Genomic DNA, 67851 nt, shown 5'->3' on the forward strand with positions numbered 1-67851 from the left:
ACCGAGCGTGGCACAGCCTTCGCAGTCTGTCCCCTTGCTTCAGTTCAGTTCTAGATCGCTCACATACTCCTGGACCCATTTGCTCTCGGGGTTGGCACAGACTTCACGGCCTTTCCTTGTGATAAACCTGTGGAGTGCAAAAAAAGTTTACTATGGGTGATCGCTGTGGGGAGGAAAGCCATGCCCCAAACCTGGCGTCCCACAAGGATCAATGGGATTCGGGGCATGGGGCCCCATCTCTGCATTTCGTCCAGGCAGCCACCAGCTAGCCTGCAAAGCCCTGGCCATGGGGCAGGACTGATGTGAGCCCCAGTGCGTGCTGCATCCATGGAGCATCACCTCATACCTCTTGGGCCAAATTCCTCCTATCCGCCTGGGCTGCTTTTCAGTCCCTTTCTCCCTCCCCAGCCCTTTGTTCCCCACTGGGATCTCAGACGGCTATTGACAGCAAGTCTTTCCCTTTCCAGCTCTGCAAACATGAGGGAATATCATTGGCCCAAAGGGAGAGCCCACCACCCTGCTGTGACTGCTGAGGAGGGCACTTACACAACGGCTGACTTGGAGCACAAGCTGTGGGTGTCATAGTAGTCCACCACGAAGCTGCGGGGCAGCTGCCGGGAGATGTAGGTGAAACAGCAGGAGGTTGGTGTGTCAGCGCCAACTGCAAAGTACAAAGACAGTCATGAGCAGCAGCAAGGGCCAAGGGGCTGGGGCAGGAAGCTGGGACCTTACTCCTTGCAAGTGTGGGAAACAGAAAGGATGTGGAAGAATAGAAAAGGCAATGTCTTTTTTTTTCCTCCTTTGATTCTTTCTCCTATTTTCACCCTGAGCTGTGGTTTCCCATGGCAGGAGATCCCCCATGGCCAAGACCCTGGAGCACCTGCTAGAGTGTGATCTGACATGGGAAAGGACTTAAGGGTAGATGGGCTGTCAGAAAGGACCCGTTCCCAGCTGTGGCATCTCCCCTTTCCATAGTGCAACCGTTCAGAGAGATGGAGAAGAACCCAGACTTACTTGGAGCACTGGCGGTCTGGTAGCAGAAGACTGCGATGAGAACAGCAAGGGCAGCCACAGAGATCTTCATGTTGGCTGTGAAGCAGTGGCAAGAGCAGAAGCAGGCCGGTAGAGCTTGCAAGCCTCTTTTCTGTCTGATGCTGAGACATTCTGCAGCCCTCCAATTTATGGGGTGAGGAGAGCCGGGCAGTGGCTTGCGTAGGTGCGGTGGAATTTCCCCCAGAGAACAGGACTGCTCTCATGGTGCAATCTTGTGATGGAGTGAAGCAGCAACACCAGCCCCGGAAGCATAAAGCTCTCCCCTTGATTCAATGCTTCCCCACTGACACAGGATATGAGACAATCACAGTATCTATTTCTGCTTCTTTCATAGATGTCCCTTAGTAAGAAGTTCCCCTGTGGAGGTTCCTGTGTTTGTCAACAAGCCCATATTACCCAACCCACAAAAAGCAACTTGGAGGCAAGAGTGTATCCTTCCAAGTGCAGAGCTGTGCAAACAGTCTGAATAGCATAGCATGGATGAGGCTGGCTTAGGGAAAAAGAGGTTGAGGTCTCTTCTACCCAGAACTGTTTCCCTCTGACATCTGCACAGCTCATGCTGCCCGGTTAACACAAGACAAGACAGGAGCCATCACCAGTGGGCTCCATGACATGTATGTGCTTCACATAGCATGAGAGGACTCAGTGCATGTCTTGCAACATGTGCTGGGCATGAGATCAGGGACCTAGAAGCTGAAGCACTTCTGTTCCCTCCTCAGCTTAAGTGAAAGGAGAGCCAAAATGGGGAGTTAGCTCCTGGACATGCTTACCTCACTCCAGGTCCTATAAGGGGTCCCTAAATGACCAATTTAGGTTAGATGATTAACTTTCAATGTCTACTAATAAATGAGATAAAGTCTATCATTGCTGGGCATGGAGAAGGAGAGAGCTAAAAGGTGGGGGGGCATTGCAATAGATTGTGACCCTGAAGATGAGGCAGAAGGGGTCCAGGAGCAGACTGAGGAAGAATAGGCCAGTTCTGAGGAACAGGAGCAGGTTAATTGAACTGAGGAGCAGGGAGATGTCACAAGCAGAAGCTGGGATGGCAGGGAAGAAAAGAGTATCCAGTCTCAACAGAAGAGAAAAAAACATAATGACTATGAATAAGGAGGAATAACAGCGTTGCACAGGTGAAGGCAAGAACTCGGAGCTTTATGAGAACTAGGCAGGTGCTGTCACTGGGGACAGCTCACTGGGAGAAAATTGCCAGTCTATGCATGGACTGCCATGGAGGTCTATCAGATGCCTCTCCATTGCCTGAAGAGGAAACTGAAGTCATGGAAAGAACAAAAGTGATGAGGCAGATTGAGGATGGGTGCTCTGGGGAAGACTGGAAACTGTCCAGCCGTAACAAGTTGTTCCTAGAAAGACAGCTCTTCTCAACTGAGTGGTTCACCAGTTGGTCCACTGGCTATCTGTGACTGAGACTGTCATGATGGATAGATACTTTCAGATCAGGAAAAGAGGGATGCATGCTGGGTGTAGTCTCTGCACAAGAGCAAGAAAGATAACAGAGGCAAGAACATCATCAGGAAAAAGGAAACCAGAGTGGAGAAGGTAAGAACAAAGTTAGATGTGAGTGACAGGTCAGGTAGAAAATACTGCTAAGGCTTGTCTTTCTTAGGTAGGGAGTTGAATTTCATCAGGAAAAACCAAAGTGTTTTTACACTCAAGCAAAGAAGCTGAACACCAAATGGAGGAACCAGGGTGCCTTGCACAAGCCATAAGACATGGAGATGGAGATAGGGTGGGGAACATACACCTTACCATATGCTGGGACATATAGAACTTAAGCAAATGAGCAACAGGAACACAGGTAAAGGTGTCAAGGTAGTACTAAACACACAGTGGGAATTGTGTATAGAGTAGAATCAATGCACCTCAGCATCCCATTGGGATAATCTAACAAAAGAGCTCCTGAGGCAGCTGAGAATATTTGACAGCCCTCAGGTCAGAGGGGAAGCAGAGACCGATATCTTGAATGAGAGAGAAATAATGCCAGGAGCTGTGTCAGCACCAGAACCCACCCCAGCCCAGGTACTGACTGGAGAACAAATGCCACTAATGGTGGGAGGCACTAATGATGGCTGTGACAGCTTATCAGCTTTCTTCAGACATTGCCTGAGCTAGTAAGAAATGCTGCCGTTAGGCTTGGTTTGATGAGGACACTACTGAAGAGCTGTTCTTAGCTTGCTTGGACCATAGATCACTTTGGTCCAAGTGATCACAGGACAACTGCAAGAAAATTAAATGGAAGACAGACAAAAACAGCTTATAATTTGCTATTTTGGGAATACCTGGGGAGAACACCAAAACCAGGGTGTATCAGCCAGCACATTCACAAGAGGAGAAAGGCTGTGAGAATGGCCCCAAGGGGAGCTGAGTTAGATTTGCCCAAAACACAGAGACAGTTGTCACCACTGGTGCTCAAGACAGAGTGCCTCAGGTGGGATGAGGTGTGGATGATGTCAGGGGAAGGGGAGCCTGCCTCAGGGAAAAGGACTTGGCTTGGTCAAGCCAGTAATGAAGTCTGTGAGAGGGTAAGGCTTTGTCTATAAATACACTGAGAAGTAGCAGGAGGAAATGAAGGGCCATGAAAGCTACTCTTGGCACAAGAACAAATTGGTTTAAGCCTTCTGTGAGGGAATTTAGGCTGGGAATCAGCAGGTTTGTAACTGGCAGAGCAGGGAAGTTCTGGGACAGGGAGTAACACAATAGAAAACCAGGTTTAATGATTGTGTTTGGCTAAAGAGGTCATGCCTTGATGTCCTGGGGTCCTTTCCAGACCTGTGTCCTTGGGCCCTGTTTCTGGGAAATATCTCCATTTCATCATTTTCTGCTACTCAATGTTACCTTCACAGACGCTACATGAAAGTCTGCAGAAGTAAAACAGAGCATCCCAACCGCACTGCCAGAGCTTTGCACCCTGACCACAGAGCTGGGTACTGACTCACAAGTGTTTCTATAAAAGGCTTCTGGCTATTGACAAGGGGCAAGTTCTGTAAATAACCTGGTGTTTTCCAAATCTCACTCCAATGTCACATGATGTGCACAGCCCCTCTACCAGCTGTAGATTGTAGAAGGGGAGGCAGTGCAGCCATGCAGGCAGAGAGGGCAAACCCTCAGCAGTCATGGGTATGGAGGGTGATGTGGTCCCAGACTTGCACAGGAGGAAGGCAGCTTATGGGAGAGGTCCCTGAAATTGCCCACCCTCAAGATGGTCCCTTGAGACGGGGTACATGCTGGGACCCTAGGTTGTGTGCCTGTCCCTCACCCTGGCTGGGCTGCAGCACTTTTCCTGTGGGGAGGGCAGATCTAACCAATGTAGCAAATGTGGCTGTGGCCAAGCTGAGCATCACCACCTTCCTGCCAGGCCATGGCCAAGCTGGTCCCCTCTCCAGCCTTCCCTTTGCAATCCTTCTGGGATGGTGAGATGCAGAGTGGCACCCACACAGGCTCACCCATCAGTCCAGACTCCACTACTCCTTTCACTTGATGGCATGCTCATTCCTGAATAGCCTGGGAGGATGGGAGGAGAAAGCCTGCCTCCACAAGCAGAGTGCCTGGCTGCACGCCCAGTGGGGTGGGATGTGGAAACCTGACATTCAGCACTGTTAGCTGAACAACAGCTGGAGAAGAAATCTTCTTTGTGGCTGCCTCAGCTCACTTTGCTCTTCTGTCTGTTTGCTCAGGGAATATAACTTGGAGATGTATGTAAGAGAGTGATTTGCCTGTGGGCTGTTTCCTGTGATTGTAACTTCAAACGCTCAGGGGTCATGCCTTGAGATTTGCCAGCTGTGGACATCTGGTCCTGTCCTGCTCCCAAGGCACATAATGTGTGTAGGGTAGGCAGGGAAAATGCCATTTATGGTGCAGAAATGTTCTGATGAAAAATAGATATTTCATTAAAACAGAAGAATTGGTTGGAAATCTACAGTGATTTTTTAATGTTTTCGAGAAAAAAAAACACATTTTTTTCTGTTTCAGGCAGCTGAAAACTTCCATGCATTTATACCTTTGTTGGCAAATAGATGCCAAAATATTTTGGATTGTTAGGGACCTTTTTTTAATTAATTAAAAAAAACCCAAAACACCCCCTCAGTTCGGCTGAGTTATTTTAGGATGGGATTAGCCTAGTTTAGGACCTGTTTCTGTGTCTGTGTTACGGGGGTCAGGTTAGGGCTGAGACTTCGCTGCTGCTGAATGTCAAAAATAACCCCAAAGTTAGGGTGTTGGTAATCCAGAACTATATCACTGCCATAGAAGTCTGACAAATGCTTTCACCTTCCCAGATCTTTGCAGGCTTTGTACAGATGGAAAGTTACAGTCATAGCAGCAGTACCCTGAGGTGTTGCAACATGTGCCTAAAAATGTTTCCTTACCCATTCCACTGCAGTCCAGTCATAATGAAATGAGAAAGTAATTTTTTTCTGGTTCTTCCCCCTTTTAGAAAGAAAGGACTTCTCTGTGGGGGAAGGTGAGGGGAATGGGTGTCTCAAATGAAGGACACCTAACCCACGAGGTTCTCTGACGTGTGGAGATGGTCATGGAAGAGAGACCAAAGTATGTTGGAATGCTGCTCACACCTGCAGGGAAAATTAGGTTAAAGCAAAATGGTGCTGTGTTGTAAGAAGGGAGCTTTCTCACCTTGTCTCTGGCTAGTTTGAGGACTGGGTGTCTCTGTGGTGAGGCTGGAGCCTAGCCCATGGCTTGCCCTTGCCCCCACCATGGGCAGGCAGTGCTCAGAGTAGGCAGGACAGGCCCTCTGGCCAGGGCCTGGTTAAGCAGTTCAGCTGATGTTTTGCTGCCAATTTGCATCAATTTGCATGGAGGGATATGTTAGAGCTTTTCTGCTGGACCCTGAAAAACCCAGGAGAAAGTGCTAACAAAAGCAAAAATGCCCAAAATAAAATCTGGTTGGGGCAAAGATAGGGAAATTCTTGGTCTGTCTAAGGAAAGGGCAACCCTGAAAAAAATGTTGACATTGGTTGATCTAAGTTGCTATTTATAGCAGCTTTTTAATGTTGAGAAGTTGGGATCCTCTCAGAAGAGGAAGTGCTTAAAAATGTCCCGGGTTCAGAAACTGCTTCTAACACATGATCAGCTCTTTGGCTTCAATCTGCAACAGTCTCCATCCTGCCCTGCTCAGAGCTCGTGTACTGATGACTCGCCATAAGTTTGTCCAGAACACTTTTTTTCCCCTCCAAATTCTTGACATTTCTGGGGAAATATTGGAATTTTCTAGATGATGTCATGTCCCAGAGCCAGCTCCAATGGGAACCTGCAAGTGTGGCAAGGACTGGGAACCATCTGTCTGGACTGTACTGGGATTAGGGTAAGAGCACATCCATTCCTAAAGCTCTGCGTGAGTGAGTGCTGAACAATGTTGGCCACATTGCGCAAGAGAGTAGATTCATGTTTCTCTAAAATCATCTCTCACCGGTAATTCCGGGCAGTGCTGGTCATCCAGAATTATTTTACAGAATGCTGTTAGCAGCTGATAAGCAAATAGATCTCATGAAAGCTTCTACCTTCTTCTAGGAAGGGTATTTTCTGAAAAAATACTCTGTGGAAAATCACTATTTTCTGACAGTTTATGCCTCAAATTTTTTCTAGCCTTTCTTTTGGCTTGTTTTCGAAACAAAACAAACAGAAGAGGATTAAATGTTTGGTATTTCCAACCAAATTAAATTGAAATAAAAGAACACCTTTTTCCACTGCCTCTCTACCCTTGGCAGGAAAGAGAAAGAAAGAAACAGGGTAAAAAGAATTTTATAAGAGGAACTGATCGTTTTTGAGCCTTAGACAAGTGACAGTGGAGTGGGCCAGCTGCAGTACTTGGAGTGTTCCTGGTGGGAGCTCGGTCGGGCTGCCAGATCTGTGTGACTGGGGCACCCCTGGCCAGGGTTCCTCTGTCATCTCACGAGTGGTGGAGAGGATGGACAAATCCAAAGTGACACGCTGCTGCCTGGTGTTTGCTCACCTCTTTCTGGATGATGAGCTGCTGCTGTTCTCCCATCAGAGGGGCTAACTGGGAGGGATGACTCCCAGGAGGGTAGCTGGGCTGATGGCTGGTTTTGCTGCAGTTTCCACCATGGGTTTTGTGGCTTTTTGATTACCAGGTGGGCTCCCAGGCTGGAAGTGGTATGGGCACCCCAAAAATGAGGATCCAGTGCTGCCTTGTTGCTGAGGCTATGTCACAGCAGGAGTGGGTCAGAAGTGAGGTCTGAGAAAATTTTTGGCCCAGCTCAGTGTGATCCATCTCCCATCACACGTTCATCCTCATCTCTCCTTCACATGCTGCCCTCTGCCATGCCTCCAATGCACCCTCTGCTCCATCTCTGGCACCACCAGGCAGTTTGAAGGACTGTGACCCCACAAATGCTGCTGAAGCAAAGTCTAGGAAAAGTCAGTCATGCTCTGTATTTGATCCCTACTCAAGCTTTACAAATGTCTGGGAAGAAAAGACACAGTGTCTCTGCTGAGGCTATAGCCTCTGCCCTGCAGGACAGTCTGTAGCCTTCAGACCTTTGGTGAGTCTACCAGACAGAGCAAGGCAGGTCAGGCTGAAAATTCAGGGCTGTGCTACAATGAAAGTTAAAACTGATTTATCAGTGAACTCACTGGGCCTTGTGTGCTCATCATAATCAAGCAAAGAGGAAAAGAAGAAAGCCACAAATTGATTGCCTTTGGTTTTGGAAATGCTCTCAAATCCCAGTTCTTTGGGCTGGGGATTTGGAAACCAGAGGCTGCTCTCCGCAAGACTTCAATGAAGATGGCTGCCTGCAGAGGGACAAGCCACCCCCTGGGGCAGTGTGTGTCCTTCAGAGCCCCGTGTGTGGGGATGGACATGGAGGCTGGCTGCGTCCTGCTGAGAGCTTTGCTGACAGGCTAAGCACCACGGCATTCCCTGCGCCCTGCACTTAGGGCCAAGACCAGAGGTCTGTGTGATGAATGCCCACGCTGTCTTGTGCTGTGAGGCCAGCATGCACTGCCCGCCCTTGGTCCTCGATGCATGCCAGGGTGCACACCAGCTCGGAGTAGCTCACAGCTAGTATTGGGTTTGCCTTTTAACTTGTGCCAGGGCCAGATAAATAGCTCTCACCACAGCTGGTGGATTTCTCTAGTGTTTGTCTCTTGGACCTCCTGAAGACCCTGTGTCAATCAGCACTGGTTTGGCCCTGCTCCTTGCAGAGGTGTCTCTGGCTATGTCAGAGTTCCCCACTATGCTGGCATGTGTAGGAAACCCCTGTGGAAGGTATGAGCCCTGCTATGTGGCAAGGGGTGAACTTGCCAGTAGCGGGAAGGGATGCGGTGGGGTTATGCAAAAAGAAGAGGCAGTGCATGAAGCTCAGATGTTTATTAGTGGCAAGTTTTATTTTGGGCTCTCCTCAGCTGTAAACCACTTCCCATGTGTAGAGGCTGTTTGTAGGTCAGGGCGCTCTGCAGTGTGTCTTTCTGAAGTGTGGGCTGCATCCTGCTCTGTGCTGGGCCCAGGGTTGAGGACTCTGCCTTTCCAGATGTGTCAGTGCCCTTCAAAAGGGCCATTGTCTGCAGCAAGGCACTGCCACCCCCAAGGCCGACACAGGCTCTGCCTGGCACCGGCATACCCTGGAGGAGAGGGAAAGGCTCAGGGAGCTTGGGCACCCGCTCACCAGCATGCCATGACCTCGCAGCCTCCTCCTGCAGCCTCCCGCATCCCTCTGCCTGAGCATCTCTCCTGTCCCACAGGGACCCTCAGAGGCCGAGGCACAGGAGGCACAGGTCTGTCCAGAAGGTTTTGGCAGTGGGAGCTGAGGGCAGCTGGGCTTCATCAGGGATTGCCTTTACAATGTGAGAACAGAAGGAGAATAGTCATGAGCCCTGGGGCACTATGCCTCTGCTCCAGGAAAAACCACAAACCCAAGCAGCCCACACTGAAGGAGCCACTTGCCACCTCAGAGCAAGCTCACATCCCCTGGAGTGACAGAGATGGGACAGTATCCCGTCACATGCTCAAAGATCCTTCTGATGCCATTACAGTGCCATGGGGTGAGCTGTATCTCCCAGGGGAACAGACAAGCCAGCACGCATGGTGGAGACTTCCCTACCAGCCTGTCTCTGCTCAGCAATGGGAGAGCCATCACCATTGCCTGTGGGCAAAGTACTCTGCATCCCCCTCCCTTTGAGGTATGCAATTTGTGACCTACAATTCTTGGCAAGGATAGGATTTTGAGGTGCTTGAAGAAGTCCAAAAGCTCAGTAACCCCTGGGCTAATCCTTTGCACCATCTATCCCAGGAGAAGACGACTCAGTCCCTGCTATTATGTCCTTCTGTATAGTCTTCCTCTTTGAATAATTTCAGTTTTCATTTGCAACCCTCCTCTGCACTCAAACAAATCTTGATCCTCAGCCTGGGTGAGGCTAAAATGATAAAAGGCAGCTCTGTTCCAGGAATAATAAGGGAAGCTTGAAAGAGATTGGTTAATAGCTGCTTAAATTGCAGAAGCTTTCTGATGGCAGAGGGCTCTAGGATTTAACAGACTGGAAAAAAACAGTGTACAGTGCCTGGAAACAGAAACTCGCCACAGATTGGGTGTTCTGAGCAGTGAGGGCAGCTTGCTTGTGGACCAGCATGGCAAAAGCATGCAGTTCCTCTGACATTTGCAGCTGCTGACTCAAAGCCAGTGTCCTCTGAAAGGGGGTCAGTGCTGCACAGGCATGGCTTTAGGAGGGAGAGATACCCACCTCCGCTGGACGTTTCTTAGGACTCCTTGGGGAATGGCATCACAGCTGAGATTTTTGGAAGTGGTAATTGTTTTGTGCTGTTGGCACAAGCAAGCTACATCAGTGGCAACAGCTCTCTTTATTAGTAAATGATTGATCCTTTCCTTCAGCTGGATATTTCAAGGGCTTCCAGATGGTGGACAGATCTATACTATTCAGGTCATTTTCCATCACATCTTCCCGTCACCCCTGGCTGCTCCACACTGCAAGCGAGACTGGAACACACAAACCACCACCCTGTGGCTTGTTCATTGCAGGCACTAGGCTGGAGAGCAGAAGCTGTGAAGTTCCCATGAGCAAAATTATCTCTGGTTTTTGTTAGCCACAATGCTGTCTTTCTGCAGCCGCAACATCTATCCGTTGGCAATGCAACAAGGAGGAGTGCAAAGCCGCAGTCTTCATTTGTCATTTCCATGTGTACATGCTAACATGAGAGTTGCAAGCTAAGGGAACAGAAAGCTCACACTTATGGTTTTTACATAATTTATTTCCATGGCAAAAAGCCATAATTTGGCTTTTTTTCTTGCAGCATTTCACATGAAAGCTGGAGCCACTTTTTGTTCTGCGATGTACCCCTGCCTGGAGCTGCTCAGACTTACTCAGGGAAAGCAGAACCCTGCTGGCCCTGCCAGGGCTTGTTGTGAATCTAGCAAAATCCAACACCTTCCCTGATATCTGTGTGAGGTCACAGCAGCTGCTGCAACTCTTTGCCTTTAGCCCTGAACAAAACATATCCTTAGCTATGCTAGTGATGCATCTGCCCAGTGCTGGGGTGAGCCTGCAGCCTGACCATAGCCTATGGCACCAGCGCCCTGAATTATGGTGCAGGATAAGACCATGCAGGGAAGTAGGAGAGCAAAAGGGATCTAAGTCCACCTCCCTGCAGATGTAAGTGTACAGGGGAGTAAATTATTACCTATGTCAGGGGCCTCAGACATTCTTTCTAAGCAAACTGTACCTGCTCCTGCCAGAGAGGAGCTGATTCAGGACCCAGGGAAGCTAAGCAGGGGATTTGTGCCACTGGTGATGAAAATCTGGGTTCTTGATGGTGCAGGAACTTATAAAGATGGGAAAAGGAAGGTGCAGGTGCTGCCAATATGCTGGAGGGGAGCCCCTTCCCTGCCTGCGAGATACTGCCCAGAAAGCCTCACCATGGCCCAGGAGCCCACCCACAGACCTGAGCCTCCTCTCTGCAATGGAGGGGGGCACCCACTCCAGCTGTACCCCCAGGTACCCCTTGATCATGGCCCTTCCATCAGGAAGCCCTGGATTATCTGCTTTCCCTGCAGAGCTACTGCTCTGCACCACTACCTGGGCCAAGAACATGGCAGGTCCACCCTGAGCCACAGCATTACTCTTTCACTGCTCTAGCACCAGGGACCTGCAGAGACTTGAAAGAGTCCTATGCCAGACAGATGCTCCACCACTCATTTCTCACCTTTCAGCCAGAAAATCTATTTTGGGCTCAAGGAAACTTTTGGAAGGAAAGGTTCAGACTTGCAAAATATTCCAGGTGTGGGGAACTGTCTCTTCCAGGAATTCCTTGTTCCCCTGAAGGGGCTGAGGTCTGAGACAGCAGCTCCACCAACACCGTGAGGGTTAGGATCAGTGGCCCGAGGTCCAGCTGCAGGCCAGTTGCTAGTGGTGTACCCAGGGGTCAATACTGGGGCCAATACCGTTTAACCTCTTCATCAATGACCTGGATGTGGGACAGAGTGCACCCTCAGCAAGTTTGCTGATGATACAAAATTGGGAGGAGTGACTGATACACCAGATGCTTGTGCTACTATTCACAGGGACCCTGACAGGCTGGAGAAACGGGTAGAGACGAAACTCATGAAGTACAATAAAGGGAAGTGTAAAATCCTGCACCTGAGGAGGAATAGCCCCTTGCATCTGTACAGGCTGAGGACCAACCAGCTGGAAAGCAGCTTTGCAGGAAAGGACCTAGGGGTCCTGGTGGATGCCAAGTTGAACATGGGCCAGCAATGCACCCTCGTGGCAAAGAAGGCCAACAGCACCCTGGGCTGCATTAGGCAGAGCATTGCCAGCAGGTCGAGGGAGGTGCTTCTATTCAGCCCCGGTGAGGCTGCTTCTGGAGTGTTGTGTTCAGTTCCAGGCTCCCCAATACAAGAAAGACATGAATTTACTGGAGTGAGTCCAGCAAAGGGCCACAAAGAAGATGAAGGTACTGAAGCATCTCTCATATGAGGAGGGGCTGAGAGAACTGGGACTGTTTAGCTTGGAGAAGAGAAGACTGAGGGAGGATCTTATCAATGTGTATAAGTATCTGAAGAGAGGGTATAAAGAGGATGTGGTCAGATACTTAGTGGTACCCAGGGCCAGGACAGTAGGCAACAGACACAAATTGAAATACAGGAAATACTGTTTAAGCATAAGAAAAAACTTCTTTACTGTAAGGGCGACCAAATACTGGAACCGGTTGACCAGAGAGGTTGTGGAGTCCTTATTCAAAACCAGGACATGGTCCTGGGCAGCCTGCTGACCCTGCTTTGAGGAGTAGACAGGAGTAGGAGGTTGGAGTAGACAGTCTCCAGCGGTGCCTTCCAGCTTCAACAATCTGTGATTCTGGGTTAAGCCAGGCATGGTGGGATTGGTAGAGGCACGGTGCTTCAGGTAGCACAGAGCCCACGGTCCAGCCACTGCTCAGCTCCTTGTGCTGAATTTTAGCAGACCCAGCACATAACAGCATGAGTATGTCTTGGAGCCTGCCTGTTTTCTTTTTCTTTTTTTTTTTTTTCCCAGAGTTGCATAACCTTAAGCAAACATTGTGTTTTTTATATACAGACTGACAGGGAAAATCCCTCCTGTTGTTTAGATGAATAGCTCTCTTTTATGCGGCCATGTCAGTTAGCAGAATTCGGTTTCCTTTTGATTTGATAAAATCAGAACTAAGCTGCTGAGTCAGAGGTCCACATACTTGGCTCAAATATGAACCATATCTCATTCTTTTGGCCCCTTTTTTTTTTTTTTTGCTACTTCACTTTTGTGACATTTTCTGACATCATTTTGGAATTTCCACTTGGGCTTCTCCCTGCTGACTCCAGGACTCCCTATTAAAAGGGAGCTGAATCCAGATGCTGCAGTCTGAGCTGCATCTGCCGGAGCTCCTGGTCCTGCTCTGACTGCCCTTGTCTGACAGGAAGATGAAGGTCTCTGTAGCTGTTTTTACTGCTCTTCTCATTGCTGCCTCTTGCTCTCAGACGTCCTCTGCCCCAGGTGAGTCCTGCCTTTCATTGGTGAAGGAAGAACTGATTTGAGCCTTCATTACCATTTCTATATTGACCTCCCCTGTCAGTTAACTGGCAATGCTTCAGCATTTGTTACACTCCACTCTGCACTGAGGTCAACTACACTTACAAACCCCAGAATCAGGAAATCATCCATCCATCCATAATCCATCCACCTGTCCAGCCGTCTGGAGCTCAGAGTCCTTATGCTTATTCCTGATTATATTTTAGGGACTTCATTCTCCTGTCCTGGGGCTGGGGGAGGTGGGAAGTGAAGGTCTGAGCAATGACTGAATGGAAGTCTCTCCCAGTACCTGCCTTCCCTGGTGATGCTGCTGCTGGCATTGGATCAAATGACCTATGACATCCCTTTCAGCCTTAATTATTCTGTAATTCCTCACTCCCTTCCCTGACAGCACTGCTCCTGGCCCACAGCTCAGCATGTGCTCACATTATCTCTCCCTGCCTCTTCCAGATGGATCTGACCTCCCAAACTGCTGCTTCTCTTATACGTCCCGCAAGCTCCCGAAGAGACTCATCTTGCATTATTACAGCACCAGCAGCAATTGCTCCCTGCCGGCCATTGTGTAAGTACCAACTCTGACTCCTGGGTGCAGACAAAAAATGCTGGTATGGGAACAGCAGCTTTGGGAAAGCTTGTGTGAGTGACTGGCTGTGGTGCCCTGGGCTTTGCAGCACGGCTGTGGTCGAGGGAGGTCTGTAGGAACAGATTAAATGACATATCACCTGCAAGCAGGGCATCAGGCAACTCAGGGGAAAAGGGATTGCACAGGGACTCCCAGGGATGCTTGTGCAGGGATTTCCTAGGATGCTTGTGCAGGGGCTCCCTGGAGTACTTGTGGAGAGATTTCCTGCAGGACTTGAGAAGGCACTGTGGGAAGAGGGGTGGAAGTGGGGAAATCTCAGCTAGTCACTAGTTATAGCATCAGCTTAGGGCACAGGGGAGAACTGCAATGCTGTGAACCAACTGACTCTCTTGGGATCCAGATCTGAGGAGAGATCTAACACCTCTCATTCATGCTCCACAGGTTTATCACAAAGAAAGGCCGCCAAGTCTGTGCCAAACCCAGTGACACCTGGGTTCTAAGTTATCTGCAAAACTTGAAGCAGAACTGAGAGAAGCAGGATGGCAACTGTAGCTACTGTCATGAATGAGTCACGTTATCCTGAGCTCCTGCAATGGGACAGGATACTGGGGGCGGAAGGAGCTGTGTGAGCCCATGCCATCTGTACGCAGCTCCAAGGCGACTGCAGGAAGGGGCCCATAAGAGACGCTGGACTGGGGTATTGCTACTTGCCCTCTGCTTGCACAGGCCAGCCTGCACCGCAGCCCTCCACCACCCTGATGCCCCCACTTGTGGCCTGGGAGGGCCAATGCACCTCTCCTATGAGATTATTTTAAATTATTTAAGAAATGATCATACTGTATAGGAAGTGTTTTCTTCTGTGGGTAATGATGTTATTTATGGGATGAAGGCAGGGAGGTTTACGGAAGGGTGGCTCAGATTCTCAGCACTGGGTGATGGGGGGCCCTGGCTCTTCATGTGTTAAATCATGATTCTGGAGAATAAACAATTTGGATAAAAACCTTTGTTTTTTTCCCTTTACGCCCCTTTATGCACTATTCACCGGGCACAGACACAGAACCTGACACAAAGCCAGCCCACCCTATCCAGCATGTGATGATGGGAAATGGTCTGAGGCAAAACCATAAAATTTCCACACTGCAGACATATAGATATCCTCAGACACGTCACTCCCCCATGCGCACACACACAGCCCTGGCATCCTCCACAGAAGTACACATGCTCATACATATACATGGGCCTTATATATACATGGATATGCTCCCTACACACCCCCATGCACATCCCATGTGCTCATCTGCCCCTCCAAGTCTCAGCTCACTGCACTCCTGGGCTGGTCCCCTGCAAACACTATGTGTGCAACAGGGGCAGTGAAGAGACACGCTGCTGAAAGGACAAGGGGGTAAAATACGGCCACAGGTTGGGAGAACCTCTCTGATGAGTGCAAGCGGAAGGTAAGAACCGGGAAATGCTGCTGCTGTACTGGGGCTTCTCTGGGATCTGGCAGGTTCCTTGGGCACGTGAGCCGCCTGCCTGCCCTCGAGCCAAGAGTGTTGGGGGGATGGAGCAGGGCCAATTTGCTGCACAGAAACCTGCCCTTCTAACCATTTCTGCCAGCTAAGAAGCAGTAATCACCCATACACACACCTTTGGCAACCCCACATCACCTCTTCCCTCCCACATATCTGTTCCTCTGAGATGTTGCTGCACCTGTGCCCACCGACCCTGAGGTTCAGTTGGGCCCAGTCAAGCCAGGGAGCTGCAGCAGTGCTGCCTAGTGAGAAGAGCAGGATGCCTGGCTCTTTTTCTGACCACTACAATGGGGCAGTTGTTCCTCACTTTCTCCAACAGTAAAACGAACGGAAGGGTTTGGCTGTGCTGCTGGGATGAAACAGCCATGAGCAAACTGCCTGTCTCCTGGCTGTCATTCCTGGGACATGACTTTGCATGGGAATGTGAATGGGACCAAGCAGGTAACAATTAAAACACAACACTGGACAGATCTTGCTGTTTAGCCAGCAATTACACCAGCACTACTCTGCTTCTGCACACTGAGAAGAAATGTCCCCAGCAGCACTGTTATACAGGGGCAAAGTGACCTTGCAGCCTTCCTCTCTGCAGAGCAACCTCTCTGCTCCAGATGGTATTTCTACATCTTAATGCAAAAAGTGTTTCACTTTTTCCTGTAGCTACAGATCAGACTTGGCAAACACGAAGCTGGGAAAACACCTTGCTGTCATCCCATGACTTCTTTCTAGTCTTGTGCTTTCCCAGGCTGGAACGCCAGCCACAGGCAGAACTGGCTCCTGCCCTTGCTGGCAGGGTGGCCCACACCGGCCCTGGATCCCAGACTTGCAGCACTCTTCAACTGGTGGCTCAGCCCTTCTCTGCCTGCTTGGGGCTCCCCCTCCCCTTTGGCCGGTTACACAAAGGACGTGCTGGTCAACACAGCCTGAAAGGGAGGGCCCAGCTCCAGGGCTGAAGCACTGCAACTGGAGGGATGGAGAGACTCACGCTGTGATTGGGTTAACTGGTGATCTCATTTAGTGTTTCTGAATCCAGAAATTCAGAATTCTGCTCCTTGAATTTTTCTGGCACACCCTTTCCCTATCACAGTATCTTACCTTTGTTGGGTCCTTCCCTTAGCCACTTCTGCTGGCAGGGTGTGAAATCTTCAAGCAGCAGAGCATGAGCTTTCGAGGGGCAGGAAAAGGACAGCTGGGGAGACAGGGATGCATTTCACTCCCCACTCCCAGGGCAGCCCTCTTCCTGGTTCATGCTGCCACCCTTCAGCTGGAGTCAGGATCCTCCTGGCCCAGAGAACCTGCCGCTTTCTATTGCTCCCTGGCAGAGCTATGGAAGGACCCTGCCATGGCTAGGACATCCCCTGCCACTAAGGGGACTCTGCCGGGAGAAAGCAAGAGCTGGGCTTAGCTCTCTTCCACAGGTAAGGACCCCAGGTCTCTCTTCTGTCCCCAGTGACTAGCAAACAGTTGTGGGTGCAGGAGGTTAGGGGACCTTCATCACACAAGTGTCTGTGTGTGTCTGTGTGCGTGTGTGTGTGCACATATGCAGGTGCAAGTGTGTTTGGAGACCCTGAAGGCTGGGCCTTTATGGGATGAGAAGGGATGAAGAGGGATCCCATGTGCCTGATATAGACCCTTGGCACCCAGTTGCTGCCCCTGAGGCAGTGCTGGGTGCCCAGAGAAACACAGCTCCAGGGCACTCTCAGAATCCTCCGCTTCTATCACCAAAACCTGCATTGGGCCGAACTCGCCACTCGCGGAGTGGGCTCCGAGGCTAGGCTGTGCAGTGGTCTCACGTCAAGGCAGAAAGAGTTGTGCTGCACTGAGGTGCAAGCACCCTGTGTTTGCACAAAGATCAAAGATATGCAGATATCATGGTTTCAGTTGCCTCTACAAGAGCTAACACAATGTGAGCTCTGGCAGTCTTGCGGTTGGGAAAGCGTCATTATCTCTTGGTGCGCATCATTATCTCTCTGTGGTTTCTTAGATCTGCATCTTGGCCTGTCAGATATTTTGTCACAGGCGGTAGCAGTTCCTGCCTCCACCAGCAGACCGGTAACGGCAGAACAGGTTCGCTTGCACGTGCCATAACTGGACATGGTCTCTGGCTGTGATGCCAGTGGCAGGAAGGGGAGATGAATAATGGCCAGCGCACTGAACACATGGAGGAAGCAATGCAGCCCAGAAAGGTGCGTGTTGAACACCAGGAGCATGCAGTGGTGGCAAGTGGGGCTGTGTGTGGCTGCGCTGGGCTTACTATTGCCAGGCTTGTGACTGTGTGTGCGCACAGGGATGGCTGGGAACCACCATAGCATGTCCGTGTGTTTGCAGCCAGGAAGGTGGTATGCCCCTCTTGAGCGCTGCATCTGTGCAGGGCTAGCTCAGATGGATGAGGCTGTTTCTTCTGAAAAAGGACAAAAGGCGCTAACAAGACCCCACTCCCAGACAGGCGAGGCAGGTGGTGGATGCAAAAATTTATGCTCTGTGAGCACTGCTCCCTCAAAAGAGAAGCGCCAAACCCCGGGTCAACTTCGGGGGCGAGGCAGAACAGGGGTAGGTCGGGGCTCAGTATAAAATGCGGTCACAGTCTTAGTGAGGAGATGAGGCCGAGACATGGGGCCCTGCCCTGCAGCCCCCACATGGATCCAGAGCATAATAAATACATAGCTTAGCCAGAGCAATAGATGTTCTGCTACCACAAATGCAATACAGCAGTAGCACTAAATAAGCTTCCCCCGGCCCCGAGAATGGGACGTGCCTTGGCAAATTCCAGCTGGGCTTTCATCCCTGGCAAAGGATGAGCGCCTGCAAGCGTGTTGCTGTGCTGCTCCAAAATGCTGCCATCGTGTGTTTGTGACAGCCCTGCAGTGCCAGGCACGGCTGCTCCCTGCTCTGCGTCGCCCAGTTCAGCTCCAGGTCGTTCATGAACTTTTGAACCCAGAAGTCCTCAGGGCTGGCACAGACTTCACGGCCCCTCCTCACGAAAAATCTGTCGGGGACAAAATGTCTTGTCAGGTGGGGAAGGAAAGATGAGGGCCTTGCGACTCTGCCCCCCCTGAGCCCAGCACTGCCCATATGCACTGGTAGAGCCAGCCAAATCAGAGGGGTCTCCTGCCACAGACCCGGAGCTTCCCCTGCTACCCCTGGGGCTCCCACAGCCCCGTGCCCCACCATGCAGTGGGCAGTACCCTGGGCCCAGCGCGGGACCATGTGAGCATCTCCGAGGGCTTTTCCAGCGCCCAGCAGCTCCTTTGCAGCCCCACAGGGATAGCTCCTGCCCTCGCCATCAGGAAGAGAATTTGGGAAAGCTTCAGGCTCTCGCCAACCCCCAGTGGGGTCCCACAGCCCTCAGCTGGTATAACCCTGGCCTGGCATCTCCAGCAGGAGTGCGGGGGGGTGGAGGTGAGGGGGTCTCCTGCAGCACCGCAGGTCCTCCCTGTCCATGGAGATAGCACAGGGAGGGGGGTGCTGTGAGGGGAGAGCCCTGATTCACCCAGGCATGATGAGGTCTCAGCGTGGAGACGGCAAAGCAGAGCAGGGCGAGGGCGGCCATGGGGAGCTGCACGGCACATCAGGCAAGGAGCAGCAAGCGCAGCAGGATTGCAACAGTGACTCCTGGCACCCCATTTCTGTCTGGCACTGCCTCCCAGTGCCTGCTGTGTTAGAGCAGCCGTGGGGCAGCGAGGAAAAGCCGGGGAGGTGAGCTCGTGGGTGCCTTGTGAACGGTGGCCACTGCTGGAGCCGGGTGCAAAATACCTGGAGAAACCACAGGCTCTGAGTTGGCAAGTCTGGTGCCTGTTGCAGAGAAGAGTGAGGCAGCAAAAGGTGGATATGTGCCCTGGGGTGTCCCAGGGAGCTCGTTGTCTTGGGGGCAAACGACAGTGCTGAGCATGTTGTAAAACCACTGTGCCAAGCCCAGCTCCAGCTTTAGTCCCGCTGGGGAAGTCACATGGAGCAAACATCACATGGAGTCACGGGTCATTTGAAAGCAAAAGCTTTGGGGTCCACATAAGGTCTCCTGTGGATTGAGTGGAGAGGGGCAGTGTGGAGTATGGACCGGGGGGCTGGCACATTTGTAAAATTTAATCTCCTCCACAGTCATCAGCCCCCAGGTCTGGGCTTGTCGTCATGGGGGAGAAAGAAAGTCAGCAGGGACGCACATCCTGAGATGGGCTTCCCTGCAGTGCCGTGAAAGGCAGGAGCAGAGAGTGGCCATTGTGCAACGGGGCAGCCAGGCAGGAGCCCAGAATGTGGGCTGCTTGGGGCCATGCAGCTGGCACCTTCCCACTCTGTCCCTGAGGGTGTCCCAACCCCCCTGCAGCTGCTGCATGCTTGGTTTCCTTTTGTGCTGAGAAGCAGAGTTTGGTGCCACAGAGGAACTGCAGGAGCCCAAAATAGTCCCTGAGCAGGGGCTCCAAGTGCTATGTAGGGACAGAGGACATTGCTGGGTGGATGCCAAGGAAAGGCTGGCTGGGGTCAGCAGGGTTGCCACAGCCACTGCAGTGGCAAAGCCCTGGGATGCAGAGCACAGGCAGAAGGAGCTCAGTGAGCCTCAGGGCTCTTCTCCGGACAGTCCCTGGCTGGGAGCCCAGGCATCTGTGGGAAATTCCCTCAACACTGTCTGTGGTTTTGGTTTCCTTCCTGGAGCTCTTGGAGGAGCAGTGCAGCCAGCCTGGGTATGGAGGAGCCCTGCTGTCTTCTGCCCCAGTCCCAGCCTCCCCTCGCACACACCAGGCATCGCTGGGCCGTCCTCATGCCAGGCCAGGTCTCTCTGCGTGGAGCCTGCAGCAGCCCAGCCTGGGGCTCCCTGTGCCCAGTCCGCGCTGTCCCAGCTATCTGTGCTGCCCTGTGGGGACAGTGCTGGCAGGGAGCAGAGGGCCTCACTGCTCTGGAAACGCAAGGGAAAGTCACAGCCCCACATGTCGTAAACAGAGGGCCAACACAGGTAACAGGATAGACCCTGCAGGGCTCTGCATCCATGTGCCATGTAGGTGGGGAAGGTTCCAGAGCATGGGACAGAGAGGCCATGTCTGTCACCCTAGAGGGGTGGGCCACCACAGGTGAGTGTGAGAGGTGGGTGAGGATGGGAAACTGAGGACCTCAGCACAATGGCATGCAGCTAGGAGAGGATACTTGGTTGAGTTGGGAAAGCTGTCAGGAGAGATATTGCTTAATCTATGGGATACCTCAGTTGCTCTTGGTGGTCCTGTCTTCAGGCTTTCCCCAGCAGCCATTTCCTTGCCCACTACACAAATATCTGCCAGAGATGTCCTGACTGTAGATCAGCCCCTGGCTCTGCAAAAAAAAAGCCACTTACAACACCTTCTTCACATCAGCTGACAGTTGAACACTTCCTTTCCTGCAGGTTGCTTTGCTCTGTAAGCACTTTGGGAACATCTGTGCAGCAAAATAGAATGCAAGTCGGGATGGGCTCTGACAGGAGACTGCATGTGGGACACAGGGCGCAACCAAGCTTAGAGCAAGTATCCAAACCCAAGACTTAGCAAGGCGAAGTGCTTGGCCAACCAGACCTGAGCCAGAGGAGACTCCAGCTGAGAGGCAGTGGAGCTGGTGAAGAAAGAGCACAGCTCCCCAGATACCTGCTAGAAGGTGACCATCACTCAGCTGTCAGGCACTGGTGGGCTAGGCTCATCATGTGTTTTCGGAGGTGGACAGAAGTCAAGGCCAGCTCTAGAGCCTGGCTGCTCCAGCAGACCCTGGAAGATTGATCCTGCTAGACCCCATGATCCACAGGCTTTTTTTCACTGTCTGCTGCTCAGTAATGCCTGGAAGGCCCAAAGACCTTCATGGGAAAAGCAGCAAGCCTGATGCACAGCTGCAGGTACTCGGGCTGGGCCTGGTATCCTGGTCCTCTCTGGCCTTTCTGAGAGACTGTGGCCATCCCCTTTCTCCCAGTGAAACTTGTGTCTGGATCCTGGGAAGGGAGGCAAGCCCCACAGGCCATCAGCCCTGAGGGCTGCATTCTCCCCCCAGCCCTTGTTCCTAACCGGATTCTGTAATTACTCCCTTCATCAACCCCTTTGGGGCAGTTCTCTCTCATCTCACTCTTGGCACTTCCTCTTGGTGGGAGGAGTGGAGATGTGGTTGCTTATTTTTAGACAACTTCATTGAAGGACCTGCTGTATTAGATGGAGATTTCACATCCTGCCACGGCCAGCACAGCCTCTCTCTGCAGTGCTTCTCTGATGGCTGATGGTTTGAACCTAACCTCATGGCTCAACATCTTTGAGTGCTGTCTCTAGCATACGTGATGTGGCCTGTGTCCAGTAGGCTCCACATCACCGAGGAAGCATTTGTTCTAACCCCATATTTATACCACCCATCACTGTGCTCTCCTGTGAAAAGCAAGGACCAGCTGGGTCAGTGCTGAGCATGGAACTGGTCTCTATGTCTGCTCTGCTCCTGAAGGAAACTCGAAGGTCTCTCTGTTTGCCCTCATTGCTCCCCTTGTTGCTGCTCTCTGCTCCCAAGCCTGCTGTGCTCCAGGTGAATTCACTTCTGCTCTTCAGGTTGTTTTCTCCTCTCCCGGAGGAAGAAGAGCTTTTAATGGTGACCTTGAATGCTTGAGAAATTGGCATGACCCTGTTCTGACTCCTTGAGCTGAGCCCACTGAGAGTGCTTGTTCTGTGCTGTTTTTACCCTCTATCGGTTAGCATGGCTGATTTTCCCTGTTGCACCTGAGAGCACCAGGAGACAGCCATGGAGAGCTTGGTCACGGGGACCAGGGAGGGGCGCCTTGCAGAAAGTTTGGCTGGAGCTTTCTTTAACAGCAGACTGCCCTTGGAGCCAGACAGGGCGGAGGTGTTTAAAACCACCCTCTATGGCACTGTTAGGGAGATTGTCTATTCCCACCTCAGATTTTAGCATCTCTTCGCTGACAGTGTAGAAACAATGCCTGCCATTCCTGCCCTGGTAGGGAGAAGGTCCCAAAGTCTTTGTGGGGGAATTGGGGCATGCTCTCGCTCTCACCGTGAGTGGGGAAGGCAGTGTTTGTGTCCACTTTGTGTCACCTCCTGGTCATATGGATTCAGTCCTGCACCCCAGCTCTCTTTCAGCTGCATCTGACACAGCTGTATGCTGTTTCACGTACACTTTGCAGAAGCTTTCCAGGAAATATGTGAAGGAATATTTCTACACTACCAGCAGGTGCCAGCAGCCAGCAGTTGTGTGAGTACTAGATCTTGCCCAGCATGCAGGAAGCCTTTGGCTTGGTCCCTCAAATTGTTCTCCTTTTCTGCACCAAGACTGGGGCTCGTTGGGGTGTTATCCGGGTATGACCCTCCCTCTGTCCTGGCAAGGAGAGACATCTCCCATTTGCAGGGAGGTGGTTGTGAAGGACCTGCCAATGCTGGTGCTGGGATGAGCCTGTGGGAGGGAGGATGGGAGGTTGTTCCTGGTAACCAGAGACGTGTAGCTGTGACATGGCTGAGAAGGTGCTCCCAAGACAAGGTGTCTGGTGCATGGTAGAGAAATGCCCAGAAGATGTTTGCCACAGAAGATCCCAGCCACATACTCCACAGTGGCCTCTTGGGTCTTCTGTCTGTGACCCTTCTTTCTGTCAGCAGGCTGCCAACAGCAGTTTGAGGCAGAGCCAGGAGTGTGACTTGGGGACCTTCCCCAGTTTCTCAGCACCCCCTCTTTGCTGGCTTCCTCCATAGGGACTAACGGCTGCAAAAAGGGGCATTTCCCAGCCCTGATGCAACCTCCGGGTGGCAGCTTTTCAGCAGTGCATTCCTTTCCCATGACAAAGGTTTCACTGTCCTTTTCCTCTTCTCAGCTTCATCACCAGGAAGAATCACCAGGTCTGTGCTGACCCAAATGCCAGCTGGGTGAAAGAATTCGTGAACTTCTTGGAGAAGTACTGAGAGGCCCATCACCGCCTGCCTCCCAGGTGCTCCAGCTTTGGATCTTTAGAGTGCCAGGAACAATTTCCGTGTCATGAATGACTCACCCCAGCTTGTTGGAGCCCCAGTGGGCACCAGTGGAGACTGGTGCTGGGCCTGAGCAGCTCACTTCACCTGGCCTTACTCTGGAAAAGCAAGCTCATGCTTCAGTTTCCCCAACTGTAAGAGAGGGATAGCAATGCTTAAAAGCTTTCTGTGAAACATTCATGGAGACACTGCATGAAAGCAAAATGCTATGTGCATTTTTTGATTATTCTCATGTTCTGGCTGATTTTATTTCTACCCCTGCTTCCCTCTGTGGCTAGGCTTGGTTATGGGATCCCCCTTTTCTCCTACCGTAGCAGGCTGTATCAGAGCTGCTCTGCAGGTATGCAGAACAAAGTCTTGCACCTCTTCCCTCATGTTCATTTACCTGCTGAGCCTGTAAAGCATTTGGGTTCCCTCAGGACCTCTTCTGGGGCATCCCTCAAATACCTCAAGTGAAGGGGTGATGTACTGAGGTATTTCAGGCGTGCTGTTAATTGGTGATTTTCAGCTTTGTTCTGTAGACACTGTTTCATGCTAACATTAAGGAATAAAAGCTTCTGGTCATAATGCCTGTCTCTGTGTCCTTCACTGAGCTCTGACATGCATGGATCTCCTCCCTGGTGTACAGGCTTCCCTTTCTCTCCTGTTCCCTCCCTGGCAGGAATAGTCTGAGGAGGTGACAGAGGATGCTGCAAATGATGGATTATGATTGCACAGGGCCCTCTCATTAAACTCAGAACCTCCCCTGGGGCCTGCAGGAGAGGCTGAGCATGGGGTCGCTGGAAGGAGTAGGGCAGGTGGGGCCACAGACAGGCTGACTGGGGGGAGATGCTGCCTCTCAGCTGGGGCATCTTCCACTTCACAGCATCTTCTCTCTGCCTTGATGGGGGAGCAGCTGCTGACCCATCACCACTCTTTCTATCTCAGACCTAGCTGCTGGGGTGCCCTTCCTCCATTGCATTGCCTCTCTCCCTCCTCTACCTCTTTCTTCTGTTCCTGGACTCCCAATTCCCTGCCTCTTATCTCTTTGTGCCTCCTTGATACCTCCACTTCCCTACCCTGCAGGGTGTACTGCACCCAACCTACAGCATGCACCTCCCCTCTCCTACAGCTTTGCTCCCTATCTTCAGGGGCAGCCACTCTGCTGACCCATCACTAAGGATGTGGGACCCTTTCCAGACCCTTTCATTGCTGGGGATGTACAACTCTTGACGCCTGGACACCATGAAGGTGGGAGGCCTGCCAGGATGCAGAGATGCAGGGGTCTGCTCTGGGGCTATCACACCAGCTCTTGGCATGGATGTGTGTACAGATATCTTGGTGCTCCGTCTGATGCCCACGCTGCCAGAGCCCAGTCTGCCCTCACCAGCAGAAAGCACTGCAAGTTCAGCATTGAGAGGTGGGGTTTGTCATGGCAGCAAAGCAAAGGGTCCTTGCTGCCCTGGCCCTGCAGCAGGGGTATCCCTTCCCTGGCTGGGGATTACCCAGGATGCTCTTGTCCTGGGCACTGAGAGCTCACCTGTGCCCTCATGCTCTGCGAAGTTTTGGCCTGTGCTCCCTGCACTGTGGTAGGCAACCACTGCTGGCACAGGGCTCCTGCCAGTGAAGAGTCCCAGGAGCAGTGGGTGAGGGCCATGCTCTCGCCTCCTGCCGGAAATGGGAACTTTGAGGCAGGTAATAAGGAACTGCAGTTGGAAAAGGTGGTCAGTAAACCTGCAGAACGAGCGTGATAGGCAAGGGGTGAACCAGAGACCACCTGAACGTCTGACATCATGACACCAGTGGGCTTGGGGAGTTTTACACATACTGTAAATCATACTGATTTGCTTGCCCCGAATTATGTGGGATCATTTGTTGCTAGCAATGAAGGGAGGCCTAAGTAATAACTCCCGGGGAACAATGACCAGCTCATTTCCTGGTGGAATATATGCCAGCTGCCATGTGCAAGACAGGACACTCCTGTTCCTGAGTTTTTGCTGCAAACAGCTCCAATAGAGACAGCCCCAGGGCATTGGAAGTGAAAGCTCCTTGCCTGGAGAGCTTGACTGGCAGGGTGATCAGAAGCCCTCAGTTTAATTCACTGCCCACAGAGACATCAGCTGGTTTTAAATGCAAACCATGACTTGATAAAGTCATTTTGTTTGGTTGGTTTTTTTTTACTTGGTGAAAAAGACCACTTATGCCTTTTTTAACCAAATTCAGGTTTCCTTCCAAACACAACTGGAGACAGATCGGGAAGAGGCAATTAACTGTTGCCCTTCTTTCTCAGTAAAACACTAACAGAGTGAAACCTGAGCTGAACATAGCTTGGGCCTGCTCTCTGGAGGAGCCAGTGCTGGGCATGGGAATGCTGGCTGACCAGCTCCTGAGTCACCTTCCTTTGAGCTAACTGCAGAGACTTTCCCATTTGCACCCACTGCCCAGTGATTCCTGAAGTGTTTCTAGTCAGGCAGCTCCCAAAGCAGCTCTCCCTTGCTCTCACACTGTGCCTGCAAAATGGGCTGAAAACCCCTGGCTGTATGACTAACCTCACCGTGAGGTGAGACCCTCTGTGGGCCGTGCAGCCTCCAACTGCCCAGGCAGTGATTCCACACACATCCCTTTGCCAATCCTGCAGCGTCTGTGGCTCCAGTGGGGCTGGTCTCATGGGCTCCTGGCCTTCACTATTGATATGACAGAGGGGGAAAGGGCTGGAGAGAGGGTCAGCTCTGTATCAGGGTGGGGGGCTGGGAAGCTGCAGTACAGATGGATTGGCTGGACCCTGGGAGGTGCTGGGGCAGTGACATCGCCTCTGTTGTGTTGCTGGGAATGTGGAGGTGATGCAGGAGGGAAGACTTTGAGGGCTAGGGAGGCTGAGGAATTTCTGGATGGAGAGCCAGGGTTCTTCCCTTGCCTTTCCCAAAATGGTTGTAGTTCGGTCCTGTCTCACCCATGCCTTCAGTAGCAGCTCCAGGGTATGCAGGTGTTGGGCTACGTAGCAGAAGGGCCCCTCCACATCCCAACCCCCACAAAGGACCACATGTTCTCTGACCTCCTCTAGGGCTGGGCAGGAGGTGAGCAACCTCTGCTAGACATGACACAGAGAGATGGTAATCTTTATTCTCTGGCACCAGCAAGAGACAGCGTTTTGACAACAAGGCTGAACAATGTGGTTCCACTATGAACATCCAGTAAATAGCCAGCATACCAATTCCTCCATTAAGAAGACAGACCTCATTGACAGCGTCTGTCATACATGGTGAAATTCAACTAGCTGACTGGGATGTCAGTCTGGCTTTACATAACAGCATTCATATCTAGCTTTAATAGACAACTTTTCACAAATAGCTTTCAAGATAAGAGTCCCCCTCCCCTTCTAGCAGTGAAGGCATGAGGAAGGGACAGAGTTTCACCACAGGTCACACAGCAGGCTATGACAAGGCAGGTCTGCAAGGCCGGAAGGTCCCCAGCATTGCAACTGCCCATAAGGGTGGCTAAATTGCAATGGAGAAATGATGCCTTTGCAAGACAAAAGGAACTTCAAAGGCGCGAGGTGGCTTTTGGCCTTGGTGCTCAGCAGCAGCATTTCTAGGCCCAAGTGATGATTTTGCTGGACAATCTTGTAGGACTCTCAGGGGTGGACTTCTCTCAGCTCCCAGCCCTCACTGCAGCTCCAGGAAGTTCACATATTCCTTCACCCACCTGGCATCAGGATTTGCACAGACCTGCTGTTTCTTCCTGGTGATGAACCTGTGAAGAGAGGCAGGGAGGGATTACAGCCCCAGAGGGGGAAAGGCACATGCTGAAGTGGCAGCCAGGGCCTTGGATCACCTTATGGGTGCCCACTAACATGTCCAGCTATTGTGGCCAGCTCCTGAGGGGATCATCGCCCCTTTACGTTCCCATTGCCCAAACCTTTTCCCCAAGCTCCTGGGGGAATGCTAGAGTCTGCTAAAACACAGAGGGCAGGAAGAGTTCAAGGTCTCAGGAGAAACAACCCATGCTCAAACATTCTTGGCCTTGTCCAGTGTGGAGGTGAGCCTGGATGCAGTGTGGGGGTGGCTGATGTTTCTGGAGCAAGCATCTGTTGACCTCAGCACCCCTAGTATATGTCAGATGCAAATCTAGCAGATCTGGCACATTATTTGCATTGGGCTCATTGCCACAAGGAGGTCCTGCTGGCTGCTCAGAGCCTTTCTCTCCACACCTTATTCTAACACCAGAATGGCCTCATTTCTCAGCCAAGGAGGAGTGCTTGTGTACTGCACCGGACACCCAAGCAGGCTGCCCCCTTTCCTTATCCCTGACATGGTTCCCCACACTGCCACACTCCCAGCCTTGGGGGACATGGAGCAACTTTGGGGTAGAATCCAAAGGCTGTCAGAGCCTTTCACCCAGAGCCCAAGGCAGGAGACGGTACTTACACAACTGCTGGCTGTGGGCACTTGCTGCTGGTGTAGAAATAATCCTTCACATGACTCTGGGGGAGCTTCCGTAAAGCATAGCTGAAGCAGCACACAGTGGTGTCGGCACCAACTGGAAGGGATTGAGAAGGTCAGCATGAGTCTATCACTCATGGCAAGGAGATGGCACTCATGGCAAACCTGCACATGTTCCAGCCTAAAGCATGGACAACCATCCCCTGAAATTAACTGTGGAGCCCTCTTCTCTTTCCAGAAAGAGCCTGTTTCCCCAGAATGACAACAAGAAATTATAGGGAACACCAAAGCTTAATTAAGCTCATTGCTAGGGCGTCTTGCTAACCTTTGTGCAACCCTCCCCTCCTCACTTCCAATGGCAAAAATCCCCTCATTCACCCTGGGACCACTTCTAAAGCCAACCAACAAAATCAGAGGAGATCAAAGCTAAAAACTTTGATGTTTACAAGGTAAAATCTGTCATCTCCTTCCCAAGAGAAAAGGATGCTAGAAAGGAAAGCTAGTTCCAAAAAAGCAGGAAAAACTATGTACTCAAGTTTGCAACCTTTTCAGATCACCTTTTACAGCTCTGCTTCAAGATTACTGCCCATCAGAACAAAATCTACCCCTAGAAGAACAGAGAGAGAAGCAGTACTCACTTGGACCTGAAGAGGCCTGAGAAAAGAGGGCAGCAATGAGGATGATGGAGAGGGACACTGCAGAGATATTCATTATGGGCAGGGATGAGCTGCAAGAGCAGAGGCAGGACCAGAGTAGATTCCTTCTGCGTCTGATGCTAGGTGGCTGGATAGTCCTTGCTTTTTATAGGTGTGTTAGCCAGCCCGGACAGTTAGATTTCAAGGCAAGCACTTGGGTTTTCCAAAGCGTCATGGAGCTGATGTCATGGCACCTTTGCCTCAGAGACACTGAAAAAAGGAAGCAGCAGGTCTAGGAAATACCAGAATAGTCCTTGTGTGCAGTGAGGTAAGTTTGAACAAATCAGCATGCAAGTGAGGGCTATACTGACCAAGACAGGATGTGAGACAGCCCTTGTGCAGCAGGTTCACAGTTATATTCACCAGCACGACAGCAACCCTCAACAGACTCAGCAAGCCTCCCCAAAGGGCTGGCAAGGTAGGGGCCAGGAGGGTCCCAACTCAATCTCTTTTCCAAGGCCCTGGGTCTTGAGGACACAGGCACTCAGACTTTGGGACAACATGGCCCCCAACTGGCAGCAACTCTTGGATGATGAAAATGTCTTGGGGACAGAGCTACAGGAGAGCATGGCAGCCAGGGATTCCTTGCTCCCATGGTGGATCTGGGATATGCACAGGGCGGAGGCACTGGGGCAGCATAGGCAACAGACACAGTATGATCTCTGCTCCCTGAGTGCAGGGGCAGCAAGGATGGCTGGCACCCCTGGGGGGCTGTTTATAGCTGCCTCCAGGGGCGGCAGCCAGGGCCCCTTGAAACACAAAAACCTCAGTGCTTTTGCTTTCAAATTGGAGTTCATGACCACTGAATTCCTTCTAATGCACCCCAGGATCAGCCAAGAAGGAGGGCCCTTGCCTGGGAGGTCTGGCTCACTAGTCTGAAATTAGAAATACTGTCTTCTTCCGGCTGCTGATGTGGGTTTGGTGTGGGGTGGGATGCAGAAGGCAGAGCAGAGAGCTGCTGGTGATGGGAACTCCCCATGATCAGGGAATGGAGAGGGACGTGCTCTCACAGAAATGCTGAAAACCCACCTCGTGTGGCACCTGCAGTCATGGGAGGCTCTGACACATAGTTTTCAGCTACACGAGCAGGGGCATCTTGTCCCCACCAACTGCAAGGTCGACCTGGCTGGATATCTCAGGCACTGTCTGCTGCCCCCAAGACAACGAGCTCCCTGGGACACCCCAGGGCACATATCCACCTTTTGCTGCCTCACTCTTCTCTGCAACAGGCACCAGACTTGCCAACTCAGAGCCTGTGGTTTCTCCAGGTATTTTGCACCCGGCTCCAGCAGTGGCCACCGTTCACAAGGCACCCACGAGCTCACCTCCCCGGCTTTTCCTCGCTGCCCCACGGCTGCTCTAACACAGCAGGCACTGGGAGGCAGTGCCAGACAGAAATGGGGTGCCAGGAGTCACTGTTGCAATCCTGCTGCGCTTGCTGCTCCTTGCCTGATGTGCCGTGCAGCTCCCCATGGCCGCCCTCGCCCTGCTCTGCTTTGCCGTCTCCACGCTGAGACCTCATCATGCCTGGGTGAATCAGGGCTCTCCCCTCACAGCACCCCCCCTCCCTGTGCTATCTCCATGGACAGGGAGGACCTGCGGTGCTGCAGGAGACCCCCTCACCTCCACCCCCCCGCACTCCTGCTGGAGATGCCAGGCCAGGGTTATACCAGCTGAGGGCTGTGGGACCCCACTGGGGGTTGGCGAGAGCCTGAAGCTTTCCCAAATTCTCTTCCTGATGGCGAGGGCAGGAGCTATCCCTGTGGGGCTGCAAAGGAGCTGCTGGGCGCTGGAAAAGCCCTCGGAGATGCTCACATGGTCCCGCGCTGGGCCCAGGGTACTGCCCACTGCATGGTGGGGCACGGGGCTGTGGGAGCCCCAGGGGTAGCAGGGGAAGCTCCGGGTCTGTGGCAGGAGACCCCTCTGATTTGGCTGGCTCTACCAGTGCATATGGGCAGTGCTGGGCTCAGGGGGGGCAGAGTCGCAAGGCCCTCATCTTTCCTTCCCCACCTGACAAGACATTTTGTCCCCGACAGATTTTTCGTGAGGAGGGGCCGTGAAGTCTGTGCCAGCCCTGAGGACTTCTGGGTTCAAAAGTTCATGAACGACCTGGAGCTGAACTGGGCGACGCAGAGCAGGGAGCAGCCGTGCCTGGCACTGCAGGGCTGTCACAAACACACGATGGCAGCATTTTGGAGCAGCACAGCAACACGCTTGCAGGCGCTCATCCTTTGCCAGGGATGAAAGCCCAGCTGGAATTTGCCAAGGCACGTCCCATTCTCGGGGCCGGGGGAAGCTTATTTAGTGCTACTGCTGTATTGCATTTGTGGTAGCAGAACATCTATTGCTCTGGCTAAGCTATGTATTTATTATGCTCTGGATCCATGTGGGGGCTGCAGGGCAGGGCCCCATGTCTCGGCCTCATCTCCTCACTAAGACTGTGACCGCATTTTATACTGAGCCCCGACCTACCCCTGTTCTGCCTCGCCCCCGAAGTTGACCCGGGGTTTGGCGCTTCTCTTTTGAGGGAGCAGTGCTCACAGAGCATAAATTTTTGCATCCACCACCTGCCTCGCCTGTCTGGGAGTGGGGTCTTGTTAGCGCCTTTTGTCCTTTTTCAGAAGAAACAGCCTCATCCATCTGAGCTAGCCCTGCACAGATGCAGCGCTCAAGAGGGGCATACCACCTTCCTGGCTGCAAACACACGGACATGCTATGGTGGTTCCCAGCCATCCCTGTGCGCACACACAGTCACAAGCCTGGCAATAGTAAGCCCAGCGCAGCCACACACAGCCCCACTTGCCACCACTGCATGCTCCTGGTGTTCAACACGCACCTTTCTGGGCTGCATTGCTTCCTCCATGTGTTCAGTGCGCTGGCCATTATTCATCTCCCCTTCCTGCCACTGGCATCACAGCCAGAGACCATGTCCAGTTATGGCACGTGCAAGCGAACCTGTTCTGCCGTTACCGGTCTGCTGGTGGAGGCAGGAACTGCTACCGCCTGTGACAAAATATCTGACAGGCCAAGATGCAGATCTAAGAAACCACAGAGAGATAATGATGCGCACCAAGAGATAATGACGCTTTCCCAACCGCAAGACTGCCAGAGCTCACATTGTGTTAGCTCTTGTAGAGGCAACTGAAACCATGATATCTGCATATCTTTGATCTTTGTGCAAACACAGGGTGCTTGCACCTCAGTGCAGCACAACTCTTTCTGCCTTGACGTGAGACCACTGCACAGCCTAGCCTCGGAGCCCACTCCGCGAGTGGCGAGTTCGGCCCAATGCAGGTTTTGGTGATAGAAGCGGAGGATTCTGAGAGTGCCCTGGAGCTGTGTTTCTCTGGGCACCCAGCACTGCCTCAGGGGCAGCAACTGGGTGCCAAGGGTCTATATCAGGCACATGGGATCCCTCTTCATCCCTTCTCATCCCATAAAGGCCCAGCCTTCAGGGTCTCCAAACACACTTGCACCTGCATATGTGCACACACACACGCACACAGACACACACAGACACTTGTGTGATGAAGGTCCCCTAACCTCCTGCACCCACAACTGTTTGCTAGTCACTGGGGACAGAAGAGAGACCTGGGGTCCTTACCTGTGGAAGAGAGCTAAGCCCAGCTCTTGCTTTCTCCCGGCAGAGTCCCCTTAGTGGCAGGGGATGTCCTAGCCATGGCAGGGTCCTTCCATAGCTCTGCCAGGGAGCAATAGAAAGCGGCAGGTTCTCTGGGCCAGGAGGATCCTGACTCCAGCTGAAGGGTGGCAGCATGAACCAGGAAGAGGGCTGCCCTGGGAGTGGGGAGTGAAATGCATCCCTGTCTCCCCAGCTGTCCTTTTCCTGCCCCTCGAAAGCTCATGCTCTGCTGCTTGAAGATTTCACACCCTGCCAGCAGAAGTGGCTAAGGGAAGGACCCAACAAAGGTAAGATACTGTGATAGGGAAAGGGTGTGCCAGAAAAATTCAAGGAGCAGAATTCTGAATTTCTGGATTCAGAAACACTAAATGAGATCACCAGTTAACCCAATCACAGCGTGAGTCTCTCCATCCCTCCAGTTGCAGTGCTTCAGCCCTGGAGCTGGGCCCTCCCTTTCAGGCTGTGTTGACCAGCACGTCCTTTGTGTAACCGGCCAAAGGGGAGGGGGAGCCCCAAGCAGGCAGAGAAGGGCTGAGCCACCAGTTGAAGAGTGCTGCAAGTCTGGGATCCAGGGCCGGTGTGGGCCACCCTGCCAGCAAGGGCAGGAGCCAGTTCTGCCTGTGGCTGGCGTTCCAGCCTGGGAAAGCACAAGACTAGAAAGAAGTCATGGGATGACAGCAAGGTGTTTTCCCAGCTTCGTGTTTGCCAAGTCTGATCTGTAGCTACAGGAAAAAGTGAAACACTTTTTGCATTAAGATGTAGAAATACCATCTGGAGCAGAGAGGTTGCTCTGCAGAGAGGAAGGCTGCAAGGTCACTTTGCCCCTGTATAACAGTGCTGCTGGGGACATTTCTTCTCAGTGTGCAGAAGCAGAGTAGTGCTGGTGTAATTGCTGGCTAAACAGCAAGATCTGTCCAGTGTTGTGTTTTAATTGTTACCTGCTTGGTCCCATTCACATTCCCATGCAAAGTCATGTCCCAGGAATGACAGCCAGGAGACAGGCAGTTTGCTCATGGCTGTTTCATCCCAGCAGCACAGCCAAACCCTTCCGTTCGTTTTACTGTTGGAGAAAGTGAGGAACAACTGCCCCATTGTAGTGGTCAGAAAAAGAGCCAGGCATCCTGCTCTTCTCACTAGGCAGCACTGCTGCAGCTCCCTGGCTTGACTGGGCCCAACTGAACCTCAGGGTCGGTGGGCACAGGTGCAGCAACATCTCAGAGGAACAGATATGTGGGAGGGAAGAGGTGATGTGGGGTTGCCAAAGGTGTGTGTATGGGTGATTACTGCTTCTTAGCTGGCAGAAATGGTTAGAAGGGCAGGTTTCTGTGCAGCAAATTGGCCCTGCTCCATCCCCCCAACACTCTTGGCTCGAGGGCAGGCAGGCGGCTCACGTGCCCAAGGAACCTGCCAGATCCCAGAGAAGCCCCAGTACAGCAGCAGCATTTCCCGGTTCTTACCTTCCGCTTGCACTCATCAGAGAGGTTCTCCCAACCTGTGGCCGTATTTTACCCCCTTGTCCTTTCAGCAGCGTGTCTCTTCACTGCCCCTGTTGCACACATAGTGTTTGCAGGGGACCAGCCCAGGAGTGCAGTGAGCTGAGACTTGGAGGGGCAGATGAGCACATGGGATGTGCATGGGGGTGTGTAGGGAGCATATCCATGTATATATAAGGCCCATGTATATGTATGAGCATGTGTACTTCTGTGGAGGATGCCAGGGCTGTGTGTGTGCGCATGGGGGAGTGACGTGTCTGAGGATATCTATATGTCTGCAGTGTGGAAATTTTATGGTTTTGCCTCAGACCATTTCCCATCATCACATGCTGGATAGGGTGGGCTGGCTTTGTGTCAGGTTCTGTGTCTGTGCCCGGTGAATAGTGCATAAAGGGGCGTAAAGGGAAAAAAACAAAGGTTTTTATCCAAATTGTTTATTCTCCAGAATCATGATTTAACACATGAAGAGCCAGGGCCCCCCATCACCCAGTGCTGAGAATCTGAGCCACCCTTCCGTAAACCTCCCTGCCTTCATCCCATAAATAACATCATTACCCACAGAAGAAAACACTTCCTATACAGTATGATCATTTCTTAAATAATTTAAAATAATCTCATAGGAGAGGTGCATTGGCCCTCCCAGGCCACAAGTGGGGGCATCAGGGTGGTGGAGGGCTGCGGTGCAGGCTGGCCTGTGCAAGCAGAGGGCAAGTAGCAATACCCCAGTCCAGCGTCTCTTATGGGCCCCTTCCTGCAGTCGCCTTGGAGCTGCGTACAGATGGCATGGGCTCACACAGCTCCTTCCGCCCCCAGTATCCTGTCCCATTGCAGGAGCTCAGGATAACGTGACTCATTCATGACAGTAGCTACAGTTGCCATCCTGCTTCTCTCAGTTCTGCTTCAAGTTTTGCAGATAACTTAGAACCCAGGTGTCACTGGGTTTGGCACAGACTTGGCGGCCTTTCTTTGTGATAAACCTGTGGAGCATGAATGAGAGGTGTTAGATCTCTCCTCAGATCTGGATCCCAAGAGAGTCAGTTGGTTCACAGCATTGCAGTTCTCCCCTGTGCCCTAAGCTGATGCTATAACTAGTGACTAGCTGAGATTTCCCCACTTCCACCCCTCTTCCCACAGTGCCTTCTCAAGTCCTGCAGGAAATCTCTCCACAAGTACTCCAGGGAGCCCCTGCACAAGCATCCTAGGAAATCCCTGCACAAGCATCCCTGGGAGTCCCTGTGCAATCCCTTTTCCCCTGAGTTGCCTGATGCCCTGCTTGCAGGTGATATGTCATTTAATCTGTTCCTACAGACCTCCCTCGACCACAGCCGTGCTGCAAAGCCCAGGGCACCACAGCCAGTCACTCACACAAGCTTTCCCAAAGCTGCTGTTCCCATACCAGCATTTTTTGTCTGCACCCAGGAGTCAGAGTTGGTACTTACACAATGGCCGGCAGGGAGCAATTGCTGCTGGTGCTGTAATAATGCAAGATGAGTCTCTTCGGGAGCTTGCGGGACGTATAAGAGAAGCAGCAGTTTGGGAGGTCAGATCCATCTGGAAGAGGCAGGGAGAGATAATGTGAGCACATGCTGAGCTGTGGGCCAGGAGCAGTGCTGTCAGGGAAGGGAGTGAGGAATTACAGAATAATTAAGGCTGAAAGGGATGTCATAGGTCATTTGATCCAATGCCAGCAGCAGCATCACCAGGGAAGGCAGGTACTGGGAGAGACTTCCATTCAGTCATTGCTCAGACCTTCACTTCCCACCTCCCCCAGCCCCAGGACAGGAGAATGAAGTCCCTAAAATATAATCAGGAATAAGCATAAGGACTCTGAGCTCCAGACGGCTGGACAGGTGGATGGATTATGGATGGATGGATGATTTCCTGATTCTGGGGTTTGTAAGTGTAGTTGACCTCAGTGCAGAGTGGAGTGTAACAAATGCTGAAGCATTGCCAGTTAACTGACAGGGGAGGTCAATATAGAAATGGTAATGAAGGCTCAAATCAGTTCTTCCTTCACCAATGAAAGGCAGGACTCACCTGGGGCAGAGGACGTCTGAGAGCAAGAGGCAGCAATGAGAAGAGCAGTAAAAACAGCTACAGAGACCTTCATCTTCCTGTCAGACAAGGGCAGTCAGAGCAGGACCAGGAGCTCCGGCAGATGCAGCTCAGACTGCAGCATCTGGATTCAGCTCCCTTTTAATAGGGAGTCCTGGAGTCAGCAGGGAGAAGCCCAAGTGGAAATTCCAAAATGATGTCAGAAAATGTCACAAAAGTGAAGTAGCAAAAAAAAAAAAAAAGGGGCCAAAAGAATGAGATATGGTTCATATTTGAGCCAAGTATGTGGACCTCTGACTCAGCAGCTTAGTTCTGATTTTATCAAATCAAAAGGAAACCGAATTCTGCTAACTGACATGGCCGCATAAAAGAGAGCTATTCATCTAAACAACAGGAGGGATTTTCCCTGTCAGTCTGTATATAAAAAACACAATGTTTGCTTAAGGTTATGCAACTCTGGGAAAAAAAAAAAAAAGAAAAAGAAAACAGGCAGGCTCCAAGACATACTCATGCTGTTATGTGCTGGGTCTGCTAAAATTCAGCACAAGGAGCTGAGCAGTGGCTGGACCGTGGGCTCTGTGCTACCTGAAGCACCGTGCCTCTACCAATCCCACCATGCCTGGCTTAACCCAGAATCACAGATTGTTGAAGCTGGAAGGCACCGCTGGAGACTGTCTACTCCAACCTCCTACTCCTGTCTACTCCTCAAAGCAGGGTCAGCAGGCTGCCCAGGACCATGTCCTGGTTTTGAATAAGGACTCCACAACCTCTCTGGTCAACCGGTTCCAGTATTTGGTCGCCCTTACAGTAAAGAAGTTTTTTCTTATGCTTAAACAGTATTTCCTGTATTTCAATTTGTGTCTGTTGCCTACTGTCCTGGCCCTGGGTACCACTAAGTATCTGACCACATCCTCTTTATACCCTCTCTTCAGATACTTATACACATTGATAAGATCCTCCCTCAGTCTTCTCTTCTCCAAGCTAAACAGTCCCAGTTCTCTCAGCCCCTCCTCATATGAGAGATGCTTCAGTACCTTCATCTTCTTTGTGGCCCTTTGCTGGACTCACTCCAGTAAATTCATGTCTTTCTTGTATTGGGGAGCCTGGAACTGAACACAACACTCCAGAAGCAGCCTCACCGGGGCTGAATAGAAGCACCTCCCTCGACCTGCTGGCAATGCTCTGCCTAATGCAGCCCAGGGTGCTGTTGGCCTTCTTTGCCACGAGGGTGCATTGCTGGCCCATGTTCAACTTGGCATCCACCAGGACCCCTAGGTCCTTTCCTGCAAAGCTGCTTTCCAGCTGGTTGGTCCTCAGCCTGTACAGATGCAAGGGGCTATTCCTCCTCAGGTGCAGGATTTTACACTTCCCTTTATTGTACTTCATGAGTTTCGTCTCTACCCGTTTCTCCAGCCTGTCAGGGTCCCTGTGAATAGTAGCACAAGCATCTGGTGTATCAGTCACTCCTCCCAATTTTGTATCATCAGCAAACTTGCTGAGGGTGCACTCTGTCCCACATCCAGGTCATTGATGAAGAGGTTAAACGGTATTGGCCCCAGTATTGACCCCTGGGTACACCACTAGCAACTGGCCTGCAGCTGGACCTCGGGCCACTGATCCTAACCCTCACGGTGTTGGTGGAGCTGCTGTCTCAGACCTCAGCCCCTTCAGGGGAACAAGGAATTCCTGGAAGAGACAGTTCCCCACACCTGGAATATTTTGCAAGTCTGAACCTTTCCTTCCAAAAGTTTCCTTGAGCCCAAAATAGATTTTCTGGCTGAAAGGTGAGAAATGAGTGGTGGAGCATCTGTCTGGCATAGGACTCTTTCAAGTCTCTGCAGGTCCCTGGTGCTAGAGCAGTGAAAGAGTAATGCTGTGGCTCAGGGTGGACCTGCCATGTTCTTGGCCCAGGTAGTGGTGCAGAGCAGTAGCTCTGCAGGGAAAGCAGATAATCCAGGGCTTCCTGATGGAAGGGCCATGATCAAGGGGTACCTGGGGGTACAGCTGGAGTGGGTGCCCCCCTCCATTGCAGAGAGGAGGCTCAGGTCTGTGGGTGGGCTCCTGGGCCATGGTGAGGCTTTCTGGGCAGTATCTCGCAGGCAGGGAAGGGGCTCCCCTCCAGCATATTGGCAGCACCTGCACCTTCCTTTTCCCATCTTTATAAGTTCCTGCACCATCAAGAACCCAGATTTTCATCACCAGTGGCACAAATCCCCTGCTTAGCTTCCCTGGGTCCTGAATCAGCTCCTCTCTGGCAGGAGCAGGTACAGTTTGCTTAGAAAGAATGTCTGAGGCCCCTGACATAGGTAATAATTTACTCCCCTGTACACTTACATCTGCAGGGAGGTGGACTTAGATCCCTTTTGCTCTCCTACTTCCCTGCATGGTCTTATCCTGCACCATAATTCAGGGCGCTGGTGCCATAGGCTATGGTCAGGCTGCAGGCTCACCCCAGCACTGGGCAGATGCATCACTAGCATAGCTAAGGATATGTTTTGTTCAGGGCTAAAGGCAAAGAGTTGCAGCAGCTGCTGTGACCTCACACAGATATCAGGGAAGGTGTTGGATTTTGCTAGATTCACAACAAGCCCTGGCAGGGCCAGCAGGGTTCTGCTTTCCCTGAGTAAGTCTGAGCAGCTCCAGGCAGGGGTACATCGCAGAACAAAAAGTGGCTCCAGCTTTCATGTGAAATGCTGCAAGAAAAAAAGCCAAATTATGGCTTTTTGCCATGGAAATAAATTATGTAAAAACCATAAGTGTGAGCTTTCTGTTCCCTTAGCTTGCAACTCTCATGTTAGCATGTACACATGGAAATGACAAATGAAGACTGCGGCTTTGCACTCCTCCTTGTTGCATTGCCAACGGATAGATGTTGCGGCTGCAGAAAGACAGCATTGTGGCTAACAAAAACCAGAGATAATTTTGCTCATGGGAACTTCACAGCTTCTGCTCTCCAGCCTAGTGCCTGCAATGAACAAGCCACAGGGTGGTGGTTTGTGTGTTCCAGTCTCGCTTGCAGTGTGGAGCAGCCAGGGGTGACGGGAAGATGTGATGGAAAATGACCTGAATAGTATAGATCTGTCCACCATCTGGAAGCCCTTGAAATATCCAGCTGAAGGAAAGGATCAATCATTTACTAATAAAGAGAGCTGTTGCCACTGATGTAGCTTGCTTGTGCCAACAGCACAAAACAATTACCACTTCCAAAAATCTCAGCTGTGATGCCATTCCCCAAGGAGTCCTAAGAAACGTCCAGCGGAGGTGGGTATCTCTCCCTCCTAAAGCCATGCCTGTGCAGCACTGACCCCCTTTCAGAGGACACTGGCTTTGAGTCAGCAGCTGCAAATGTCAGAGGAACTGCATGCTTTTGCCATGCTGGTCCACAAGCAAGCTGCCCTCACTGCTCAGAACACCCAATCTGTGGCGAGTTTCTGTTTCCAGGCACTGTACACTGTTTTTTTCCAGTCTGTTAAATCCTAGAGCCCTCTGCCATCAGAAAGCTTCTGCAATTTAAGCAGCTATTAACCAATCTCTTTCAAGCTTCCCTTATTATTCCTGGAACAGAGCTGCCTTTTATCATTTTAGCCTCACCCAGGCTGAGGATCAAGATTTGTTTGAGTGCAGAGGAGGGTTGCAAATGAAAACTGAAATTATTCAAAGAGGAAGACTATACAGAAGGACATAATAGCAGGGACTGAGTCGTCTTCTCCTGGGATAGATGGTGCAAAGGATTAGCCCAGGGGTTACTGAGCTTTTGGACTTCTTCAAGCACCTCAAAATCCTATCCTTGCCAAGAATTGTAGGTCACAAATTGCATACCTCAAAGGGAGGGGGATGCAGAGTACTTTGCCCACAGGCAATGGTGATGGCTCTCCCATTGCTGAGCAGAGACAGGCTGGTAGGGAAGTCTCCACCATGCGTGCTGGCTTGTCTGTTCCCCTGGGAGATACAGCTCACCCCATGGCACTGTAATGGCATCAGAAGGATCTTTGAGCATGTGACGGGATACTGTCCCATCTCTGTCACTCCAGGGGATGTGAGCTTGCTCTGAGGTGGCAAGTGGCTCCTTCAGTGTGGGCTGCTTGGGTTTGTGGTTTTTCCTGGAGCAGAGGCATAGTGCCCCAGGGCTCATGACTATTCTCCTTCTGTTCTCACATTGTAAAGGCAATCCCTGATGAAGCCCAGCTGCCCTCAGCTCCCACTGCCAAAACCTTCTGGACAGACCTGTGCCTCCTGTGCCTCGGCCTCTGAGGGTCCCTGTGGGACAGGAGAGATGCTCAGGCAGAGGGATGCGGGAGGCTGCAGGAGGAGGCTGCGAGGTCATGGCATGCTGGTGAGCGGGTGCCCAAGCTCCCTGAGCCTTTCCCTCTCCTCCAGGGTATGCCGGTGCCAGGCAGAGCCTGTGTCGGCCTTGGGGGTGGCAGTGCCTTGCTGCAGACAATGGCCCTTTTGAAGGGCACTGACACATCTGGAAAGGCAGAGTCCTCAACCCTGGGCCCAGCACAGAGCAGGATGCAGCCCACACTTCAGAAAGACACACTGCAGAGCGCCCTGACCTACAAACAGCCTCTACACATGGGAAGTGGTTTACAGCTGAGGAGAGCCCAAAATAAAACTTGCCACTAATAAACATCTGAGCTTCATGCACTGCCTCTTCTTTTTGCATAACCCCACCGCATCCCTTCCCGCTACTGGCAAGTTCACCCCTTGCCACATAGCAGGGCTCATACCTTCCACAGGGGTTTCCTACACATGCCAGCATAGTGGGGAACTCTGACATAGCCAGAGACACCTCTGCAAGGAGCAGGGCCAAACCAGTGCTGATTGACACAGGGTCTTCAGGAGGTCCAAGAGACAAACACTAGAGAAATCCACCAGCTGTGGTGAGAGCTATTTATCTGGCCCTGGCACAAGTTAAAAGGCAAACCCAATACTAGCTGTGAGCTACTCCGAGCTGGTGTGCACCCTGGCATGCATCGAGGACCAAGGGCGGGCAGTGCATGCTGGCCTCACAGCACAAGACAGCGTGGGCATTCATCACACAGACCTCTGGTCTTGGCCCTAAGTGCAGGGCGCAGGGAATGCCGTGGTGCTTAGCCTGTCAGCAAAGCTCTCAGCAGGACGCAGCCAGCCTCCATGTCCATCCCCACACACGGGGCTCTGAAGGACACACACTGCCCCAGGGGGTGGCTTGTCCCTCTGCAGGCAGCCATCTTCATTGAAGTCTTGCGGAGAGCAGCCTCTGGTTTCCAAATCCCCAGCCCAAAGAACTGGGATTTGAGAGCATTTCCAAAACCAAAGGCAATCAATTTGTGGCTTTCTTCTTTTCCTCTTTGCTTGATTATGATGAGCACACAAGGCCCAGTGAGTTCACTGATAAATCAGTTTTAACTTTCATTGTAGCACAGCCCTGAATTTTCAGCCTGACCTGCCTTGCTCTGTCTGGTAGACTCACCAAAGGTCTGAAGGCTACAGACTGTCCTGCAGGGCAGAGGCTATAGCCTCAGCAGAGACACTGTGTCTTTTCTTCCCAGACATTTGTAAAGCTTGAGTAGGGATCAAATACAGAGCATGACTGACTTTTCCTAGACTTTGCTTCAGCAGCATTTGTGGGGTCACAGTCCTTCAAACTGCCTGGTGGTGCCAGAGATGGAGCAGAGGGTGCATTGGAGGCATGGCAGAGGGCAGCATGTGAAGGAGAGATGAGGATGAACGTGTGATGGGAGATGGATCACACTGAGCTGGGCCAAAAATTTTCTCAGACCTCACTTCTGACCCACTCCTGCTGTGACATAGCCTCAGCAACAAGGCAGCACTGGATCCTCATTTTTGGGGTGCCCATACCACTTCCAGCCTGGGAGCCCACCTGGTAATCAAAAAGCCACAAAACCCATGGTGGAAACTGCAGCAAAACCAGCCATCAGCCCAGCTACCCTCCTGGGAGTCATCCCTCCCAGTTAGCCCCTCTGATGGGAGAACAGCAGCAGCTCATCATCCAGAAAGAGGTGAGCAAACACCAGGCAGCAGCGTGTCACTTTGGATTTGTCCATCCTCTCCACCACTCGTGAGATGACAGAGGAACCCTGGCCAGGGGTGCCCCAGTCACACAGATCTGGCAGCCCGACCGAGCTCCCACCAGGAACACTCCAAGTACTGCAGCTGGCCCACTCCACTGTCACTTGTCTAAGGCTCAAAAACGATCAGTTCCTCTTATAAAATTCTTTTTACCCTGTTTCTTTCTTTCTCTTTCCTGCCAAGGGTAGAGAGGCAGTGGAAAAAGGTGTTCTTTTATTTCAATTTAATTTGGTTGGAAATACCAAACATTTAATCCTCTTCTGTTTGTTTTGTTTCGAAAACAAGCCAAAAGAAAGGCTAGAAAAAATTTGAGGCATAAACTGTCAGAAAATAGTGATTTTCCACAGAGTATTTTTTCAGAAAATACCCTTCCTAGAAGAAGGTAGAAGCTTTCATGAGATCTATTTGCTTATCAGCTGCTAACAGCATTCTGTAAAATAATTCTGGATGACCAGCACTGCCCGGAATTACCGGTGAGAGATGATTTTAGAGAAACATGAATCTACTCTCTTGCGCAATGTGGCCAACATTGTTCAGCACTCACTCACGCAGAGCTTTAGGAATGGATGTGCTCTTACCCTAATCCCAGTACAGTCCAGACAGATGGTTCCCAGTCCTTGCCACACTTGCAGGTTCCCATTGGAGCTGGCTCTGGGACATGACATCATCTAGAAAATTCCAATATTTCCCCAGAAATGTCAAGAATTTGGAGGGGAAAAAAAGTGTTCTGGACAAACTTATGGCGAGTCATCAGTACACGAGCTCTGAGCAGGGCAGGATGGAGACTGTTGCAGATTGAAGCCAAAGAGCTGATCATGTGTTAGAAGCAGTTTCTGAACCCGGGACATTTTTAAGCACTTCCTCTTCTGAGAGGATCCCAACTTCTCAACATTAAAAAGCTGCTATAAATAGCAACTTAGATCAACCAATGTCAACATTTTTTTCAGGGTTGCCCTTTCCTTAGACAGACCAAGAATTTCCCTATCTTTGCCCCAACCAGATTTTATTTTGGGCATTTTTGCTTTTGTTAGCACTTTCTCCTGGGTTTTTCAGGGTCCAGCAGAAAAGCTCTAACATATCCCTCCATGCAAATTGATGCAAATTGGCAGCAAAACATCAGCTGAACTGCTTAACCAGGCCCTGGCCAGAGGGCCTGTCCTGCCTACTCTGAGCACTGCCTGCCCATGGTGGGGGCAAGGGCAAGCCATGGGCTAGGCTCCAGCCTCACCACAGAGACACCCAGTCCTCAAACTAGCCAGAGACAAGGTGAGAAAGCTCCCTTCTTACAACACAGCACCATTTTGCTTTAACCTAATTTTCCCTGCAGGTGTGAGCAGCATTCCAACATACTTTGGTCTCTCTTCCATGACCATCTCCACACGTCAGAGAACCTCGTGGGTTAGGTGTCCTTCATTTGAGACACCCATTCCCCTCACCTTCCCCCACAGAGAAGTCCTTTCTTTCTAAAAGGGGGAAGAACCAGAAAAAAATTACTTTCTCATTTCATTATGACTGGACTGCAGTGGAATGGGTAAGGAAACATTTTTAGGCACATGTTGCAACACCTCAGGGTACTGCTGCTATGACTGTAACTTTCCATCTGTACAAAGCCTGCAAAGATCTGGGAAGGTGAAAGCATTTGTCAGACTTCTATGGCAGTGATATAGTTCTGGATTACCAACACCCTAACTTTGGGGTTATTTTTGACATTCAGCAGCAGCGAAGTCTCAGCCCTAACCTGACCCCCGTAACACAGACACAGAAACAGGTCCTAAACTAGGCTAATCCCATCCTAAAATAACTCAGCCGAACTGAGGGGGTGTTTTGGGTTTTTTTTAATTAATTAAAAAAAGGTCCCTAACAATCCAAAATATTTTGGCATCTATTTGCCAACAAAGGTATAAATGCATGGAAGTTTTCAGCTGCCTGAAACAGAAAAAAATGTGTTTTTTTTTCTCGAAAACATTAAAAAATCACTGTAGATTTCCAACCAATTCTTCTGTTTTAATGAAATATCTATTTTTCATCAGAACATTTCTGCACCATAAATGGCATTTTCCCTGCCTACCCTACACACATTATGTGCCTTGGGAGCAGGACAGGACCAGATGTCCACAGCTGGCAAATCTCAAGGCATGACCCCTGAGCGTTTGAAGTTACAATCACAGGAAACAGCCCACAGGCAAATCACTCTCTTACATACATCTCCAAGTTATATTCCCTGAGCAAACAGACAGAAGAGCAAAGTGAGCTGAGGCAGCCACAAAGAAGATTTCTTCTCCAGCTGTTGTTCAGCTAACAGTGCTGAATGTCAGGTTTCCACATCCCACCCCACTGGGCGTGCAGCCAGGCACTCTGCTTGTGGAGGCAGGCTTTCTCCTCCCATCCTCCCAGGCTATTCAGGAATGAGCATGCCATCAAGTGAAAGGAGTAGTGGAGTCTGGACTGATGGGTGAGCCTGTGTGGGTGCCACTCTGCATCTCACCATCCCAGAAGGATTGCAAAGGGAAGGCTGGAGAGGGGACCAGCTTGGCCATGGCCTGGCAGGAAGGTGGTGATGCTCAGCTTGGCCACAGCCACATTTGCTACATTGGTTAGATCTGCCCTCCCCACAGGAAAAGTGCTGCAGCCCAGCCAGGGTGAGGGACAGGCACACAACCTAGGGTCCCAGCATGTACCCCGTCTCAAGGGACCATCTTGAGGGTGGGCAATTTCAGGGACCTCTCCCATAAGCTGCCTTCCTCCTGTGCAAGTCTGGGACCACATCACCCTCCATACCCATGACTGCTGAGGGTTTGCCCTCTCTGCCTGCATGGCTGCACTGCCTCCCCTTCTACAATCTACAGCTGGTAGAGGGGCTGTGCACATCATGTGACATTGGAGTGAGATTTGGAAAACACCAGGTTATTTACAGAACTTGCCCCTTGTCAATAGCCAGAAGCCTTTTATAGAAACACTTGTGAGTCAGTACCCAGCTCTGTGGTCAGGGTGCAAAGCTCTGGCAGTGCGGTTGGGATGCTCTGTTTTACTTCTGCAGACTTTCATGTAGCGTCTGTGAAGGTAACATTGAGTAGCAGAAAATGATGAAATGGAGATATTTCCCAGAAACAGGGCCCAAGGACACAGGTCTGGAAAGGACCCCAGGACATCAAGGCATGACCTCTTTAGCCAAACACAATCATTAAACCTGGTTTTCTATTGTGTTACTCCCTGTCCCAGAACTTCCCTGCTCTGCCAGTTACAAACCTGCTGATTCCCAGCCTAAATTCCCTCACAGAAGGCTTAAACCAATTTGTTCTTGTGCCAAGAGTAGCTTTCATGGCCCTTCATTTCCTCCTGCTACTTCTCAGTGTATTTATAGACAAAGCCTTACCCTCTCACAGACTTCATTACTGGCTTGACCAAGCCAAGTCCTTTTCCCTGAGGCAGGCTCCCCTTCCCCTGACATCATCCACACCTCATCCCACCTGAGGCACTCTGTCTTGAGCACCAGTGGTGACAACTGTCTCTGTGTTTTGGGCAAATCTAACTCAGCTCCCCTTGGGGCCATTCTCACAGCCTTTCTCCTCTTGTGAATGTGCTGGCTGATACACCCTGGTTTTGGTGTTCTCCCCAGGTATTCCCAAAATAGCAAATTATAAGCTGTTTTTGTCTGTCTTCCATTTAATTTTCTTGCAGTTGTCCTGTGATCACTTGGACCAAAGTGATCTATGGTCCAAGCAAGCTAAGAACAGCTCTTCAGTAGTGTCCTCATCAAACCAAGCCTAACGGCAGCATTTCTTACTAGCTCAGGCAATGTCTGAAGAAAGCTGATAAGCTGTCACAGCCATCATTAGTGCCTCCCACCATTAGTGGCATTTGTTCTCCAGTCAGTACCTGGGCTGGGGTGGGTTCTGGTGCTGACACAGCTCCTGGCATTATTTCTCTCTCATTCAAGATATCGGTCTCTGCTTCCCCTCTGACCTGAGGGCTGTCAAATATTCTCAGCTGCCTCAGGAGCTCTTTTGTTAGATTATCCCAATGGGATGCTGAGGTGCATTGATTCTACTCTATACACAATTCCCACTGTGTGTTTAGTACTACCTTGACACCTTTACCTGTGTTCCTGTTGCTCATTTGCTTAAGTTCTATATGTCCCAGCATATGGTAAGGTGTATGTTCCCCACCCTATCTCCATCTCCATGTCTTATGGCTTGTGCAAGGCACCCTGGTTCCTCCATTTGGTGTTCAGCTTCTTTGCTTGAGTGTAAAAACACTTTGGTTTTTCCTGATGAAATTCAACTCCCTACCTAAGAAAGACAAGCCTTAGCAGTATTTTCTACCTGACCTGTCACTCACATCTAACTTTGTTCTTACCTTCTCCACTCTGGTTTCCTTTTTCCTGATGATGTTCTTGCCTCTGTTATCTTTCTTGCTCTTGTGCAGAGACTACACCCAGCATGCATCCCTCTTTTCCTGATCTGAAAGTATCTATCCATCATGACAGTCTCAGTCACAGATAGCCAGTGGACCAACTGGTGAACCACTCAGTTGAGAAGAGCTGTCTTTCTAGGAACAACTTGTTACGGCTGGACAGTTTCCAGTCTTCCCCAGAGCACCCATCCTCAATCTGCCTCATCACTTTTGTTCTTTCCATGACTTCAGTTTCCTCTTCAGGCAATGGAGAGGCATCTGATAGACCTCCATGGCAGTCCATGCATAGACTGGCAATTTTCTCCCAGTGAGCTGTCCCCAGTGACAGCACCTGCCTAGTTCTCATAAAGCTCCGAGTTCTTGCCTTCACCTGTGCAACGCTGTTATTCCTCCTTATTCATAGTCATTATGTTTTTTTCTCTTCTGTTGAGACTGGATACTCTTTTCTTCCCTGCCATCCCAGCTTCTGCTTGTGACATCTCCCTGCTCCTCAGTTCAATTAACCTGCTCCTGTTCCTCAGAACTGGCCTATTCTTCCTCAGTCTGCTCCTGGACCCCTTCTGCCTCATCTTCAGGGTCACAATCTATTGCAATGCCCCCCCACCTTTTAGCTCTCTCCTTCTCCATGCCCAGCAATGATAGACTTTATCTCATTTATTAGTAGACATTGAAAGTTAATCATCTAACCTAAATTGGTCATTTAGGGACCCCTTATAGGACCTGGAGTGAGGTAAGCATGTCCAGGAGCTAACTCCCCATTTTGGCTCTCCTTTCACTTAAGCTGAGGAGGGAACAGAAGTGCTTCAGCTTCTAGGTCCCTGATCTCATGCCCAGCACATGTTGCAAGACATGCACTGAGTCCTCTCATGCTATGTGAAGCACATACATGTCATGGAGCCCACTGGTGATGGCTCCTGTCTTGTCTTGTGTTAACCGGGCAGCATGAGCTGTGCAGATGTCAGAGGGAAACAGTTCTGGGTAGAAGAGACCTCAACCTCTTTTTCCCTAAGCCAGCCTCATCCATGCTATGCTATTCAGACTGTTTGCACAGCTCTGCACTTGGAAGGATACACTCTTGCCTCCAAGTTGCTTTTTGTGGGTTGGGTAATATGGGCTTGTTGACAAACACAGGAACCTCCACAGGGGAACTTCTTACTAAGGGACATCTATGAAAGAAGCAGAAATAGATACTGTGATTGTCTCATATCCTGTGTCAGTGGGGAAGCATTGAATCAAGGGGAGAGCTTTATGCTTCCGGGGCTGGTGTTGCTGCTTCACTCCATCACAAGATTGCACCATGAGAGCAGTCCTGTTCTCTGGGGGAAATTCCACCGCACCTACGCAAGCCACTGCCCGGCTCTCCTCACCCCATAAATTGGAGGGCTGCAGAATGTCTCAGCATCAGACAGAAAAGAGGCTTGCAAGCTCTACCGGCCTGCTTCTGCTCTTGCCACTGCTTCACAGCCAACATGAAGATCTCTGTGGCTGCCCTTGCTGTTCTCATCGCAGTCTTCTGCTACCAGACCGCCAGTGCTCCAAGTAAGTCTGGGTTCTTCTCCATCTCTCTGAACGGTTGCACTATGGAAAGGGGAGATGCCACAGCTGGGAACGGGTCCTTTCTGACAGCCCATCTACCCTTAAGTCCTTTCCCATGTCAGATCACACTCTAGCAGGTGCTCCAGGGTCTTGGCCATGGGGGATCTCCTGCCATGGGAAACCACAGCTCAGGGTGAAAATAGGAGAAAGAATCAAAGGAGGAAAAAAAAAGACATTGCCTTTTCTATTCTTCCACATCCTTTCTGTTTCCCACACTTGCAAGGAGTAAGGTCCCAGCTTCCTGCCCCAGCCCCTTGGCCCTTGCTGCTGCTCATGACTGTCTTTGTACTTTGCAGTTGGCGCTGACACACCAACCTCCTGCTGTTTCACCTACATCTCCCGGCAGCTGCCCCGCAGCTTCGTGGTGGACTACTATGACACCCACAGCTTGTGCTCCAAGTCAGCCGTTGTGTAAGTGCCCTCCTCAGCAGTCACAGCAGGGTGGTGGGCTCTCCCTTTGGGCCAATGATATTCCCTCATGTTTGCAGAGCTGGAAAGGGAAAGACTTGCTGTCAATAGCCGTCTGAGATCCCAGTGGGGAACAAAGGGCTGGGGAGGGAGAAAGGGACTGAAAAGCAGCCCAGGCGGATAGGAGGAATTTGGCCCAAGAGGTATGAGGTGATGCTCCATGGATGCAGCACGCACTGGGGCTCACATCAGTCCTGCCCCATGGCCAGGGCTTTGCAGGCTAGCTGGTGGCTGCCTGGACGAAATGCAGAGATGGGGCCCCATGCCCCGAATCCCATTGATCCTTGTGGGACGCCAGGTTTGGGGCATGGCTTTCCTCCCCACAGCGATCACCCATAGTAAACTTTTTTTGCACTCCACAGGTTTATCACAAGGAAAGGCCGTGAAGTCTGTGCCAACCCCGAGAGCAAATGGGTCCAGGAGTATGTGAGCGATCTAGAACTGAACTGAAGCAAGGGGACAGACTGCGAAGGCTGTGCCACGCTCGGTCCCCACTGCTGCCGGGACAAGCAAGCTATTGCCAGCAAAGGATTCAGTCAGAAGTGCTTCAAAATCATTTAAAGCTAGTTAAGAAACTGAAAATGTTCAAAACATGATTTTAATATTTTGCTGTTTAAATATTTAATATTTTATAGGGGAGAGAGCAGGTCAAATAACTCTACTCCAGCCAAATATGAAGAATATTTAATAGATATATTTTTTTAAGTGAAGCCTCTTGTTCTGTTTATATTTTTTGTATTTAATTAATTGTATTTTTGATGTAATATTTAATTCATATTTTGAGAAATAAATATTTTTGTAAAAAATTTCCATCTTTGCCTCTATTACAATTATTTGTGATGAAAATAGATGAAATTATAGTGATGGTAACATGTTCTTATTCCATTTTCTAAGCTGGCAAAAACACTGCAAACTTTTCCCATTTGAGCCTGCTGTTATACTGAATCAGAGAAAAAAAATCTGGAACGAATGAGGTGTGAGGAGGTCAGAGATTACATCCAGGTAGTTTAGGTCCCTCTTTTTATAAGGTATTTAATCACTATTCATTATGACTATTGGCAACTAGATATATCCCAATGTTAGTCCTATTGTAATCAATTAAAATGTTACCTGTAGGGGCTGAAATTCTACATGCTTGCTTCCTCAGGCTGAGTTTTGTGAAAACTGCAGCTAAAATGGATCAGCTATTCCCAGAACTAAGAACCAAAAAAATATATTTCACTACCAGATTTTTAAAACAGTTTTTAAGCTTTCATTTAGCTGGGACTAATGGGGCTTAGCAGATGTGTCTGAGAAAAGCTGGTTTTCCCTTTGCCTGTGGAAACCTGCCTATCTCCGGACAAAACTGAAGGCAGTGAACAGCACAACCCCATACCCCTCGTCGGCTGCATTCACCTGCTAGGAAAGGGCATGTCCCTGTGAGGAGATGTCTCCACCAGAGCCCTGGGCCTCTCTCCCACTGGAGTCGATGGAGACCGAGCCCACGCCACCAATGGTGTTTAGGTGCAATTCCTCTATCTACTCTGGGCAAACACTGTTGAATGAACAACGAGCGCTTTGGTTCTTCTGCTTTATTGCCTAGACCTCTGGTACTTATATGGGAGGCCAAGGTGATGGGCTAAGATCAGAGACCCACCTGCACTCAGCTGACCTCCCACCCCATGACATTTAAGCATTGAATTTGTAAGGACAGGCATGAACATCAATGAGCAATGGGGGAGCAAGGCAGGAAGGGGGCTTGTGGTGGGAGTGGAAGATGAGGAGAGAGAAGGCAGACTGAGTGGGAGCCAAGTGGGGAGAGGAGCGCTAGGTGGGGCTGTAAGGGATGTGGGTACCTCTGAGGAAGGAAAGAGCATATACATTACGTTGGGAGGCTTGTCACTTCAGGAACAGCAGCCTCCACCTTCTCAGCCCATGAGGCAGCATGAACCCCATCAGTCATCTTGCTACAGCACTGACTTCACCCAGCTTAAAATAGCATACGTGGAGGAGAGGGGATTTCAAACCTTGAGCTGTGCTAACAAGCAGGGTCAGAGGACCCTTCCCTGCAGAGCTGCCTCTCTCCACGGATGGAGGGATGGAGCCGCACATCCGGGCAGATTGGATGGACATCACCACAAAGGTATCTCTGCAACTGCCTTTGGTGACATGGAGTTACCACCTGTATGTGAGGGGAGATGGCCTCAGTGACAACCCTGACTGCCAAGGACTGGGGCTTGGCCACATGCCCCAGGGCCAGCTCCAGGAGGCAGCTTGTCATGCTGTGGGCTTCCCAATATGCTGGACTCCCAGCAGACAGCTGAGCCATTTGGGATGTACCAGCTGGCCCCATATCCCCATGTGCTGGAGCCCAGTAGCTTCACCTTGAGCTCTGCTCAGGTGCAGTGAGAGGGCTGTAATCAGCAAACATGCAGTGCCCGCAGACACTGTCACTGCGGGGAACAGCAGGAGCAGGAGACGTGAGGGCTGAGTTCCTGTCCAGGAGCAGGGAAACTTGCGATGGGGTCAGCCCAAAAGGGTTCAAGCTTCCACAGTCCCTCTCAGGTGCAAGCCCCATCCAGCTCCACGGCACTGGGAGCAGTCCCACAGCCATGGAGTTTCTCACCAAAGGACACACCAGGCAAAGCCAGATGGTGAGCACTTTCCAGCCCATGCACTGATTGAGCCTGTTATTTGCAAGAGGTTCATGTGCAAACAGCACATTTGTCTATGTGCTAACAACATTAAAGACATGGGTATATTCAACCCACATACAGCAGACCCCTCCACTGGGCACCACAACTGACTCTTCACCACTGTTTTGGGAGCCTGCAGAGTGTCCTGAAGAGCAAGAGACCTGAATTGCTCGTGTCTCTCTTGACCTTACAACTGCTTACTCAGTACAGCTCAGAGGAGCCTTGCAGTGGGTGCTAGGAGTACAGCACTCCCATAATCCCCACCCCCGGGTGCAGAGGTGTGAACAAAGCCTACACTAATGAGGTAAAGGCAGTCAGCAGCTTTCAGCAAGCTGGCAGCAGCCTCCAAGGCCTGAAAGCAGTGGTGTGCTTGTGGAAGAAGCCTTCCTGGTGACCTTCACAGCTTCACAGCCTTTTGCAAAGGTGGAAGAGGAATGCAAGAAGCTGAGACTGTAGCACACAGACAAGGATGGAGTCATGTGTGTGGCACCCACATCTTCACTAGCGTAAATCTGCCCAAGGAGATTACTGTCCACCTAGAGCAGGGGATATATTTGCCATGGGTTGATTCAGTTATTCAAGGCTGACCTTGCCACCAGAGGCTGAGCGAAGCAAGACCCACATGCTGTGTGTCTCTCTGGCTGGAGAGCTTGGAGGAGCCACAACCTGCATCAGCCCTGGGCCTGCTGGACCAGGATATTCCAGTGCTCCATGCATGGGTTTTGGGGGCTAATCATGAAGCTCTTCCCTCCCAGAAACAGCCTCATGAAGGCATCAGGGAGCACCCCCAGGAAAAAGGGCAGGTGAATGCAAGAACCAGAGCATACTAACAAAGCTGGGGCACAGCAGGTTAAGAAGAAGAGGAGGCTCTGATCCAACAAGAAGGTAGTTTGTAAGTGCAACAAATTTTCCTGGATTCAGACAGACTGAGACAAGACCAACAGTCTCAAATGTTTCGAAATTTGTAACCTCCTAAATAGGGGACTCATCCTGAAACCAGACTTCAGTATTTACTAAATATTTTGTGCAATAGGTCAGGTTTTGAGTCTGTGCCTTTTGTGTTTTGATGCAGAGAAGGTTTTTTAACACCATTCAGAATGTAACAGAATATCACTTTTTTCTAGTAATATCGAGCCATATTATTCGATGGAAAATCTGATATATCGTTTAAAGTAAATATTTTTAATGAAAACCCTGTGTTTGCCTAAATGTGAACAAAAATAAAATCATTATTATTATAATATAAGAATAAAATCATTATTACAATATACAGGTAAATATTTATAAATTTTTTGTTTATATTATCCTACTGTGTCTATAGGCATTTTAAGGTACAGTGACATCCAGTGGAGTTGGAGATCCAAGTCTGGCATTGCACAGGAGGAGGAGCTGGTCTGTGCCAATGGAGATATGAAAAGGGAGCTATGGATAGCAGTTGCTGTAGAACAGATAGCACAACTTTTACACCTCCACATTTTAGAACAAGAATTAGAAACCCAGAAGGTAAAATGTCTGTCTGCTCAGAAAAGCTGTGTCTAGTGATCACATGTCTTGTGATACTTGGCATTTTGCTTGAAGTCACATCTCCTGGAATCAAGGGGCTGCAGGAGACTCTTCACAGGAAAAGGAAAGAGAAGAGGAAAACAAGGAATACCATAGCTCTCATAGTTAGAAAAAAGTTTGGAGTATGTTGGCTGATCCCAGCAAGCTGAGATATTGTAAGGAAAAGAATAAAAACTCTGCAGGTATTTTCTGGGCATTCTTACTGTAACTTTTAAGACACTACAGATGAAATTAGCTCATGACTTTTCAGTTCCAGAGAAGCAATGTGGATGGTTTTTCAAGTTGCACACAAAGGCAGTGTTTTCCTAAGGTAGGGACATATCCAAGACTTCCAGGGCTGAGGAAGACACAGAATTATTTAGTATATGGAGAAAATGGAGAAAATTCAAGGAAAGGTATCTGGTTATTGCTTTTCCAATAATGGCTAACAGAAAGCAGAAGTGGCATTTTAGATATGAAAGAACATTTCCAATCCATTCTTAGAAAGAAGCAGACATCCCTCAAAGATAATGAAGTATTTTCCAGTATATTAGCAGTGAAAGAAGGATGTTAATATTTGCTGAGAAAACACATTTCTAAAACTGCAGATCTGGAAGCTTTGCTGCCAATAATCTTAACAGAGGACACTGCCAGTGCCTTTGGGTGATCAAACTGCTACAGAAGTCAAAGCCTAAAACTATGGCTAGTCCACAGATTGCATAGAAAACAGCTCCCTCATAACCTGACTGCAAACCACGACCTTTTTGCCAGATGTGCTATCCTGAGGGACTAATGCCTTCAGTGAAACTGGATACCTCAAACAGGAGAACAACCCTGGGACCTGCAAGAGCAAAAGACTGGCTCAGCCCAAGAAGTTCTCGCAAAATATATGGGCATGTGTATATGCCCATTCTCCTGCATTGGAAAATCACAGCATGCTTTGGGCAAGTGTCGCTGAGATCAGTCCAGGGGAAGCTGTAAGAACATAATTAGCCTGGCACATACAGGTCAATCACTTTGATAATAAATAGCCTTACCTCCACATAAGAGGGTAACCAGCTTGCTTAAGGTCTGAGCTGGTGAGAGTGAGAACGGTCACCACTGGAACACCAAAGTGATGAGTCCAGACCCTTGGCCTCCGTGCTGTGGCATGTAGCCCTCCCACGTGGCTTAAACTGAAAACCAGCTTGCAAGTAGTTTTAGGAACAGCTTCAGCATTAAGTCATCAGGGAGCTCTATAAGTCTGGTCCTAGTGCTCTTCGCTTTTCTCTAACTGCCCCAAGCCAGCGAATCTGGGCACTTGAGGACAGATGGGTGTTTGGTCAGAGCAGTTTTAAGTCTTACTTGCAGGTAATGTTGCAAGTTCATCAGACAGAAAATTTTATAGCATTTTCACAGCTATCATCTCATTCCTTGGACCTTTACCCTCCTTCCTAGGGAAGACAGAGTCATGATTTCTAGGAACACTTTGGGTGCTGCTGTGGGGTGAGTCCATATCCTTTCTGTTCAGCTACTCATTTGTTCCACCGGTTGCACCAGTGTCAATCTGCAAGATCTCTAAACTGTTGCACTTCCCCTCCTGACTCTTCTGAAAAAGCTCTTTGTCCCTCTTGCACTGTAATAGTGCTGCTCACTTGTCACCTTTCCACAGTCAGTTTATTCTTATTTTCTGGATAGTTTCCATCTTACCACCTCCTTCCACCATGATGCAATGACACTCAGCCTGGTCCCTTCCCAGTGGTCACCCTGCTTAAGCAGTTTCCCTGGCTGTCTTCACCACTCCCTACACTACTGCCTATGCTTCCAGACTTCTATCAAGCTCTCAAAGTTCAAATTCATTCCTATTTTCTCAGGATCCACAAACTCTCTTTGTAAGACCACTGTGAAGGTCAGAAAAGATGTGGAGCCCACTGGGACCCATTGCCCATCTCCCTCCTGTGACATGTCAGAGCTGAGACCAGGCTCTCCTAGCCAGGCTTTCCCCTCTGCTGGGCAGCCTCCAAAAGAAAGAGCCTGCAGCCAAAGGGAGGCAGATGGGACTCACCAAATGCAACAAAAATTAGTTGAAAGGAACTGCTTCCTTGACTGCAGCATCATTTCCCACTAGGAGTACTAAAGTACTGCCCATGACATCCCCAGGGAAACCGTGCTGAGTACTTGAGACCATTCTTTATCATGGTCACATCTCATTTGATTCAAATTGAACCAGTCGTTGAATTAAGAAGCTTCATTATTTTTGTCTTCACTGTGGAGGGAAATCTACACGCTATTGGAGTGTGTCTGCCTGGCAGGGTGCTCTGCTCAGCTCAGGACACAGCCTCCAGCCACTCCAGCTAACAGTGTATGACCACTAGCCACCATCTCCTCTCTGTCTGGCTCTGTGGCAGTTTCCTGCCTCCTGGAACCACGAACTGCAGGCATTTGGGTTTAAGTGAACACAACCGGCTGATGCAACATCTGACCTAAGAGCCTGAGAGCTTTTGCTGGGAAAACCCAACCATAGCCTGATTCAGGCAGAAGCTCCCGTCTAGAGCATCAGTAGAGCCTTGAGTAGAAGGGATATCCCAAGGGACAGGAGGGACCAAGTAGCATGGGTGACCTTTGGAGACATCAGGGGAGGCAGAATGATTTTTCTTTCCCTTTAGTCTTGAAACCCCCAACATGCCCCCATCCCAGTTTGAGTAATGCACCACTTGCCATGGTTGGAAATTTCACACCATCAGGGCTGCCTTTCAGTTTCAGCTTGTGAGAGGAGGCAGGGGGCTTGGAGCTACTAAACCTGGAGGTGATTTCCCTGCCAGGGGATCAGGGTGAGCAACCCAGGGACTGGCATGCACTGCTACATCCACCATACATAGAGACATCCTCTTGCCTTCACCCTAGGCCCCAGCACCACAAGGCTAAAGCACAGCCCACCATACAAACAGCTGCAGCTACCGAATCTCTGACCCCAATGCCTGCAGGTATCAGCTCGCTGTAGTGTCCCACTGATTCCACACTGGGATGCCTAGAGCACCCTGCTGGGGCAGGAGAGGGCCTGTGCCCAGCAGCACCCATGCACACCACACTCTGACCCATTCAGAAGTGGCTGTCCTCAGCTTCATGTATTCCAGGACACAGTGCAAGCATGGGCCTCTTGGAAGGCCAGGTACTCCTGAGGAGGATCCAACCCTCCAGTCACATCCTTACATTCTCAGGAAATGTGTGCAGTAAAGGATCGGATCATAGTCACTAATAATGGGGAGGCCAGTGCTCAAGTGACAATATGTGGCCCCAGACTTAATTCTGACTTCCCAGAACCACAGAAGCACTAAGCAGCCTCTAGGCCAGGCTAATATATCAAACAGTTGGGCTGGACATGCTTCGCAGCAGGCAGGTGATGCAAATATAGCAGCACAGGACCTTCACTTCCTTCTCCAAAATTCAGCACTGCTCTCTCAGATCCCAGGTTTTAGCCAGGCCCCCAGGGTTAAGCAGCAGGGTTTGGTGCACCATGAAAATGTATTCCTAACCACACAGGTCTTCCCAAATCAATTCTTTATTGCCTTCTTTCAGTACAGTTCACACGAAAATCAGTACTACAATGAAGGCTGTGCACACACTCTTCGCCCAAAGCCTGCAAGGTGACCAGCAGGGCAATGGTGTTCAGCAGGCTCCTCCTGTCCCCATCAGGGAAACAGCAGGTTGTGGCACATCCCTGCCATGTAATGCCCTTCCTGGCATGGGCCTGGCAAAGGGTGAACGTATCATGTGAAAGGACATGGTCACTGTTAGTTTCTCAGCAGTATTATGCTTTGTGGGTCATCGCCGGCATCCAGGAGCACAAAGGGACCTTGTCATGCTGCTCACCCCAAACACACACCTATTTCCCCAGTGCTGCCTTGCTGCCAACCTCCTGCTCAGGAGAGGAGCTGGTCAGGCCCACTGGTCTCTGGCTGCCCTGTTTTGAGGCCAGGGCAGCCTTTTAACCACACATTACAGGATGATGCACCCAATCCCTTGTGTGTCCCTGACCCAGGAGATCACCAAGGGCTCTGCATTTTTGCCCCCCATCAAGGCACCTGGGAAGAAAAGAGGCCGGAGATTGCCAGAGAACTTGTCAGTGAAGGTGTAGATGTGGGAGCGGTCAGTCACATTATAAAATGAGATTTCTCCTGCCTCATAGTCCAGGAAGATTCCAATGCGCCGGGGTCTCACACTCAGGTTCAGAGGGGAAATGGGGGAAGTGAGGGCTTCATAGTTGCCACTGTTCTGCAACCGCAGCACCCAGTAGCCATTGCTAGGGGAGAAGAAAACAGTGCCTTTCCGGCTGGCTGAATCCCTGCACAGCCCCAGGCCCCACTCTGGCTTATCTCCCACCTGCACTTCCCAGTAGTGCCGGCCGTAGAAGAAGGCCTGAACCCCCAGCACCAGCGGCGTGGTGTTAAACCTCTTGGGGTTGTCAAAGAGGGACAGAATCAGCTTCTTGCCTCCACGCTTCACACTTTTCCGGTCTTCAGACAGAGTGAGTTCAGGGTGCGCTGTGTCAGGGTCCAGAGTCACATCCACTGGAATGAGGAGAAGGGATGAAGGATACACAGGATTTTACGGGTGAATTCACATGCAGACAATGACATGAATGGATGAGTCTGCTACAGAGATGTTGAACTTTTCCAGCTCCAGCTACTGCTGGCTACTACATTTAATTGCATGTATGCATGGTTTTGTACAGCACCTAGTCCTGGGGAAACATAATTCACAAAATCATTTTTACTGTAAACCACATCAAAAAATTTGGCATCCAACTGCAGAGCAGGAATAAAATCAGGGCATCTCAGCAGCCCTCCTGACACAGCTTTAGAAGCAGCCTACACAAGGAAAGAAGAGTTTGTGGGCAACATGGAACCTGAGACTGCTAGATGCCCTCCTAAGCTTCAGGGCCACCTCACAAACCATCCAAGACCAGAATGAGGAAAGTCTCCCCACCCTGAAACCAGTCTGAACTTATCTGTAGGCAAACTGGGACCAACTGAACAAAACTCGTTGAAAAAACCTGCAGTTAGCACTTGTGCTAATGAGAAAGCTGCACCATCTGAGCTAAAAAGATGTATGATCTGAAATCATTTTATTTAAAGACAAGTTCCAGACTGGATGGACTCTCTTACCACAGCCAATTTGGAATTGGTTCACATTAAACCAAAACCCTCCATGCCCAAAAGTACCAACAGTGCTGGAACCAGCCCTTGCTTCACCAGGCTGATTTGCAGAGTAACATTACAATGATGCAACTTTACTTGTGTAAATATGACCTTTGTTAAACTGTCTAGCATAGACAGAGCCAAAGACTGAAGTCTGGGATCCCCCTCCTGACTGAGCAAAGTTTGCCAAAGGCCTTTTCCTGCCTGAATATTCATCACCACAGCACAGCTCACTTGTCAGAAACATTCATATGAGTCCATCTGCTGGCGTTGGTAGTGGTCAAGGCCAAGAGCAGAGCTGTGTCTGCACTGAGTGCACAAACACCTCTCCCTGCGCCACAGTGTACAGCAGGAGGGCCAGGGTTCAAATGTGCCAGGACCTGGCACAAAAGCAGCTGCCTTACCTTTGAATTTCTTCAGCATGTCCCTCATGCCCAGGCAGCGCTCTGGGATGCTGTAATCTTCTGTCAGGGTCATGGAAACAGCTTTAGGGGCCTGGAATTTCATGCCTTCACACCTGAAAAGAGCATATTGCCCACGGGCCAGCACAGAGTCTCAGCCATACCCAGTGCCCACAACACAGCCAGTCTCCTGCTGCATCTCAGGGGGCTTTTTAATGTCTTTCTGTTGGCTGCACAGACACTGTTTCAAGAGCCCCAGCCCTGACTGCACACTGGCATAGGGCTGCTCATATAGCACAGGAGAGCAGGTTGAATCTGGTCTCCAGCAGATCTGGCTGCATCAAGCCATCCACAGCATCGGTTTCTCTCTGCCTTTTCTGAGTTAGAGAGGGATTTAGCCAGCAATCTACAGCCCTTGGCAACTCCCAGCTGCCACACCAGCTCCCCGGGGTCACCACATTTCCTGCTGTGACCTCTTCAGCCATGGCAGAGCACCTGGACTAACTGCTTGCCTAGCAGCAAGTCGGATGAGATCTACACTCTGGATCTAAATTACATACAAGAAAGGGGTCCCAGGTGAGCTGCAGTGCCAGTCCGGGGCAGGAACACCCTGTGGAAAGGAAGGAGTAAGGCCACCCCAGCAGCATGTCCCTTAGGAGCCCTTCTCACATCCTGCAGGGCCAGGCAACACCTTGGTTCTGGGGATCCTGGAAAAAGACAGGCATTGAGTCTCTCCTGCCAGCCTGCACTGGTTTCAGATCCCTCCTCTATCTGTCCCTGGTCACTGGGTCTCACCACTAGGGAGGACCTAGCTTGAAGCTGGGCAGGGGCTGTGCAGGGAGCACAGAGGTTGGCCTGGCACAGAGCAAACACAGATGCAAACACCACGCTTAGAGCCTGGAGGCAGTGAGGACAGTAGGAGGAATGAGCACTGGCACCTACCTGTTCAGGATGCTTTTCATGTCCTAAAAGAAGAGAAAAAACATTCTTGGAATGTCATTCCAGAGCCTCGTGCCTATCAGCCAGTCTGGCCCCCAGCCACCCACCTCGATCTGCACAGTCCTTCAGTCCTGGCCTTGCTCCTCAACTGTCATGGGCCCCAGTGCATGTCTGCCCTGTGGAGTGGGCAACAGACCCAAGCAAGCTCTGACCAGCTGTCCTGGTTGTGCCTGCTCAGTGCCAGCCTGCCCTGCTCCACAGGACACTTTGCAGGCTCTCCTGAGCACTGCCGAGGTCCACAGCGGCAGCTGTGTCTACACTGCATTGTAGGTCACACATCCCCTCCACCTCTGAGGACTGGCCACATCTCAGTGTATGCTGCCTCTCCTTCAGCAAAACAGGAAAGGTAAGCCTTAAATCATGCTGGGGGGACATCTCCCCAAGGATGTCCCCCACCATCCAGCTCCCATCATGTACCGCCAGGTTGCGCTCTGCCCCAAACTGAGGCAGGGAAAGGAACAGAGCAATGGGCCGTTCTCACACCATTATTCACCTGGGGACCTGTCAGACTAGACATAAGGGCTGGCAGTCCCCAGGGCTCATGATGCCCTGTGAGCCTTCACGGGCAGCCTTGCAGAGCAGATTCCCCTTAGCACAGGACAGAAATCAGGTCTGGATAGAAAAGACCTCAGGGCTGAAGGGGCTAAGTTAGTGGGATTCAGAGGCTGCTTTGGGATGCAGGAGTGATACCTCAGGTATCACTGATGGTCTGGACCTGTTCCCTCTCCAGGGGAAAGAGGAAGGAAATCAAGAGTTTGTATGTACATGGAAGGGAGGAGAGAGCCTTTCACCATCACAGCTACTGCTTTCCTGAGCACAGCTCCATCCCAGGGTGCTTTGGCAACCCAGACATGCCTGGAGCAGACAGGGGCCCCCTGCCCTGGTGGGCAGAGCTGGTTTAATGCATTGCCTCCAGCCCCCAGGAGCATGGTCAGTGCAGTTAAAGCTCCCCAGGCCTTCCCCTGTTGTGGGCTGCCCACCTTCCCTCTTCTCCGTGTCACAGCCTGGTCCCTGGCAGCCCCACACCAGAAGCTGGCCCCTCTCCCAGTGCCCAGGGAAGAGAGGGCTGGCAGCCCAGCCTGACCTTGAGCAGCCCATCAGCTGGCTGCTGGAACTTCTCCTTTATCTCCAGGATCAGCTCGTCCAGAGAGGACTTTTGCTCCACCAGCCGGGCGAGGTTTTCACTGATCATCAGCAGAATCCGCTTTTCTTCCTCCTCCAGCTTCTGAAGCAGCAGCTTCTCTTCATCAGCCAGCAACCGATGCAGTTTCCCAAACTCACTCACAATCCTTTCCCTCTTTTTCTTCACTGCCTCCTTGTGAAAGGAAAGGTACATGGGGGAAGGAGAGGCAATGTTAGCCAGGCAGCTAACATGAAGCCCAAAACTACACCCAGTGGTCAGGCCATGGGAAATCACCTCACTTCTGGATCAGGGTGTTTATTTAAAATATCAGCCAAAAACTAAGTGGTGGGCTTTCACCTAGTATCTGATTTGACATCCTTAATTCACCAGCAGTAGGACCTTGCCCAGGGCAGCTCTGGTCAGCTGGACCCTAGATGTCTAGAGATGTCTCAGTGCAGCACAGAGTGATCATCTGGGTGGGATGATGGACTGCAAGGAGATGCCATTAGGCTTAGGGGGTAGGTTTTTATTAGAAGGTGTACAATTCACCTACAAGCGAGGCCCAGGCTAATGTGCACTACATGTCCAGCAGTACTCACAGTGCAGTGGGAAAGAGGTGTGAGAAGCCCTGGGGCTGGGGAGGGACTGAGGGAAGGAGAAAGGAGCCAGGGAGGCCTCCCTGGGGTGCTAGGAGCTCTCACTAGGGTCTGGGGGCAAGGAGACAACAGGCATGGTCTGGCTCTACTTTAGGGTTTTTTCCTGGGCCCTAAAGCTTTGTACTTGGCTCAAAACCTGAAGAACAGGAGCTGGCATTCTCCAGAAAATCTGCTGTGGTTAATTGGGACCATAAAGCCTCAAAACCCAGAAGGCAAATGAAAGGAAACTGAACTGTATTTATTTATTTATTAACTGCATTTTTCTGTCCAAGCACATGATTTCTTGGAGCTGACTCATGTATGCTTGATAAGCTAGGACCGTGAGCCACTTCCTCCCCATCACACACATGGGACATTTTTTCCTTTTTACTAAAACAGCATAATCAGCCTCAGGAAGCCTGAAAGCAGCTGAGCCGTGACCCTACAAGGCGATTGCCTAGCCCTGACTCAGGCGGGGCAGGCAGAGGTGAGAATGACACTGCTGTTTCACAACCTCCCTCTCCTCCAGTCTCATCCTGCCGCCTGGGACAGCTGGTAGCACCAGCACTTCAAGCACCCATCCCTCCACCAGCACTTCAAGCACCCATCACTCTGGCTTGCTAGGCCTGGGGTTGGCCTGGCCAGGGAGGGCAGCAGTCCGTGACAGCCATGGCCAGGCAGGGGAGCTGAGCAAATAAATAGGGAAAGCTGGAGAAACCTGTTTTTCCTGCCAATGCTCCCTGATTAGTCATCACTTCTAGTTCAGCGCTGCATAACTCAGTCCAGTAGTTTCGTTTCCTTTTCTGCAGTTACTTTTACTTTCCAGTTTCTATCCTGAAGGAACTGGTTTTTAGCTTGAAAGGCAGCTGTTTTACTGGCATCTTATCTCCTGGAACAGAGTGGTAGTCAGACAGAGGCCTGCTAATTCAACTTTTCTTTTTTCAATGAAAACACTTCTAGTTCCTACAGTTGTGGAGCAGAGCTCATCATATGGTTCATGCCTGGCTTTTAATGCAAACACATACTGTAAAACCAAGGCAAATAAAAAATATCCAATGTCTATTTGTTTAACAAGCATGCTTGACCCCATGATTTCATTGGAGCTGGCATGCTGCTCCTTCCAAAGTCTTTCTGGGCTATTTAATTTTTTTAGAGCCACACACGTTTACTGATCCTGGTTTCCACAAGCTGCAGTTACAGCCCCAGGGCCAACATTGGACGCCAGAGTTGCCTGCTGGTATAAGCTTGTTGCACCTACTTGTTGCGCATAGACGTGAGGACTGCTGCAAGCCAGAATACCAAGGAAACACAGCACTTTGCACCAAGCGCAAGCTGAGTGGTTTGCTTCATAGAGGAGGTGTTATTGCACTGTCACTGAGCCCATCTCTGTGGCCAGGGTCCCCTGTGGATGTGGGTCTTCCAAGTGAAAGCAAGACATGGGGACATGTCCCACCCGAGGACTATACAAAACATGTGACAAATTCAACAGCCTTGTCCCAGAACACTCAGTAGTTTCTAAAGTTACTGATGTTTTCTAAGCTGATTCCTTAAAAATTAAAGCAGGCACCTGCCTTGCACTCCTGGGTTTTCATCCTTTCTGCTGACTCACATTTCTTCACTTCTTCCACTTCCTTGGAAAGATACTCCAGGGATTTCTGGAGTTTGACCTGGAAAGGCAATAAACAGGGTCAGCTCACCCCAGCAGCGGCCAGCGTGTGCCGCCGTTCATCCTCCGGCCTGCAGCTGCCAGTGCCTGAAGGCAGCAAGGGGAGAGTTACTGTCCTGCCAGGCAATGCCTCCCCTGTGTGCCAGCCCTGGCACCCGAAGCCAGCAGCTATGCTCTTCATTCCTCTCGCAGCTTTAACCCTCCCTGCGCTGCTCTGGTTTTCTCAGAGTTTCCGCGCTATTTGGGTTTGGAGAGCAAACCGTGCGAGCTGGCACTGACCTCCCTGCACTGCCAGAATGTGGGGCAGCCACCATCCACTCCCCTGCCCGAGGTGCCCCGCTTTCCTGGCAGTGCCACCAGGATGGTGGACAGCTATTTGGAGACGGTGGAGAGGGGTGGCTGCCGACCCCAGGACCATGTACCTCATGACCTGCTGGGTACAAGCCACCTGGTCCCCCAAAGTCAAGCTCCCCAAGCACAGCACAGCATCCTGGGGTGCCAGGGGTGCTGGGGGTGCTGCTGCCATGGGGCCAGCCCCACACAGAGGCCAAGGCAGATGCAAGGCCTGGCGGCCTTTTCATCTGTGGACAGTGTCCTCGTGCAGCTGGGCCTCCCCTACCTTGTAGACCTGAGCGGCCTCCTCGATGGGGTAGACGGTGTGAGGGCGGTGGTGCAGGGATTCCCTGCACACCACGCAGATGGCCTCCTCGTCCTCCTCGCAGAAGAGCTTGAGCCGCTCATCATGCATGGTGCAGAGCAGGGCCCCCGACCCCGGGCCAGCCTGCAGCCCCAGTTGCCGGATGCTCTCCACAATGTTGGCCAGCTGTCGGTTGGGGCGGAAGTTGCTGCGATGGCACGCGGCCCGGCACTGCGGGCAGAAGAATGGTCCATCAGCCCAGAGACCCTTCTCCTGGCAGTGTTTGGCGATGCAGCCGCGGCAGAAGTTGTGCCCACAGTCGACGCTCACCGGTTCGTTCATGTACTCCAGGCAGATGGAGCAAATGGCTTCCTCGTGCAGCCGCTCCAGGGGGCTGGCCAGGGCCATGGCAGCAGCGGCAAGGGAGCCCCACGGCAGTTTTCTTTTCCCAGAGTGCCGGAAGAGCCCGCTGGCGGGGCAGGCGGGGCTATGGTAGTGTCCCTAGAAAGCCAGTGCCTTGGGCACTCCTGCTGGCCACCGGCACCACTGCTTCCTGAGAGGCACCGGCGGAGAAATCGGCCTCGCCGCGAGCTTACATAAGAGCAGCGTCCGCACTCGGTGCCCCAGCTTGGAAGGCTCCGCGCTGGCTCTGGGAGGAGCGTGGCGTGCACGAGGGACACCCGCAGCCAGCCTTAAAGGCGAGCGCTTTCTTCTTAGCCCAGGCAGATCAAGGCAAAACAAAAACCCTGCGGGAGGAAAACCAGGACGAATTAGGAAGCGTCAGAAATAATCAGGGCCCGTAGATAACCCCAGGCACCTGGAAAGTCAAATTAGACATGGCCATCCCTTGCTCCCTCTGACCAAATTTGCAGTGGGGGGGCTGATCCAGCAAAGACTACTGCAAGGTGACCAAGCAGAGTGGCCCTCAGTAACTCCACTGCATTTTAACTAGCAACGAGAGCCCAGACATTTCTCCTCTGTTTTTTTTTCACAGTTTGCTTCAATGTCCTGTCTGAGCTCAATGACCCCTGAGTCTAACCACGCTGTCCAGTCACTCTTTAAATTATTCCCAGTGTTACCTGTCCATCTTATGAAAGAGCTTATGAGATATTTAAATGTAAAGTGCTAATTCGGGGCACACCAAAAGCCACAACTCACGCAGGTTTGCAGGCTGTAAGATACCCTCACAAGGGCTGTCCAGAAGGGGAAGGAGGCAAAAGCAGCTGGCCAGGATCTCTGCCAGAAAAGGACAGAGACGGGTATCATGACTGGGATCAGTGAGTCACCTGCCCTGAGCCCTGCTTTTCACCCTACCACCCTTTCCCTGCCTTGGCTAGAAATAGTGCAGGCTTAGCTCAGCCTGAAACAGCCAAAGTGCCTTTCAAAAGGTGTAATGGGTCCAGATGGGCTTTGGGGGAGCTACACTTGGGGATCAAACCATGCACCCATGGGCCTCACTGAGCAATGGCAGCACCCATCACTGCCCCAGGAAGCCAGGGCAGGAGGTCCGACAGGCAGCTGTGGGGCTGGTACCGGTCCCTGTGGGTGCCCTGGGTATGAGAGAAGGCCTAGATCTGAGTTTGGAGGTGGAAATAGCTCCACAGAGCAGCCTCTCCTCCAAGTCTGCCCTTGCAGCCCCATCTAGTGTTGTCCTGGGCAAGATGTGGCAGAGGCAGAGCTGTGATCCCTAGCTGCCTGCTGTGTTGCTTCAGGAGTGACTGTGGACCAGGACAAGGAATTAATTTATGCCATCTGAAATGCTCCCCAGGATTGCCCTCGCATGCTGGCCCCTGGGCCAGCTCCAGCTGAACCCTCCTGGCACAAACCAAAGTGGAGGATCTGTGGGGATCTCAAAGGAAGGAGAGCCCAGGCTGCAAGAGGATGGGGGAGTATTGGAGAGGGAGCTGGGGGCTGAGAGGCACCAACCGCCCCAGCATCACCAGCTCTGGCCTTGCTCTCGCTGCACTTGGGTGAAGTCCAAGGTCAGAGGTCAGGTCTCCCAGGTCAGAGGCTCCCAAATGTCAAACTTTAACATACAGATATGGCCACCACAGTTCAGAGAAAGACCTGAACAGCCAGACTGCTAATGGACTGCAGAACAGAAAGCCAAAAAACAAGACCTCTGTCTCCAGCCAGAGCTGCCTGGGTTCTCTAGCCCAGTCAACTTGCCTGGAGCCACCTAGGAGCTAACTGCCAGGCACACCTTCAGCAGGGGCATGGGAGGCCACAGGTCCCTGTGCCACATGGGTCCTTAAAGCATGTGCAGAATTGTTTGCAGAATGGAGGAAATGAACAGGACAGAGAGCTGGACTCTGATGCTCAGACCTGCAAACTGGCACACTGGCCTGCTATGGCCTTGGTAAAGCATTTTGAGACCCAGAGGGAGAAGCTGCTATTTTGATCTTTTTTATTACACAAAATTAACTTAAACGCAATCAGTACAAATTAGAATTAAAAGTCTGACTGAAAATGACAAATAAATTAAAATGCCTTTGCACACACTTTAAATAGAGAGCTACACATTGGCAGTCTATCAAAATTCACAGGCAATAAGAAAACATGGACATATTTAGGAGGAGCTCATGATAGAAGGTTCTCTGGTGGAGGTGATGTTTGCAGTGACTACAGTGTTGTCCTTCCACTGCCTGCCTCGTCCTTTTGGTGATTCATGATATCCTGGACCCATTTATCTTCTGGGTTGCCACAAAGCATTGAACCTTTGACTGTGGTAAATCTGCAGAAGAAAATCCCATTAAAGGAGCAGGAGAGAAGAGGAGCCCATTCTCAAAGGATGACCATTGTGGGTGGGAAGTTTACAGCAAACCGCAGTGCTGAGCACCTGCATGCTCCTTGCTGCCAGTGAATCCCACTGAACCAGACACCTCTACAGCTGCAGAACAGCCCCAGGGAAATACAGGGGGACTGGCTGAATGTCATTACCAGCCTCCTGTTCTCTCTGGCACTTGGGGGAGAGAGCCATCTTCATCCCCAACATGACTTCTCCAGCTGGGACACCATCCTGCCTGTGACCCACTGTCTGGGAGGGATGACCAGCAGAAAATCTTTTGGCCCAAATCTAATAGGGAGGACCACCAACTGGCTTTCTGAGACGTGCAACTTTCCTCTGAGATGTTTCCAGACCATTCTCTTAACAAGGGTGAGCCTAACACACCAATATCTGTTGGCAGGATGGGGTATGCTGCAGGGTTCCCTGGGGCTGCCACACTACTGCAGGGCAGGGGCACCCAGGATTTGAGCAGGAGATCTACTTACATCACGGCTGGCTGGAAGCAGTGGCTGCCTGTGCGCTCGTACATTATCACGCGGTTCAGGGGAATTGCTTTGGTGCTGTATTGGGTGCAACAGGGACCAGAAAAGTTGACAGCAGCTGGAAGAGAAGAGACATTTTCCGATATAACCAGACTGGGGGAAGTGCCACCAGGGAGAAGCAGGGTCACAGGACCAGATGGGTCCTGCTGGAGGAGACGCTGCTCCCACTACAGTCTCCCACCACAGTCATCCTTCCCCCAGGAAGCCAGAGTGGCAAGACATGCCTCTTCTTTGCTGCGGCAGACGCTCAGAAGGAAGAGGTGCCAAGCATTACTAGACCTTACAGGGCAGCGAGAAAGAGAAGAGAGCCCCTCCAAGAGGAGAGCTTGGACTCACCCGGTGAAGATGAGACCTGGTAGCAGAAGGCAGCCACAGAAAGAACAGCAAGGGCAGCTGTGAAGGACTTCATACTCCTGCTGGGTGGAGGTAAACTGTAGGAGTTGGTCTAGAGCAGGGACTGCTGCAAAGGGCCCCTTGCTGTGCCTCACACTGGATTTCTGGGTTCTGCCTTTTTTTTATAGAGGGAGACAGCAGAAAAAGCTGAAAACATGCCGGAAATGTTTCTAAAAGACAAGAATGACACAATGGAAAAAGTGCTGTGTCAAGGGTGCAAGCCTTACACAGTAAGTGGCAGAGGGAAGTGCCCAGAACCTCAATATGCAATAATGCCCTGATGCTGCAAGTACTAGATAATGATAAAATACTATGAAATGATAAAGAGAACAGGACATGACCCATGGCTTTTTCCTTTCCTATGACCAAAAGGGCTCCACAGAAAAGTTGAAAGCAATGTTTCAGGATATTAATAGCTGGACCTTTTGCCTAGAAGTCACATGATGGCCATGAATGGAGAATGAGCATGTCTGCCACACACAATTATTTCCTAGAATGCCTTCTGCATCACAGAAAAAATGGGGGCAATCCACTTCCTTCACCACAGCTGCACCAGGGACAGTCCATGAACCAAGCAGCCCTCCCTGGCTGCCCGCTGTAGTGGGTCAGCAAAGCACCCCGCAGCCATGCACTGCCCCAATTGCAGCACTGCCCCAGAGAGAAGAGGGCTTTCTCCAAGGGATCCCAAAATGCCATCAGTATATACACATGCAGAGCAGTGGGCAGAGCACAGTGCCTGCCTAGGTCTGGGCTCCTCTCCTTTCTTTGCCCGTCACTTGCAGTGAGTCTTTGGGAGATCTGTTCTGTTGCTGCATTGCAGTTTCCCAAATGCAAGTGCCAGCTGAAATAGCAGTGTTAACAATGGACATGAGGCTCAGCCGTTAGCATTTACTAAGAGTTTTAGAAGCTCATAACCACACTGGTACTGTAAAGTTTGGCCTGCCTGACTATTTGGTTCTAGCAATGTAGAATCAACACCCCCTTGACTTTGCCCTGTCATTGTCCCAGCATGTTGGCTTAGCTCATACTGTTTGGGAGAGCAATGGTGTCGCTGCGCTGGCAGAGAAATTCCTGTTGGAAATGTTACATCTACACAGAAGGGCTTTGCCTACTTCCAGGCAAAGGTTTGTGGATGAAACCTCAGGAGAATGGAGGAAGGGAAAGGTAAAGCACTGCCAATCACAAGAGAGCATTAGAGGGACAGGTATTTGCTCTGCATCTCTGTTTCCCCATTGATGGGATTGTTGCCATCTCAGATCACGTC

The 67851-nt window shown here is 51.0% G+C and overlaps 6 protein-coding genes across 7 annotated transcripts; 2 read left to right on the forward strand and 4 right to left on the reverse strand.

The window, feature by feature from the left end:
* The first annotated feature begins 12986 nt into the window (after window positions 1-12986).
* LOC112968638 (C-C motif chemokine 5-like) lies at window positions 12987-23128 on the forward strand. The gene is made up of 3 exons (XM_026071088.1): window positions 12987-13059; window positions 22281-22392; window positions 23003-23128. Exons 1-3 carry the CDS (start codon window positions 12987-12989, stop codon window positions 23088-23090), a joined length of 273 nt encoding a protein of 90 aa, XP_025926873.1. The 3' UTR covers window positions 23091-23128.
* Window positions 23129-26233: 3105 nt separating this feature from the next.
* Window positions 26234-31190, reverse strand: LOC112968624 (C-C motif chemokine 5-like). The gene is made up of 4 exons (XM_026071061.1): window positions 31106-31190; window positions 28213-28479; window positions 27560-27671; window positions 26234-26885 (listed from the first exon to the last, which is right to left on the reverse strand). Exons 2-4 carry the CDS (start codon window positions 28283-28285, stop codon window positions 26798-26800), a joined length of 273 nt encoding a protein of 90 aa, XP_025926846.1. The 5' UTR covers window positions 28286-28479; window positions 31106-31190; the 3' UTR covers window positions 26234-26797.
* Window positions 31191-34291: 3101 nt separating this feature from the next.
* Window positions 34292-35512, reverse strand: LOC112968631 (C-C motif chemokine 4-like). The gene is made up of 3 exons (XM_026071075.1): window positions 35440-35512; window positions 34842-34953; window positions 34292-34379 (listed from the first exon to the last, which is right to left on the reverse strand). Exons 1-3 carry the CDS (start codon window positions 35510-35512, stop codon window positions 34292-34294), a joined length of 273 nt encoding a protein of 90 aa, XP_025926860.1.
* An 11852-nt stretch (window positions 35513-47364) lies between these two features.
* Window positions 47365-47956, forward strand: LOC112968643 (C-C motif chemokine 4 homolog). Its single transcript, XM_026071101.1, has 2 exons — window positions 47365-47484; window positions 47838-47956. Exons 1-2 carry the CDS (start codon window positions 47415-47417, stop codon window positions 47954-47956), a joined length of 189 nt encoding a protein of 62 aa, XP_025926886.1. The 5' UTR covers window positions 47365-47414.
* Window positions 47957-55754: 7798 nt separating this feature from the next.
* Window positions 55755-63604, reverse strand: LOC112968613 (E3 ubiquitin-protein ligase TRIM39-like). Of its 2 annotated transcripts, none has more exons than XM_026071039.1 (6): window positions 62847-63604; window positions 62133-62228; window positions 59888-60118; window positions 58747-58769; window positions 57808-57920; window positions 55755-56773 (listed from the first exon to the last, which is right to left on the reverse strand). In XM_026071039.1, the coding sequence occupies exons 1-6, from the start codon at window positions 63270-63272 to the stop codon at window positions 56202-56204; spliced, it is 1461 nt and encodes a 486-aa protein (XP_025926824.1). In that variant the 5' UTR covers window positions 63273-63604; the 3' UTR covers window positions 55755-56201. The 2 variants fall into 2 exon arrangements, with proteins under 2 accessions (XP_025926824.1, XP_025926833.1); XM_026071048.1 differs by lacking the exon at window positions 55755-56773 and adding an exon at window positions 56780-56946.
* Window positions 63605-65257: 1653 nt separating this feature from the next.
* On the reverse strand, window positions 65258-66717 carry LOC112968590 (C-C motif chemokine 4 homolog). Its single transcript, XM_026071023.1, has 3 exons — window positions 66531-66717; window positions 66138-66252; window positions 65258-65598 (listed from the first exon to the last, which is right to left on the reverse strand). The coding sequence occupies exons 1-3, from the start codon at window positions 66601-66603 to the stop codon at window positions 65487-65489; spliced, it is 300 nt and encodes a 99-aa protein (XP_025926808.1). The 5' UTR covers window positions 66604-66717; the 3' UTR covers window positions 65258-65486.
* Between the last annotated feature and the right edge of the window lie 1134 nt (window positions 66718-67851).

The sequence above is a fragment of the Apteryx rowi genome, unplaced genomic scaffold (assembly GCF_003343035.1).
Source record: "Apteryx rowi isolate R43461 unplaced genomic scaffold, aptRow1 scaffold_1071, whole genome shotgun sequence".
NCBI classification, from domain to species: Eukaryota; Metazoa; Chordata; class Aves; order Apterygiformes; family Apterygidae; genus Apteryx; species Apteryx rowi.

Excerpts from the sequence above, each read along its gene's own strand:
- LOC112968631 (XM_026071075.1), bottom strand. The coding sequence starts at position 35,512 with ATGAAGGTCTCTGTAGCTGTTTTTACTGCTCTTCTCATTGCTGCCTCT. Across the intron at positions 34,954-35,439 it reads TCAGACGTCCTCTGCCCCAG|ATGGATCTGACCTCCCAAAC; the intron begins GTGAGTCCTGCC and ends TGCCTCTTCCAG. Across the intron at positions 34,380-34,841 it reads TGCTCCCTGCCGGCCATTGT|GTTTATCACAAAGAAAGGCC; the intron begins GTAAGTACCAAC and ends CATGCTCCACAG.
- LOC112968643 (XM_026071101.1), top strand. The coding sequence starts at position 47,415 with ATGAAGATCTCTGTGGCTGCCCTTGCTGTTCTCATCGCAGTCTTCTGC. Across the intron at positions 47,485-47,837 it reads CCAGACCGCCAGTGCTCCAA|TTGGCGCTGACACACCAACC; the intron begins GTAAGTCTGGGT and ends TGTACTTTGCAG.
- LOC112968624 (XM_026071061.1), bottom strand. The coding sequence starts at position 28,285 with ATGAATATCTCTGCAGTGTCCCTCTCCATCATCCTCATTGCTGCCCTC. Across the intron at positions 27,672-28,212 it reads TCAGGCCTCTTCAGGTCCAA|TTGGTGCCGACACCACTGTG; the intron begins GTGAGTACTGCT and ends AATCCCTTCCAG. Across the intron at positions 26,886-27,559 it reads TGCCCACAGCCAGCAGTTGT|GTTCATCACCAGGAAGAAAC; the intron begins GTAAGTACCGTC and ends CTCTCTTCACAG.
- LOC112968638 (XM_026071088.1), top strand. The coding sequence starts at position 12,987 with ATGAAGGTCTCTGTAGCTGTTTTTACTGCTCTTCTCATTGCTGCCTCT. Across the intron at positions 13,060-22,280 it reads TCAGACGTCCTCTGCCCCAG|CTGCATCTGACACAGCTGTA; the intron begins GTGAGTCCTGCC and ends GCTCTCTTTCAG. Across the intron at positions 22,393-23,002 it reads TGCCAGCAGCCAGCAGTTGT|CTTCATCACCAGGAAGAATC; the intron begins GTGAGTACTAGA and ends TCCTCTTCTCAG.
- LOC112968590 (XM_026071023.1), bottom strand. The coding sequence starts at position 66,603 with ATGAAGTCCTTCACAGCTGCCCTTGCTGTTCTTTCTGTGGCTGCCTTC. Across the intron at positions 66,253-66,530 it reads CCAGGTCTCATCTTCACCGG|CTGCTGTCAACTTTTCTGGT; the intron begins GTGAGTCCAAGC and ends CTTCTCTTCCAG. Across the intron at positions 65,599-66,137 it reads TGCTTCCAGCCAGCCGTGAT|ATTTACCACAGTCAAAGGTT; the intron begins GTAAGTAGATCT and ends TTTCTTCTGCAG.
- LOC112968613 (XM_026071039.1), bottom strand. The coding sequence starts at position 63,272 with ATGGCCCTGGCCAGCCCCCTGGAGCGGCTGCACGAGGAAGCCATTTGC. Across the intron at positions 60,119-62,132 it reads TGAAAACCCAGGAGTGCAAG|GAGGCAGTGAAGAAAAAGAG; the intron begins GCAGGTGCCTGC and ends TCCTTTCACAAG. Across the intron at positions 56,774-57,807 it reads CATGCTGAAGAAATTCAAAG|TGGATGTGACTCTGGACCCT; the intron begins GTAAGGCAGCTG and ends TCCTCATTCCAG.